Consider the following 72089-nt stretch of genomic DNA (forward strand, 5'->3'; position numbering starts at 1 on the left):
TCATCTGTGTTATAGACCGACTTTCAATTTGCCTTGAATCCTCTGACCGCCTGTGTAAGGTGGGTCTATCTGGACATCTGTATTCAGAGGATACTTGTATTAGTTCTTTTCTCTCTGGTGGGATGACATACTCAGGGGATGAGGGAAATATCTATTTTAGTTCTCGATTTCAGGGGATACAGTTCTCTGTGGCCTAGAAGATGTGACATTGGGAGGAGCCCCCAGCTCTGGCTGGCCTGGATCTCGCTCTGTAGCCCAGGCTGGTCTCGGAGCTCACAGAGATCCACCTGGCTCTGCCTCCCGAGTGCTGGGACTAAAGCGTGTGCACTACACTCAGCGAGCTGGTAGGTAGGTTTTGATAACTCTCTTATTCCTCAACAAAGATCGCAGCTAAGTCTCACCCCTGCCCAGCAGCAGCCTACTCGTCAGTGCCTCCCTCCCACCCTACCTCCATTCCCTGGGAACTCTGCCCAGCCTTGGTGCAGACCTAGCTTTCCTTCCTCCTGTGGACCCTCTTAGACCTCCGTTCCAGGCCATTCCCATTCCTTTGTGTCAGCCACCCACACCCAGTAACACTATCTACCTAGGGTCTCCAGGGGCCACACCAAACTGCAAATCAGGTAGGCAGTTTTTAACCTCCTTTCTGTCCTCCATTATAATCTCTCTGGTTTCACCCCCAGCCCTATAGCATCCTGATTACAGATGCCTCGCCTCCAACCCTACCTTCATTCCCTGGGGATTCCACTGAATCTTGATGCAGACTCAGCTTTTCTCCTTCCTGTGAACTCTCTCTGTCTTCTTCTAGCCCATTCCCATTCCTTTCTGTCATCCTCCAGTACCTAGAAACACTTTCTGTGTGGGCCTCCCAGTGGCCACGCTGGGCTGGAACTCAGGTGGATGGGTCACACTACCCTTTCTGTCCTCCACTATGATCTATCCCATTTCCACCTGCAACCCTGTAACAACATGCTTGCAGGTGCTCCTCTTCCTACCTCAACACATTTACAGAGGCTCCAACTCTTGCTTCAGACCCAGGGTCCCCCTTGCCCATTCATCCTGTCTCTCGGGATGTCTTACTGCAGCCTACTGCACTCCTGAGGGAGGCTGCCTCTAGATGTGAACAGGACCCCCTTAGAGTCTTCCTCGATCCCATCTCAACATTTTCTCCTAGGCCATCACCATTCCTTTCTGCTATCCACTGACCTGCAGAAGCACTCTATACCAGGGATTCCACATCTGCCACACATTCCTAAGATCCAGAGAGGGCAACAGAAACAAAGGAACAGAACACACACCGGGCAGGGTAGCATCCCAGTACTCAGGAGGCAAAGGCAGGCAGATCTCTGTGAATTCAAGGCCAGGCTGGCCTCCATAGTGAATTCCTGGGCATCCAGAGCTACATAAGGAGACCCTGTCCCAAACAAACAAACAAAAAACCAAAAATACACAAAAAGAATGCCCACATAAACAAAGAGAAAACCAGATATCAACATCTAGAATCACCTCCACATTCCAACCCCAGATGCCTATACAACAGCACAATTAACATCCTAGACATTATGCTTCCACAAGAATGCAGGGTACTACTACAGTAGGCCCTGAGAAATGCAATATAGCTAAAGCATAGGACAAAAACTTCAAAAAGCAATTATGAATATGTTCAAGGGCCTTAAAGGGGAAATCAACGATTCCCTTAATGAAGTCTGTGAAAACACAAACAGTCAAATGAAATGATGAAAACAGTCCATGTCATGACAGTATAATTTGATCAAGAAATAGACTCAATGAAGAAAAACTAAGCTTAAATAAAACTGGAATTAAAAAAAATTTAAAAAATGCAGAAAGTCAAATATACACCTTAGAGATAAGTTTCACCAAGAGAGTATAAGACATGGAAGAGAGACTCTCAGGCAGAGAAGACAAAGTAGAAGAGATGGAAATCTTAGTCAAAGAAAAATGTTAAAACTAAAAGAATCCAGGTGCAAAATATCAAGGAAATCTTGGACACTATGAAAAAAAAATCTATGAATAATAGAAATAGAGAAAGAATAAGAAACCCAGGTCAAAGAAACAGAAAATATTTCCATCAAAACCATATAAGAAAAGTTCTCCAACATAAAGAAGGAAGTGCCTATCAAGGTACAAGAAGCATACAGAACACCAAAGAGACAGGACTAGAAGAGAAATTCCCCCATGATACATAATAATCAAAACACTAGACATACACAACAAAGAAGGAGTATAAAAAGCTTCAAGAAAACTCATTGGAATAATAGCTGGTTTCTCAGCAGAAAATTAGAAATTCAGAAGAGCCTGGAGCAATGCATTTCAAGTACTAAAAGACTATGACAACCAACCTAAATAATATACCCCGCAAAACTATCTGCCATGAATGAAGGAAAAAGACATTTTTTTCCATAACATAAACAGCCTGCAAAACATTACATCTATGGGGCTGGAGAGATGGCCCAGTGGTTAAGAGCACTTGACTGCTTTTTCAGAGGTCCTGAGTTCAATTCCCAGCACATGGTGGCTCACAACCATCTGTAATGGGATCAGATTCCTTCTTCTGGTGTGCATGAAGACAGAGCACTCATATACATGAATAAATAGATCTTTTTTGAAAATTACATCCTACAAACCAAACCTAAAAAAACATACAGGAGTCATTATTTCAGGATGAAGTAAAGAATGAGCATAGCAGAGAGATGGTGGAAAGAAATACAAAGATATAATTATTAAAACATAAAATACTACTGAATATACAAACAAAAGTGCCAAAAGACGAATAACATAATGCCCATAATTAATACACACATTTCAGTAATAATTTCAAATATCAATAGCTTCAATTATACAACCAAAAGACGCACAGTGACAAAATGGATTAAGAAGCAAAGTCCATCTATCTGTTGTCTATATGAAACACATTTTAGTTTTAAAGAGAGATACCAACTTGGAGAAAATAGGATGGATAAAAGTTTTCAATCAAATGGACCAAGAAGCAAGCAGGCATTGCTGTCCTAATGTCTGGCACAAATAGACATCAAATTAAATCTAATAAGGAGAGAGTGTAATTGGAAGGTTTCTTGGGTCCTGCCTGGTCCCCCATGGACCCGCAGCCGCCTATAAAATAATCATTCAGAGGCTTAATATTAATTGTAAATTATATGGCCTATGGCTCAGGCTTCTTACTAGCTTACTAGTTAAACTTCTTATAACTTAAATTAACCCATTTCTTTTTTTTTTTTTTTTTTTTTTTTGGTTTTTCGAGACAGGGTTTCTCTGTGTAGCTTTGTGTCTTTCCTGGAACTCACTTGGTAGCCCAGGCTGGCCTCAAACTCACAGAGATCCACCTGGCTCTGCCTCCCGAGTGCTGGAATTAAAGGCATGCGCCACCACCGCCCGGCTAAATTAACCCATTTCTATTAATCTATGTTTTGCCACATTTTCTGTGGCTTTACTGGTCTGCTGGCATCTTGCTTCTTGGGCGGCAGGCTGGCGTCTCTCCTGCCTCTGCCTTTCTTCTTCCTGTCTCTCTCTTGGATTTCCTGCCTGGTTATAACATGACTCACCATAGGCCAGAACAGCTCCTTTATTAACCAATAATAGCAACACATATTCACAACATACAGAAAGACATCACACAGAAAGAGATAAAGAGGGACACTTTATTCTACTCAAGTGAACAGTTATCTAAGAAGATATTACTATTCTAAACATGAATATACCAAACTCAGGAGTACACAATTTAATAAAAAAAAATCTACTACAGGACTTAAAGACATAGATTAGCATCAATCAATTAACAGGTGATTTCAACACCACATTTTCTCCAATAGATAGATCATCTGGAAATAAATAAATAAATAAATAGAGAAATATCAGAATTAATTGACATCATACATCAAATAAACTTAACAGATATTTACAGAATATTATACCCAACACATTCTACTCAGCAGTATCTGGAAGCTTTTCTAAAATAGACCATATGTTAAGACACAAAATTTTTTTTTACAAATTCAAAAAAACTGAGATCTGTAGCTAGAGTTTTCCTGCCTGGCCCACAGTCAGGACAAATCTCTCTCACCTGCCAGTCCCACAGCCGCTCAGACCCAACCAAGTAAACACAGAGACTTATATGGCTTACAAACTGTATGGCCGTGGCAGGCTTCTTGCTAACTGTTCTTACAGCTTAAATTAATCCATTTCTATAAATCTATACCTTGCCTCGTGGCTTACTGGTATCTTCACATGCTGTTTGTCATCGTGGCGGCTGGCAGTATCTCTGACTCAGCCTTCCACTTCTCAGCTTTATTCTCCTCCTTGTCCCGCCTATACTTCCTCCTGTCTGACTACTGGCCAATCAGTGTTTTATTTACCAACCAATCAGAGCAACACATTTGCCATCCAGAACATCCCGCAGCAGAGATCACTGCTTGTTCCTATTTAACCACAATACAATAAAATTTAAAATTGACAGCAAAAAATACCTCTAGAAAATATGTAAACTGATGAAGATTAAACAACTCATTCCTATTACTATATGATGAGTTAGTCAAAGAAGAAATCAAGAGAAACATAAAATAACATCCTGAAACTAAATGAAAATGAAAACACAACTCAGCAAAACTTCCTCTGAGGGAAACACAGTCCTAGGAGGGAAATTTATAGCTCTAAGTGTCTACATTAAAAACCCAGGGAGAGCACAGATAAATGTCTTGGTGATGAAACTTCAGTGCTCTGAAAAACCAAGAATAAAACAAACCAAACACTGTGGATGCCAAGAAATGATAAAAGTCGGAACACAAATCAACAAAATAGAAACAAGGAAAAGCAAAACAGAGACTCAACGAATCTAAGAGTTCTTCGAGAAGATAAACAAGACGACAGAGCCCTGGCCCAACTAACCAAGGAAAAGGGAAAGAAAACCCAAACCAAGAGCCAGGAATAAACAGGGAAACAACACAACAGACACCAAGGAAATCCAGAACATTACAAGGGAATATTTTTAAAGCCCTGTACTCCAATGAACATTTTGCAGGTGGGGCTGACTGGACAAAATGGTCTACTGTGTGACACATCCCAGCTCCCAATGCCACTAGGAGGAATGAAGACATGTTGGAAAGATGGAGGTGCGAGGTGGGTATTTTATTTGTTTGTTTTGTTTTTAATTAATTTTGGGGGGCATACTGCAGGGGTGAGGGGCACATATGGAGGGGTTGGGAGGTGAGCGGGATTGGGGTGCACAATGTGAAATTCACAAAGAATCAATAAAGAATTATGTTTAAAATAAATAAATAAATAAATAAATAAATAAATAAATAAATAAATAAACCTGTGTTCCATTAAGCTGGAAAAATCTTAAAATGTGGGTGAATTTCTAGGTTCAGCCAAACTACCCAAATTAAACCCAAGCAGAAGTCAACAACCTAAAGCGACCCATAACAAATGAGGAGATTGAACTAGTAACAAAAGCCTTTCAGCCAAAAGAAACCCAGGGCCAGATGGAGTCAGCAGAACTCTACCAGACATTCAAAGAAGATCTATGGCTAGTCCTCCTCAAACCCTGAGAGAGAGAGAGACAGAGACAGAGAGACAGAGAGACAGAGACAGAGAACGAGAACTACAGGCCAATATGACTGATGACCATAGACTCAAAAATATTTTGCAAATAAAATACTTGCAAATAGAATACAGACACACATCCAAAAGATTATCCACCATGACTAAGTCAGCTTTATCCATAAAATCTAGGGATGGTTCCACATAGGCAACTCAATAAACGCAATAAACCACATAAGTGGACTGAAAGACAAAAATCACATGATCATCTCAACAGCTGCAGGAAAAGCTTTTGACAAAATCCAACATGCCTTCATGATAAAAGTCTGAGAACACAGGACTGGAGGGACTGTATGGCACAACACAAGCTATATACGAGAAACCCACAGCCAACATCAACCTAAACATAGACAGCTGAAGCAATCCCACTGAGGTGAAGAGTGGGACAGGGATGTCCACATCCCCACTCCTTTTCAACATCGCTAGACGTACGAGATGGAGCGATGCAGCCAGAAAAGGAAATTAAAGGGGTACGAACAGGGCGAGAAGAAGTCAAACTATCCTTATTTGCAGATGATATAATACTATATATTAGAGATCCCAAAATCCTACCAGAAAACTTCTAGAAGCAATAAACAAATTGAGCAATGTGGCAGCATACAGAATCAACTTGCAGAAACCAATAGCTTTTACATGCACCACCAACAAACACACAGAGAAGGAGATCACAGACACCCTTCAATCACAACAGCTCAAAGAAGATAGAATATCTAAGAGTAAACCTAGCCGAGGAAGGGAAGGACTGCTTCAACAAAAACTTTAAACCCCCGAAGAAAGACAAAGAGAAAGACACTAGACAATGGAAAGACACCCCATGCCCCTGGACAATGGAAGGACATCCCATGCCCCTGGAGTAGAAGAATTGACATTGTGAAAATGACCATGTGACCAAAAGCTATTTACAGATTCCAGGCAATCCAAATCAAAATCCCATCTCACTCTTTACATCAATAGCAAAAACCGTCCTAAAATTCATATGGAGCAATAGAAGACCTCAGACAGCCAAAACAATGCTGACTAAAAAGCACGAGGCTGCGGGGATTACCATTGCAGATGTTGAGATATATTACAAAGCCAAAGTAATTAAAAGCAATATAGTACTGGCACCAAAACAGACACATAGACAATAGGACAAAAATCAGAGTCATAAACAAGAGTACACTTAACTTCAGCCGCTTAATAGTTGACAACAAAGCCAAAAACATAAGCCGAAGAAAAGAAAGCATCTTCAACAAACGGTGCTGGAAAAACTGCATGTCCACATGTAGGAAAATAGAATTAGACCTTGCATAGAAACTAATGGCAAGTGGGTGAAAGACCTAAATATGAAACCTGAAACTGCTAGAAGAAAACATAAGCAGTTTCCTGAATAGGACTCCATTTGATCAAGAATTAATGCCAACAAATGACACGTAGGACTTCCTGAAACTAAAATGCTCATGCACAGCTAAAGAAACAATCAGCTGGGTGAAGAGGAAGCCCACAGGATGGGAGAAAATCTTCGCCAGCTATACATCTGATAGAAGATTAATATCCAGAATATACAAATAACTCAAAAAGAAAGATTTTTTTTTAAATGGCACATTCAAAAAATAGACCTGGTACATAAATAGAGAGTTCTCAAATGAAGGGAAAAAATGGTTTCAAAAAAATCTCAAAATTGTTCATCATCCCTAGCAATTAGTGAAATGCAAACCCAAGCAACTTTGAGATTCTTATCACACCCCAGCGAGACTAGCAAAGACTGATGGAACAACAGACAGCAAGTGCTGGAGGGGCTACAGGAAAAAGGGAACCCTCGCTCACTGTTGGGGGGCTGCAAACCGGGGCCACCGCTATCGAGATCAGTGTGAAAACTCTCAAAAAGCCAGCAATAAGTCTACCATATGGCCAGGCTATGCCACGCCTTGGCTTATGCCAGAACGACTCCACATCCTACTTTCACAGATACTTGCTCATTCGTGTTCATTGCTACCCCACTCACAATAGCTAGGAAATGGAAACAACCCATGTGTTGAATGGATAACAGAAATGTGGTTGGTATACACTACGGAATACTGTTTAGCTGAAAATAAAAATGAAATCCGGAACTTTGCAGGTAAGTCCATGGAACCAGGAAAGATCATACTGAGTGAGATAATCCAGACTGAAAAAGAAAAACGTCAAGTGTTCTCTCTTATTGGAGGGTCCTGACTCCAGATCTTCAGAGGTGAGTACATAGCCTGTAGTAATGACAGAAACCAGGAAGGTAAAACTGGACCATTGCTGGGATAAGGGGCTTCGGGAACAATAGAGAAGGGAGTAACAGGGTGTTAGTAACCAGGTCAGGGAAATGGGAAGGGGGTCTTAGGGAAGAGGAGGGAGGTAAATACAGGAGGAGTGAGGCAGGTAAGGTAACAATATAGATGTCTGAAAAAGCCACAAGGAATCATACTATTAACTATTTACTTAAAAAAATAAAACCCTATAATGCATTATTCAGTGTATAGATATGCGTATGTAGTTTTAATAAACTTTTCTCATCTGGGCTGATGTTGCTCTCTCTAAGAACCAAAGACCATCTAACAAAACCCCTATTACCAGACATGAGAAGCCCTCTTTGAGCTGTTGTCCGGAGCCGTCAAAAGGATTCTCAAAATGTACAATTATTGCCCTTGTTTCTCCCCTCCAGGCGCCCCCACTCCGCCGCAGAGGTAAAAGTTAAGTCCCTATTTCTGAAGACACCATGTTATTCAGACACAGGGCTCACAGGGCTTAGAGGCCCTTGATCTAGAACTGACCTAAACGTCCCTTCTCTGAGGATTAGCTTTCATGATACCAGAAAACACCATGCAAACTACCAATAGTCCTACTCAGCTATGACCAGCATGGAGCCATATACCTGTGGCTGCAGTGTTGGCACACACACCTTGGCAGTAACCAACAGCTCTCTCATTGGACTTGAGACTTACTCAACAATAGGGAAACCATGTCTGGTACTGAAGACCTAGCAACCACTCAGTGCTAGTGAAATCATGGTTATTGGAGGAGAATCTACAACCACTAATTTACTAAACCAGCATAATCCCTAACAATAATCTTTAAACATTTATCCTTTATACCCACAGATAATTGTAGTCTTTACCTCACTCACATCAAGGAAACTTCTCTTTGCAATAAATGGAGAGCACTCCAGGAAACCACAGCCAATCAAAATTCGGCATTGTAGAGCCCAGACTCAGTGAATATATCGCCAAAACACTCCCACACCAAAGGCTCAAGGAACATGGCAGCAAGCGGGACAGAAAGATTACAAGGCCCAGACAAGCAAGGATCAGGGACTTTGCTGTGAGATTGTGTCTCCTAGTGACATCAGAAGTTATACACGGAAAGTCTCACCAACATGACCACCCAAGCATGATCCAAACGAGGATGACAATAGACATGCCAAACTGAATGGGAGAAAGCCCAGGAGGCCTCAACCCTACATAAAGAATTGTAAGCAACTGAGTAGGGCTGAAGAGGGAGAGGAGGTCCTCTCCAGGGAAAAGCACATCAACTGGTTGTCCAGTGCCAAGTGGCCAGCCCTGAAAACATACATACAAGTAACATTGTATGGACTCAACAGGTTATATTTAGGAATTTAAATGTATATACAAACACATATGTGCATGACATAACAATTAATAAAAAAAAGAGGCCATGAACTTGAAGGAGAGTGGCGAGGGATATATGGTAGGTTTGGAGGATGAAAAAGGAAGGGAGAAACATCTTAATTAAATTACAATCTCAAAAATTAACAACTAAAAGGACATGTTAAACCTTCAGGGAAGATAACTATTTTAAGTGTCTTCGCATTTCATAAAATAACTCCAAATTTTAAGACAAAAGAAGAGGTATAAACAAAGAGAAAACAGCCGGGCGGTGGTGGCGCACGCCATTAATCCCAGCGCTCGGGAGGCAGAGCCAGGCGGATCTCTGTGAGTTCGAGGCCAGCCTGGGCTACCAAGTGAGTTCCAGGACAGGTGCAAAGCTACACAGAGAAACCCTGTCTCGGAAAAAAAAAAAACAAAAAACAAAAAAACAAAGAGAAAACAGAAAAGTTCACAATTATAGTAAGAAGCTTTAACATAATTTTCTCAGTAATTGATTGAAAGTAAAAAAGAAAAAAACCCTGACTACAAGATATTGAAACAATGCCATACACAATAGAAGATAACATGATTGGCAAAATTCTGCACCAATACTTAATTCTTGTTCTAAAGAAAATACAGAATATTTAGAAAATCTGACTATGTGCTAGTCCATAAAGCAAACTTGGATAAATTCATATACTGAAATTGTAAAATGTGTTCTCAGACCAAAGTGAAGTTGAACTAAAGATCAATAATAAGAGGGGAAAGTTCCTAAGAGTTATAGAATGAAACAACAGGCCAGGCGTGGTGGTGGCACACGCTTTTAATCCCAGCACTCGGGAGGCAGAGGAAGGAGGATCTCCATGAGTTCGAGGCCAGTCTGGTCTACAAAGAGAGTTCCAGAACGGCCAGGGCTGTTGCACAAAGAAACCTGGTCTCAAATAAATGAAATGAAATGAAATATGCTTCAAATTATCCCAAGCAAATCTGAATGAAATTTAAAGTAGTTTAAAGAAAATGACCATAGAACTATGACATCTCAAAACTGATGCAATGCAGTTTAAAGCTACACACTTTAAAGACAAAACAAAAAGTATAGCATAAGCACATATATTAGAAAAGAACATGGATTTAAAAAAACGAAGAGCTAAATGTCTCTACGTGAAGTTCTTTATAAGCAAATGAAATTTTAGAAGGAAGAAATTAAAAAACAACAAAAAGATCAGAAATTAATGAAACAGGAAAGGAATACACAGCAGGGGGAAAACCACAGAGCCAGAGGTTCTCAGAAGAAGCTGATTCAATTGATGAGTCCCTAGAGAGACTGATTGGGGCAAAAGGAAACGTTTAGCAGACCCAACTGTCAACTAGGAATGAGAAGGGGAAGCCCTGCTGTGTCCTCTGAAATGCTGTGGACCTCACAGACTCTCGGGACCCAGCAGGACACTGTAAACTGTGCTATGATTTGGAGACACAGTCAAGCAAATTCCTGCAAAGACACAATTTACCAAACCTACACAAAAACAAATAAGGTATCTGAATAAGCCCATATTCATTTTTGTTTGTTTGTTTGTTTTGGTTTTGATTTTTGAAGACAAGGTTTCTCTGTGTAGCTTTGCGCCTTTCCTGGAACTCACTCTGTAGCCCAGGCTGGCCTTGAACTCACAGAGATCCACCTGCCTCTGCCTCCTGAGTGCTGGGATTAAAGGCGTGCACCACCACCACCCGGCTGCCCATATTCGTTTTAAGATTCAAATCTGTAATAAATCATTTTCCCTTCCTCCATTCCAAGAAAATAAAAGGCTAGTTAGCTTAAAGAGTAAAATGGTCCAAGTATTTTAGGGAGAAGCAACATTAATTTTACAAAAACTCTTTTTTTTTTTGGTTTTTTTTTTTTTGTATTTTTTTTTTTGTTTTTGTTTTTCGAGACAGGGTTTCTCTGTGTAGCTTTGGTGCCTGTCCTGGATCTCGCTCTGTAGCCCAGGCTGGCCTTGAACTCACAGAGATCCGCCTGGCTCTGCCTCCCGAGTGCTGGGGTTAAAGACGTGCACCACCACCATCTGACTACAAAAATTCTTAAAGACAATACAAAAAAAAAAAAAGACTCTGCTTTAGGAGACCACTATAATTTTGATACAGGGATTGATAAGGAAGTGAAGTATAGGTTCATCTTTATTGTGGAAACAAATACCAAAACCAAACTTAGAAACCAAGTTCAATAGACATATCACAGACAAGCTGAATGTGGAGTTGACCTTACATTTGTAATTATCAATGTTACTTGCCATATTGACAAGAAAAGAGAAGAATCATGTAGTCATAACATAAACGCAAAAGTGATGTTAACAAAAACTCAGTATCGATTATTTAGGAAAAACTATTAGTGAACTAAAAATAGAAGACAATGTACTTAATCTGATGGGAAAATGTTGATCAAAATGCTGTGCTATGAAGTGAAATGCTTCTCATTTCACTTCATGTGTCCCCAGCTGGTAGCACTTGTGGGGCAGATCTTCGAGGACTGTAACCCAGAACCCCAGGCTGAAGCTCTCTGCTACCCAAACACACCGGGGCAGTGGACCCAGCCACAGTTCTCAAGAACTGCGGGCCAAGGCCATCCAGCTGCAACTCCTCCCACACAAGATGTGCATCCCCTTAGTCTTTCCCCTGAAGTTGCTTCTGTCCGGTATTTGGTCTCAGCAAGGGGAAAGGCTGCTGCAGGCTTACTGACTTAGAAGCCTCGGGTGCTCTGGATGAGAAAGTTGGCTGATAACGTCTGTGGGCTGTTAGGAAGCCTCTGATAGAGCAGACATCCACCACTGTGAGACGGCATCCAAGTGACGTGCAGGCAGACTTCCGTCGCAGCCCTTTTCTGCACTGTAAAACCCTGTGCCACTTGCACACAGCCTCTACTCCCACGGAGACTGTGGCCCTTCAGTTCTCATTAAAGGAACAATTCTGCTTCTGGAGATGCCTGTCTCTTTTATTTCCAAGTCGCCTCCATCAGTCTCAATCTAACAGTTACAAATACACTCAGTGTCCTTGACGGAGGAAAACTATAGCTGAATTCAGTACAGAAGGAAACTGACGCAAGTTAATGAAGAGTATCTGCCAACAACACTTTCAGAAAACATCGTATTTAATGGTGGGATAGTAAGTGCTTTCCCTGTAAAACCAAGAGGATGCCTGGTACCGCTGCTTCGGCACCAGGCTGAAGTTCATCCTCAAAATGATAGTCTGAGCGAAAGAGGGTTTTTATTTACAACATAACAAAATTGTCAGTATTCACAGGCAATAGGATTGTGCATGCAACAAATCTAACAGAGCCCAGGTTGTAGAATGAATCATATTTCAGCAAGTCCAGCTGCATGAAGAGTTCAAATCATGGCTTCTTCTTAAGCTTTGTTTACTCATGACCCCAGGTATTAGGTATTTAAGCCAAATATATATGTCAAACATTTACTGGTAATAAATCATAAAGAAATGTATTTTTAAAACAATTCTTTTATACACGTGCTATTTTACCATTTACTAAATTAAAGCAAGTTTGAATAATAATGAGAAGGGTGTGCTTATTTGTTTTTACATAAAGAATTACCTCCCGGCTGAATATTTACACACATTCAATATTTTTCAGGGCTTGTTAATAATTTTATAATCATTAGTGTAGAAAACACTGCTTCACATAACTATGTCATCTAAAGTGTCAGAAGTATTTTGGTGTAAATTCAGAGCCTGGAAATTCTGTAGTGATCCCAAGTGGACGTTCATTCAATGAATCAGCAACTCAAGTGGCTATTTAAAAAATATGTATTTACTTCTGGGGGCCATGGAGCATACATGGAGGCCACAGAGCAACCAGCAGGGGTTGGTGCTCTCCTGCTACATGGGTCCCATGGATTAAATTAGCTCTTCATATTGGGTGTAAGTACCTCTCTCCACAGAGTCACTTGCCTGCTCCTTTAAATAGCTTTGGGTTTTAGTTTGGTTTGGTTTGGTTTGGTTTGGCTTGCACATATTTAAATATGTGTAAACTTCCCAGCACAGTACAATCCAGATATGTGCTAACCTGACACATGCTGAGGAATGATAGTAGGAAAATGCTATCCTTGTTTTCCATAATTAAACCATTACTTATGTACAGTAAAAGTAGTACAGTTTATAATATATAACAGTCTAGTTTCTGAGCTTCAGGAAGAGCTTGTTGGTGCTGGGTGGAATGGTGGCATACACAATGGAAAATACACAGGGTGTAATTTAAAATACAGGGTGTTCAGGATCAAGGCTACACCATGCAACACAAGCAAACACTGCCAGAAATGTTCTGTATTCATTACATGTTCGTTTTTTTTTTTTTAGTTGATTTGGAGTCAGCACACATTCAAAAACATTTTGCTGTTGCCAAAGTTCTTACAATCTGCACCACCAGTTACATGCTCCTATATGAAAGATATGGTACAAATCCCATGCACTAAATGTAAACAAACATGTTCATTTATGATACACATGAAATTAGCTATAATGATATTATAGATATCTAGAGACAAGCTGAGAGTACCCTCATAACCTTGATGTATACAAAGTTTATGAAAGGGTTGTAAAAATTCCTAGCCATAAAGAGAAAGACAGATGAATTGTTCTATACCAAATCTGAAATGATAATTCATAAGAAGGCACTACCAATGACCAAGAAGGGATGCCAGAGTAAAGAAAGACATTTCACACATATGTACAAAAAAATTCATGTCCAGAATTTGAAAGAACTACAAAACAGTATGAGAAAGACTGAGAAATTTGAACAAATATTTCACATTTTAAAAGTGATCTAAAATTCCACTTAGATATAAAAAAAGTCTTGGTATAGGGGTTCACACATTTAATCCCAGAACTTGGGAGGCAAAGACAGGCAGATCACTATGAGTTCAAGGTCAGCCTGGTCTACAGAGCAAATTCCAGGCCAGCCAGAGATGTATAGTAAGACCCTGTCTCAAAAACAAATTAATAAACCACACAATATGAAAAAGTTCAGATGTCGTAATTCATCAGAATGGCTAAAATGTCCAAGATGAGCACAAAATCTGCCACAGGTGGAAGGCAATGAGGCGCTGTAGGCTGCCTGGTGGAGTTCCCACTCAGTCATCTCAGAAAATGGTTGCAGACTATTCCTTTAACTATGTAAAGGTGTGTGACATTTGCTTATGCTGCATTTGTTTAATGATGTAAAGATGTGTTGCTTTGCCTGCCTAAGACACCTGATTGGTCTAACAGAAAGCTGAACGGCCAATAGCTAGGCAGAGGAGGAATAGACGGGGCTGGCGGGCAGAGAGAATAAATAGGAGGAGAAATCTAGGCTCGAGGGAGAGAGAGAGGGAGACGCCAGGGGCCAGTCAGCCACCAGTCAGCCAAACACTGAGGAAACAGTGAAAGTAGGACATACAGAGCAACAGAAAGGTAAAAGCCCTGAGGCAGAACATGAAGAGAAACAGGTTAAGTTAAAAGAGCTAGTGGGACAAGCGTAAGCTAAGGCCAAGCACTCATAACTAATAATAAGTCTCCGTGTCATGATTCGGGAGCTGATTGGTAGCTCAAAAGAAAGCCTGCTGCAGAAATCAGCATTTTCTGGATACAGTACTACATAGTCTACAAGCCAGGAATTCCACCCCCAAGTGTATGCACAGGAGGCATGCAGAATGTGCACAGCCATGCTGTCTGTCTCAGCTCCAAAAGCATATTAACACACTTCCCTTCGAGAGTCTCCTCCTGACCTGGGACAGAGTAATCTGCTTATTCCTACATGTTTTTCTCAGGGCACAGTGCAATTGATGTGACATAAATGACTGAGGCATTGATAAATATGGAATTAGTTATGTTTTGGGGAAGACCAAGGTCTGAGACCAATAAGAAACTAAGGGAAAAGTTGTCTGTAAGAAAAAAAAAACCTCACTAATTACTTTAGGGAACTTTGTTGACCCACTGTCAGACTGGAAATTCAACTTTTAAAAAATTAAATTTAAGTTTAAGGGCCGGGTGGTGGTGGCGCACGCCTTTAATCCCAGCACTCAGGAGGCAGAGGCAGGCGGATCTCTGCGACTTCGAGGCCAGCCTGGTCTACAAAGTGAGTTCCAGGAAAGGCGCAAAGCTACACAGAGAAACCCTGTCTCGAAAAAAAAAAATTAAATTTAAAAGCAATCTGTTCACATAATAATTTGAAGGAAAAAAAAATAGTACAGAAAGACGTAATGAAATGCCTACTTCCCCCTTGATTTCTCAAATACAGCTGTTGATTTTGTGTACTCTCTGAGGAAAATGTGCCCTTAGGGGTTTTCATAAACACATACATTCCATTTCTTACCTCTGCCATGGAAAGGCTGCACTACAAATACCAATCCACACCTCATTTTCTCTCTCCCTCACCAGGAGATGCTCTTGCCCTTTGCGTACGTGGAGCTTCACTTCACCATTAATGGTGTCGTTGTACAGTCCCACAACCATAATCGTGTATGATGCCTCCCTGTTGAAACAGCGATGAAAGACAGACCTCTTTCATAGAACTGTCTTCTAGTAGTTTCCCTAAGGTGATTTCCCAACAGCAGAAATGTGGGGTTGGGAGCACGTGATTTTTAGAAACCTTAACTTTCTCACTTTGGCTGTAGGGGAGGAAACTAATTAATAGTTAAATTTAGGTACTCCTACTTCCTTTTTCTGATCAAGATGCACTCTGCTGTTTTAGAAGAGCGGTGTCCCAGATATTCTCACTGGAGCTGGTGTGAGCCGCTGTACTGACTACTGTGAGATCAAGAAGAAGAGCTAACGGCTGTGTGAGAAAATGCCGGGTTCCGTCTGTCCCTGGGTGGTCTTCACGCTGCTGTGGCTGGCTCTACCGGTTGTGAGTGAGTAGAAGGCCCAGTATGGGTCTGCAGTGGGTCGGGCAGCATCCATCTCTCTCCACCACAGGCCTGGTTGTCTCTTGAGGATCAGCACCACAGAGTTTCCCCACGTGAGGCTGTATTCCCCAAGTTTACCGCACAGCTCGGGATTTCCTCTCCTGAGCCATAGGAAAGTAGTCACAGGTGGGAAAATCCTTCCATCCGCAGGGGAGGAAACTGTAACAAGAGCAATAACTAAAGTTTCACTTGTTTTTTTCTTTAACAAATACTTTATGAGGCACAGACAATGAATCGCACTTGTTTGGCCACACTCTTTTATTCAAATGAGAGCTACATTTTAATCCCTCATGTGACGGACTACTCCCGGTCTCGTGGTGAGATGACAAGGGAGTCATATAGAGGGGAGCTCCTTCTGCACATGTGTGCCAGCCAGAGTCGGACTGTGGAAGTCAGAGGTGGACACACGGTTTCCCAGAGGGAAGGTGCCTGCAGCAGGTGACTGTGTCACGGCCTGTGGATACGCGTTTCTGTCCGTTCATACCTACAGTGTTTGCTTTTGACTAAGTTTTAAATGTTGGAATTAAATGTGGGTCCACCTATTCAAAAAAAAAAAATCTTAGAGCCATCTATGTGCGACACTGTACCCAATGCTGAGGATGATGGGCTGTTTCGTGCCCATAAAGACAGCTGCAGAAGATCTCTCAGCAAAGTCAGTGTACAAGAAGCAGCTCGGGAGATGCAATTCCAGTGGAGGGCACAGACAGATAAGTCCCGGTGGAGGGCACAGACAGATAAGTATCCACACACATAACAGCTGGTAAATAGCTCTGAAACTCAGGAACTGAGCAGCGGATGGGGCAAGGACCCCATAGCTGCAAGGAACTGTTACCGCAGAAACAGAAGCACATCCAAACACCGCACAAGAGGAGCAGGAGAGGAGAGGGGAGAGGAGAGGGGGAGAGGAGGAGAGTGTCAGTAGGGTGCACAGGGGTCGGGGGTCAGAGTTTGGACTCCAAACCATTGTGCTGCTACCTATCAGCCACTTAACCAGCTTCCGTTCTCTCTCTCTCTCTTTCTTTCTTCCTTCCTTTCTTTCTTTCTTTCTTTCTTTCTTTCTTTCTTTCTTTCTTTCTTTCTTTCTCTCTCTCTCTCTCTCTCTCTCTCTCTCTCTCTCTCTCTCTCTCTCTTTCTTTCTTTCTTTCTTTCTTGAAAATAGATCCTTTTCTCACATAGCATATCCTGATTACGGTTTCCTCTCTCTACTCCTCCCAGTTCCTCCCCATCGTGCGAATCCCCTCTCTTTCTGATTCTCATTAGAAAAGAAGAGGCTTCTGAGAGATAATAATAAAGTATAATAAAATAAAACACAATAAGATAAAACAAAAACTATTACATCGAAGTTGAACAAGACAGACCAACAGAAGAAAAGACCCAAGAGAAGGCACAGGAATCAGAGCCCCACTCATTCTCACTCTCAAGAATCCCATAAAAACACTAAACTGGAAGCCATAATATAGACTCAGAGGACTTACACACAGAGTAGACCCATGCAGGCCCTGTGCGTTCTGCCTCAGGCTCTGTGAGAACACACGAGCTCTGCTCACATTGATTCAGAGGGCCTTATTTTCTTGGTGGCCTCCATCTCCTCTGGCTCTTACACTCTTTCTGCCTCCTTTTCTACAGGGTTTCCTGAGCTCTGAAGGGGAAGGATTTAATGGAGACATCCTATTTAGGGCTAAGTGTTCCAAAGCCTGTCTCTCTCTCTGTCTCTCTGTCTCTCTGTCTCTCTGTCTCTCTGTCTCTCTGTCTCTCTCTCTCTCTCTCTCTCTCTCTCTCTCTCTCTCCCTTTCTGCACAATGTTGGGCTGTGGGTCTCATTTGTTCCCATCTATTGCAGGAGGAAGCTTCTCTAATGATGACTGAACAATGCACTGATCTATGAGTATAGCAGATTATCATTAAGAGTCACTTAGTCACTATATTTTTGTTTTGTTTTTTTTATGACCAGTAGTATTTGGTTTTCAGTCTCTGGACTTATCTAGTCTCCGGTTCTTGGTCACTCAGGCAGTGCAGTGCTGGGTATGGGTTCTATCTCATGGAGTGGGCCTTAAGTCAAATCAGTTACTGGGTGGTTACTCACACAAGCTTTGTGCCACCCTTGCCCTAGCATGTCTTTCAAGCAGGACACCACGGTAGATCAGAAGGTTTGTGTCTGGGTTGGTTTACATTTCTCTTTCGGTAGTGTGCAGAGTACCTTCCTTTACCAAAGATGCTAGAACATAGGAGTAAAGGCTCTCCGTAGGCAGCCGCTCGATGTCTCCAAGTTCAGTGAGTTGTGTGGGTGTTGTCTCCCACATTGATGGGGCCTTGCTGTAAGTTTGTGGAGAGTAACCTGTAGTCTTGTCAACAGCCTGGGTTGTTTGGGGGTTCCCATGGGACCCCTTTGGCCAACAACTCAATTAGATGTAACCTAGTCCTAGTACTAGAAGCTTTGCTTGGTGACTAGAGATGGCCCGTAGGACTCTGTCTCCCCCAGTACTTGGTGATTTCATTTAGACTGCCTCCATATACACATACATTTTAGGGAGTTTCTACTTACTAGTTTTCCATACTGGCCCTCAAATGCCACTTAATTTTAGTCTCTCCCTGCATTCCCTCCTTCAACTTCATTCCCTCTCCCCCTCCCCACTTGGTCCTCCCATTCCACCCCCCTTCCATCCCTCCATAATTATCTACTCTACTTGCCTTTCCTAATGAGACCTATCCGTCCCCTCTAGTTCCTTACTCTGTACCTGCACTCTGTGGTTCTACAGATTGCCATTTGGTTATCATCGACTTAACAGCTAATATCCACATATTAATGAATATACACCGTATTTGTCTTTCTGCATCTGGGTTACCTCACTCAGAATGACTTTTTTCTAGTTCCACCCGTTTGCCTGCAAATTTCATGATGTGTTTTTTGTTCTGTTTTGTTTTGGTTTTGTCCTTGTTTTTTAATGGCTGGGTAATTCTTCATTGTGTAAATGTGCCACATTTTCTTTATCCATTCTTCTGTTGAGGGATCTCTAGATTATTTCCAATTTCTGGCTGTTATGAATAGAGCAGCAGTGGACATGGTTGAGCAGGTGTCTCTGTGGTAGGCTGAAATCTACTTTGGGTGTCTGCCCAAGAGTGGTATAGCTGAACAGTGAAGTAAGTTGATTCCCATCTCCCTAAGGAACGACCACACTGATTTCCATAGTAGCTCTACAAGTTTGCACTCCCACCAGCAATGGATGAGTCTTCCACTTACTCCACATCCTCACCAGCACAAGCTGTCACTCGCTTTATTGATCTTAGCCATTCTGACAGGTGTGGACAGATGGAATCCCAAAGTAGTTTTGATTTGCATTTCCCTGATGGCTAAGGATATTGGACATTTCTTTAAGTTAAACAGCTTTCTTATCTATGAAATGGTACCTAAGTTATAGTGTTGCTGACAAGATTCCATGAAATGATCTGGGTGGTGGTGGCGCACGCCTTTAATCCCAGCACTCGGGAGGCAGAGCCAGGCGAATCTCTGTGAGTTCGAGGCCAGCCTGGTCTACGAGTGAGTTCCACAACAGGCACCAAAGCTACACAGAGAAACCTTGTGTGTAGGGCGGGGGGGAGGGGGGGGATTCTATGAAAAGACACGTGTAATTGAACACCAAGTAGAAAGCCCTCAAACACAAAAGCCGTAATGACCCTGATATGTTGGTAATGGTGATTAATCACACAGTCTCAATAAAGCATTTGGGTTTAAGTCACTCTTCTGTCATCTCCAGGTAGACAGGGGTGATGATGTGTTCCTCACTCACAGATGGATTTTCATCGCATTGCCCAGTAAATGGCTGGCTTGACAGAAATGTCTTTCAAGAGAAAGAATCAAATCCATCCTCTCTGGATAATTTATAAATTAATAAGCCTGCTGAGTCTTGCCGCCTTTCTCTCCTCATTACTCACATCTCCAACCTGACCTATCTCTACTAGTACCAGCCTAGTTTGTTTGTTTGTTTGTTTAACTGATTCATTAGTCAAAAAAAGCTCATAGCTCGTCCATTCCAGAGCAGGCCTTCCAATCGAGAGCAGGCCTTACAAATGAGCAGGAAGCATGCACACAATTCAGATAAACCTGGATAAACACTCTGAAGAAAGTTAACCTTTGCCATCACCCAGTTATGATATTTCCCATCTTCTCCGTGGAAGGCTTCTCTCTGCCAGAACACTCCAAAGCTTCAAGTTCTGACTTCATCACATTCCCTGAGCTCTTCCTATGGCTCCCCATGACTTCTACAAGAAAACTGGGGCTACTCACTTGGCCCTGCATTCCTCCCCAACTATATTTCTCCCACCCCTCCTCAGACCACTCCACCGCACCTGCCAGAACCGCTCAGTCCACTTCCGTCCCTTCTTTTCTTTTTTTTTTTTTTTTTTTTTTTTTTTTTTTTTTTTTTTTGTTTGTTTTTCGAGACAGGGTTTCTCTGTGTAGCTTTGCGCCTTTCCTGGAACTCACTTTGTAGACCAGGCTGGCCTCGAACTCACAGAGATCCGCCTGGCTCTGCCTCCCGAGCGCTGGGATTAAAGGTGTGCGCCACCACCGCCCGGCTAACGTTGCTTCTTTTGTGCCCCTCTTGCCTGGATCGCCCTCCCTGGGCTCTCATGCCAGACACAAGTATTAACCTTCACTTGGATGGTTCCTGTGTTCTTGGTCATAATTTCCTTCAAGTATCATCCATGGTATTCCCACCTCCTCGGCATGTACACCACACACCCACACACCCACACACACACACACACACACATTCATTCTCTCTCTCTCTCTCTCTCTCTCTCTCTCTCTCTCTCTCTCTCTCTCTCTAAGCTGGCTATCCCATGTTTCTTGCTGTCATTGCATCTTACCTCTAGTATTCTACTTTTTGCCATTTTTAAATTTATCTTTAAAGTTCATGGGCAATATCTTCATACATATAGACATTTGACAAACAATTGTCAACATTTTCATGAATGTATTTTTAATGAGAAGTAGTAAAATGGATATGGAAATACATTATCTTTTTGAATAAGAAAAAAAAAAGAGTCCTTACTATGTGCCTTCGTCTCTAACTCTTGGTTTTTAATGTTGTTTGTTTTTGTTTCCAGCTCCTGTCAGGAGACAATACGGTGAGTCCTTTCTTCTGCTTTATGAGTCCTTGGTAAGAGTTTCTCCCTAGTGTCTCCCATTTTCCTGCCGAGGCCAATAGGGACTCGAGAGTGAAGTCTGGCCCCCTGACACTGCTCCAAGCCAGAGCAACTTCACGATGTCCTCTAGCACTCCCTGGGTGAGACGGTGAATGCACAGGCCGGGGACCTCTCCGAGGCCTTGCCTTGGACCCTATTGCCAAGGGGCCCCACTTAGCAACGAAAATCCTCTCTGCTTCTGACATAAATATGAAGGACTCAGGAAGGATTCCTCTCCAATCAGTCAACTAGGAAAACTATGAAACATTCCACTACGGAGCCTACTGTAACACTGTTTCCTCAGCTCCTTTAAGAGTAAAATCCTCCAGGAGTGCAGGGGAAGGAAGAGTGCCCAACAGTTGGAGCCTTACAAGGGCAAGTGCAGAGTGTTCTAGTCAGGGCTCTCGAGAGGACTGGAACTCTATATCTCGGAATGTATTAAGTGGGCTGTAAAATAGTAACAACAGCTAAATCACACCTGAGATGCTGAGAACCCAGAAGTTACACAGTCGGAGTAGTCCCAGGATAGCTGTCCCCTTACCAGGGTGAGGAAACCAGCAGTTACTCAATCGATAAGGCACGGTGCCTCAGGAGTCCCAGTCTGGCACCCAAAAGTCTGGACGGTTCCTGGAGCCTCTGGTCCCTAGTCCACGACGAAAGCTTGGAATGTTGGTTCTGTCAGCAAAGGCAGTAGCAGTAGCAGCAGCAGCAGCGGCGGCGGCAGGGCAGATCCACTCAGAGGGAGGGCCGAGAGAGCCAAAGGATCTTCCTCCTGAAACACCCTTTCTATCTGGGCTGCTACCTCAGAGTGCGGCCCACAATCCAAGTGGGGCTTCTTACATCCATCAAGACAATCGAGACAGCTCTTAAGTGAAGTTCCCTACTCAGGCAATTCTAATTTGTGGCAAGTTAACATTAAGACACACGTTTTCTCAGTACTGACTCATTACCAGTTTCCTGTGTCAGAGGGGTTGGATCCCAAGTAATATCAAGAAGTTTTCCCCTTCTCTCCACACCTGGCCACTCAGTCATGCCTTATCTAATTCCCCTGGGGGTGTCAGCAGATGATTGTCTATATCTTGTTCTGGCAACTAACGATGATGGGTTTTCTAGTCATTTAAATCATCCTCTATGAAACAAGGCAGTTAATCTCTCAGGCTTTTCTAGTGTCAAAACCTAATAATAAAAATATTTATTCTTTTAGGGAAAATGCAAAGTTGATTCTGTAGTTCTTCGTGGGCTTATGAATGATGAGATGGCAAAGGAGGAGGTGACTTTATCTAGGACGGACTTCCAGAGCAGGCTAGCTAACCATCAGTGTTACAGTAAATCCTGCTGTCTTTGCCCCCAGAAACTGTCTTGCTCGTTGCCATCAATGGGCAATCACTCTTCCCTGTGGGTGATGAGTGCTCCTGGATGACATGCAGCCTTCAGCCATCAGTGAATTTGGGGGTGGGCCTCTTGGGAACAGTCCAAAGCCAGATCCTTCCTGTCTATCCCACAGGGCCCTTCTGGAGCTGAAACTCTGCTACAGACTCATTTTCTCTCATCCTCAGAAACTGCAACCAAATCTGTGATTTCTCTGAACCCTCCATGGACCGCTTTCTTTCAAGGAGAGAAAGTGACTCTGACGTGCTATAGATATGGCTTCAAGTTACCCCAGAAAACAAAATGGTACCAGAATGGCAAAGAATTAAGAGAAATCACAGTTCACACCTTCATGTTCTCTGTGTCTGGAGAGTACCAATGCCAAGCTGATGACTTACATCTAAGCATCTCTGTGCACTTACACTTTGATGAAGGTGAGATGGAAGAGAAAGTTTCAGACATCATTTCATTCCAGTTTTCTCTACAGATTTAATTATTACTCACCACAAATGGACAAACCATTTTTCACAATTATCTTAAATTAAAACATAAAAATTAATTTAAATTGTCTGTATAAAATCTATTCAGCCTAGCAGGCAGTAACTTCAACTCATACATATAGAAGGTCATAATTGTTACTAACAGCTAATTTAGTTCTGGATGAGCCAAATACACCCACCCACTTCTATCGATGTGGTCCTTAAAGTTAGGCCCAAAGCAGAAAGATCTTTGTGACTACACAGAGACTTGAGACCTACCCTGTATTTACAGACTCCTAACTTGAGATTCTTGAGCCCCAAAATATGTAGTGTTTATAAACTGCTCATGGGGAAGCAATTTATTTACATGGTTCTTGAATCCATTTTGCTTACTAGGAATAATAAGTACCATGAGGACTTTCATGTTTATAAACATATGTAAATGTTAGATAGATAGAAATAAATCGATTGATTTTTATCGATACACAAAGAGAGTGACAAGGGAGGGAGGCACTTTCTCTTTTGGTCATGAAACCTTCTGAAGTTGAAGTGGTGTCAGCCTCGTGATAATTACCTTTGAGTTAGTGAGCACGAAGAGGTACTATTAGCAAGGAAAGGGGGAAAAGCTATGCTCTTTGGTCTAATGAGTTCCTTGAACATTTACCTACTGAAGCATACAGATCTACACACCCCAAAATGAAGGTCCCTAAAGGAACAGGAAACCTCATTAAATGATATTGCTGGTGTTGAGGGAAAGCTAGGGCTTACCAGAAATCAGCTTCAGGGGTGATGCAACCTGAGAAAGCCCTAGTCAAGTGAAAGGCAAGCTAGCGAGTAGACAGTTCATTAAAACCCCCTCGGAAAGAAAAAACACATGGGAGGAGGGACTGGAAGACGGCACTCACGATGATGATGGGGGCTTTTTAACTTACCTTCTGCTGTCCAGCTTTTATCAAACTGCAGGCGTTTATTTTAAACTCAGAAAAAGAACTAAGGACGCTTTCTCCAATCCCCCTTCCTGTAAAGCCTACTTGGGACAGTAATGAAAAGGAGAAGCGGGAGAATAAACCAAGTGATGGGCCTGGTTTGTTTCACAGGTCCACTGGTGCTGCGAGCTCCACCCGCTGTGTTTGAAGGAGAGACTGTGACTCTGAGGTGCCACGCAAAGGAAAATATAGCACAAAAGACCTTGACATTTTACAAGAATTATGATGCTCTGAAACCATCTGGTCAACGTTCTCAGCTCTTTATTAGTCATGCAAATCCACGTGACAATGGTGTATACCACTGCAGTAGGAAGAAGGAGTGGCTTTGGTCCAGCACTTCTTCCAATTCTATCACAATCCAAGTCCAAGGTACAACTTTAATTATTCTGAATGGATTAGTCAGAGGCAGCCTTTCTACAGTTGTAGAGGTAGAATAGGAAGAAAGGGTGGACTGGAAGTCCACTGACAGAAAACACAGTCTTTTGGATGGAAGGATGTTGGTAACCAAAAGCAGCACCTCTCTCTTGCTGGCATTTGGTGAGCAGCACCAATCCACATGCTGGTGCTCAGGATGAATCGGGGTATTCTGCAGAGTACTTAACTGCTCAGTGGATGATTGTGATCCTTTCTAGAGTTATTCCCACGTCCTGTGCTGAGAGCCAGACCCTCTCAACCCATAGATGGAAGCCCAGTGACCCTGACCTGTCAGACTCAGCTCCCCGCACAGAGGTCAAATGTCCAGCTCCAGTTCTGTTTCTTCAGAAACTTCCAGACTCAGGCTCTGGGGTCAGGCTGTAGCAGCTCCTCAGAGCTGCACATTCCTGCCATATGGACTGAAGATTCAATGTCGTACTGGTGCATGGCAGAAACAATGGATGCCCAAGTAAGAAAACGAAGCCTGGCAATTAAAATTGCTGTGCAGAGTGAGTATCATTCTGAGATTTCCCAGGTATGAACTGGAAGTTATACAGAAGCACACACCAGTTTGGGTCACTGGTCTCTATAGAAAGTATTTTCTCGGGCTGGAGAGATGGCTCAGCCGTTAAAGGCTAGGCTCACAACCAAAAATATACGAAAGTATTTTCTCATGCCTGTGGAAGTTGTATGAGAGAAAATACTCAACTTATGTGAATATCCATGATGAGCTTAGATCCAAAAAAAAAAAAAAGTTTGTTTGGTTTTTTTCTCTCAATGCCTTTAGATAAAGCCACTCCTCATCCCTCCCTGCCATGTTCTCCCTCCAGTGCTGTAGTCCTAAGCTGTGGGCTACGGGGCAGCCCTCCGACCAGGATAAATGTTCTGCTCGGCCAAACAGACAGGTTTCTAAAACACTAGGTGCCTGATACAGACTGCTTAAGGACAAGAAAGACAAAGGGTGAAGTCTTGGAGATAAACAAATCCATCTTGATGCCCTTAGAGAGATGCTGCTACACACGCGATCACGTTTTCCTAGGCTCTAAAATAGCATCGCTTTCTCAAGCATGATCGTTGGCCAATAGCTTTGCCTGACTGAATTTGGTCCACCACACAGGAAATCCAGTTGAGCATAGTAGGGGACACATGGTATAGAATACCCAGATTCTGAGTGAGGAGGGAAGAAAAGTGATAGCATTACCCATGAATGTGCTCCCATTCCTAAGAAAACAATGTTTCTCCTACACGGACTAAACTCAGCTCTTCAGTTGTAGGACATGGGTGTTCCTGTGGCTACTGGTTTAAGGATGGACAGTTCAGAGAAATCAGAGCAGTGTTATCCAACAGTCATGTCACAGTGGTCCCTAGCACAGCCTCTCCTTCAACAGAATTGTTAAACCATACATGCTTCCCACCCTCTCTATTCAACTATCATACTGTGTTCTTCAAGACCGGAGAATGGTTCAAAAGGCACCGTCCTAAGCCAGTACACCTAAAACTGTTCCCAGCACAGACAATCCTTCCTTGTCAGTCTGTCCTGGACTTACTCTCTTTGTCCACCTGACAAGTTAAGAAGTGCTGACTTGAGGCCAGTTTATTCCCTATGTCAACTGTCATTTCCAATCAACTGCTCTGTCACTGGACTCGGGACAGTCCTGTGTGATGCCAAGTCTCCCTTTTCCCTTCATGTCTCCATCACTTTTCCTAAGTGTAGAGCACTAGGTGACATCTCTGGAACTGCCCTGTCAGGATGCGTAGACACAAGGTCAGGTTGGGCAGAGTAACCTATATTCCTGGTCCATATACTTGACCAAGGCCACTGAGGAATACAGGACCTTTTCATCAGACAGAAAACACAACCTCCACCCTCTTCCCACTTCCCAGAGAGAAGTCTAACTCTACTCTCAGGCCACTTCCCACATAATAGAGCAGCTTTTGTCTTCCCCACCCTTCATCTATGAGCATCCCATCACCAAATGTCCCACACAAGTCATTCTTATTTATTTAGGGGCTTCTGCGGACTTCCAAATACACAGTGTCCCAGCCTTGACGTCGGTGTTTGAAGGACAGTTGCTGTTATTCAACTGCTCAGTAAAAGGGGTCCCAGGGCCCATCAAATTTTCATGGTACAAAAGGGACAAGCTGAATAAAGAAACAAAGACTCCTAAGTCCTCAGAAGCAGAATTCAAGATCTCCGCAGTGAACAGCAGTGACGCGGGGGATTATTACTGTGAAGCCAATAACAGTCGCCGAAGCTTTGTCAGCAAAGCAGTGCCCGTTACCATAAAAGGTGCGTGTTGCCAGGCATCATCTGAGGAATGGATCCCCCAAACTGCACACAGAGACCCTTAGTGGGGACTAGAGACAGTCGGGTGGAAGTAGATGTTGTCAGTTACCAATACTCAGTGCTCTGAATAACCTACAACCATTACTCAAGGGCCAACAGGAAAGACTTAGAAATAGATAGAAGGGGCTGAGCACAGTGGGAACTCTCAGAGAGTGGGGTGGAAGAAAATGCTCAGTGATGAGGAATACACCCTTTGTAAATTACAAATTCCTTCTCAGTTGAAAAGAAATGGCTCTTTATAAGGGAAGAACAGATGGGATGCTAGAACCAATGCATCTTGGGAAATGCCTCCTGAACAAACCTTCTTACTGTAAGCATAAGGGTTTTCAGGGACCCACGATGACCACACTGCTGCATCTTCAAGCCTCAGCGGCACGCTCTTTTCCTACCCTCAGGCTCCTACAGTGAGATTCTGTGGAGACTGTAGTAGAGCTTTACCAGGAGGCCAAGAGGGCCCCTCCCTCTGGCCCAACCGCCATCTATTGGTTTTACCATGAGACTGAAATCCTAAGGCCCCCAGCCCTCAACACCTCTCTCTGTTCACTGAACATGTGATTTATTATTCCTGTGCCCAGGCAATGGAGCAAGGAAAGGCTGCTGTCCATCAAAGTAAGCAGCAGCCTCCAGAATCAGGTTATGTCCAGAATCAGGCTGCATGCTCCTAACAAGAGCTCCCATCCACAGCGACGCCTTACCTCTCCCTGCTCACCTTCTCACCTGTAAATAGAGAGGGTCATTCTGGGTACCTGGGAGAAAGAAGGACCTAAGAGAGCACCCTGGAAGAGCATGAGAATTCAGAAGGGAAAAGCTCCTGGAGCAAAGCACTGGCATTCCCCTGAGAAGAAAAATGGAGAACAGACCGCCACACAGTCTTAAAAGGCAGGAAAGCAAATGAGTCACAAAGGAGCAAAGAGTTGATCAGGAAAAGGGTGTTAGTCCTATGACAGCAAAATACAGAGGTCTCCCCTGAAGGTATCGTTTCTTAAAATGGAGATGAGTCATCTAACAAGAGGGCTGGGAGGGACAAAGCCAGAGGATGGACAGGAAAGGAACAGATGAAAGACCAGCGTGGAAGTCAGGAGATTGCTGATGACAAGTCTTAGAGGTTGAGCTGTCCCAAGATCTGGCAGACTAGTGACTAGGCATCTGCATTAGCCGTGGGTTGAGATCTACAGAACCAAATGGGAGTAACTGTCAACCCACTTTCTCTCCTTCAGTCCCAGTGTCCCAGCCTGTCCTCACCCTAAGCACTGGCAAGACCCGGGCCCTTGAGGGAGACTTGATGACACTTCACTGTAGATCCCGGAGGGGTTCTCCACATATCCGGTATGAATTCTATTATGAGGATGTCTTCCTGGAGATCAACTCTACGCTCTCTGGAGGAGGAGCATCCTTCAATTTCTCTATGACCACAGAGCGTTCTGGAAACTACTACTGCACCGCTGACAATGGCCTGGGGGCCCAGCGCAGTGAGGCTGTCCGGATCTCCGTCATTGGTAAGACCTGGGTTCCTGCTGATTCCCACTGCTTCACAGATTTCTCTCACCAAACCCTTTGGAAGTCTGCCCCGATGCCTCTATTCCCTACCATAACCACCCTAACCCTGCTCTAGAATGCCTTCTCAGTCAACTCATTGTCTGTGGGCCTCAGTGCTTACGTGCTTACCTAGCCCAGGCTAGGCCTGACTTCTACCTAGCTCAGAAGCCTCCACCCATAGCTTTCCATAAATGTGTATGGTCATCTCACACTACCTCCTTGTGCCCTGTAATGTTTAGTTCCCAAGCTAACTTCTCTTCATCGACAGAGGTACTTCTCTACAATCACTAAATAACTTCTCAACAGTGGCATGAACAATTATTATACAAGACCTTAGTTTCTTCAAAGAGTTCCAAGCAACCACAGCTCTCAACATAGGGTGGCAAAGGACTAGATTTGAAAGAAAAGGAGGGAAGGGCTTTCTGGGGAATTTTCTGGGGAAAATCCATTCCTGAATTTTCTAGGATTTTCATGACCCTCTTTCTAGAAGCCCATTTAAGCAAATGAGCTTGCATTATGTAGTTTTCTAGATCTTTATTGAAGGGTGGCAGAAAGGGATATGTCAGGTCCAAAAGAAACCAGGACGAATGGCTAACTGAAGTGCCTGTTAGCATACCAAAGTGCATGCTGGCCTCTAGGCTTTCTCAGCAAGCTCCTCTTGCAGAGTTCTGTGCTGGCATCCTGGCTCCTCTCAGCTCTTCTCACCCTGCCCCCTACCTTAAACTTCTCCAGCCCATGGCTTCCCTTCCCCCCAGCTTCTCATCCTGTATACCCCTGCTATTTGGGCCATGCACCCTCTTGGTTCTCTTTGCCCTTTTGGCTCTTGGCCTCTCCTGGTCCGCCTGCCCCATTCTCTCTAGCTCCTCTCTCTAGACCCTCTTTCTTGGTCCTACTCTCTTGCTCCCTGCCCCTCCCCCCTTGCCTTCCTTGAATGGCCCAGTTCACTCTGATGGCCATATTCAGTCCACTCCTTTCTCTTCTTGTTCTGAACTCTTCCAGATGCCTCTGGCTGTATTATCCCTCATACCAAAAACAAAAACAAAAAAACACAAAACCAAAACAAACAAACAAAACCACTTTCTCTTCAACTATACCTTAGAGCGAGTGGCCATGTCCTCATTTCATTCAGTATATAGATCATGGTTGGTAATTATCAAGGCCACTTGTTAACATCACCAAGGAGTCACTAGAGGAACAAATTTGCTTCTATTTGTATTTGGATCTTGGTTAGGAGAAAGTAAAAATCCAGTTGTTGTTTTTCAAAGCAGTAGAACATACTGTTGAAAAATACTGAATCACTTGTATCACAAGGAAAAGGGGCCAGGAGTCCTAGGTGGGTGAGAATTTGTGGCAAGGCTGTCTTGAGAGTAAGAAAAATAAGAAAGACAGCATGGCCAACTCAGAGAAGAACTGCATTTCTCACAATAGAATATATTTCTCAGCATAGCATTGTTGTTGACAATTTTGACACCCAATGAGGTAGAAGTTTCCAATGCCCTATTCTTAAGTCCTCCAATGATCTCCGTATTTTCCTGTCTCTGTTGTCCTTGATGCTGAGTGCTCTGATTCAGCTTCCCCTGCCTCATGACTTCTGCCTCATAAAGCTTCTGCTAGCCCTAGAATCTACTGCCCTGGGTCTCTACTGCACTGAATTCTCTGTGTATTAGTTAGCATCTCATCACTCTGATAAAGCATTGTCCAAAACCAACTTGAGGAGGGAAAAGTTTCTTTCAGCTTACAGTCTACAGTTCATCCTCCAGAGACGCCAAGGCAGAGAGAGGCTTGAAGTGGAAGCCACAGAGGAATGCTGCTTATGGGCTTGTTCTCCACTGCTTGCTCAGCCTGGTTTCTTTAGTAGCCCGGTACCACTTACCCAGCACAGTACCCACTCCTGCGGACTAGGCTCTCCACCACCAGTTATCACAATCAGAACAATACTTCAGTAGGGGCTTTCACATTGCTAAGGGTGAAAGCAGATTATAAACCAGTCTGTACATTGTGAGCTCATGTATGTGTTTGTGTGTTTATGTGTTGATATGAGTGTACTCATACAGAGGAAAGATGCAAAAAAATCTTGTTGTAGTGGTGCAGAGCTATAATCTCAGCACTTGGGAGGACTACAAGGTAATGTTTCAAGGGCAGCCTAGGCTACCTAATCAGACTATCTCAGGAAAAAAAAAAAAAAAAACAGTGGAGGGAGGGAAGAAAGAAAAGGAATGGATGGAAAAACCATGAAATACTCAACAAATGTGAGCTCTAGAAAATGAAAATCCATGATAAGAATTCTCAATGCTAATTTATTTTTTAGTATATTGGATTTTTTTTAATTTAAAAATAAAAGCCAGGCAGCGGTGGCACAGGCCTTTAATCCCAGCACTCGGGAGGCAGAGCCAGGCAGATCTCTGTGAGTTCGAGGCTAGCCTGATCTACAGAGTGAGATCCAGGACAGGCACCAAAACTACACAGAGAAACCCTGTCTCAAAAAAAACCAAAAAATTAAAATTAAAATTAAAATAAATAAATAAATAAAAGACACTGGTGTGAACTAACTCATTCTCTCCCTCAGTTCCAGTGTCCCGCCCTGTCCTCACACTCAGGGTCCCTGGGGCCCAGGTTGTGGTGGGTGATGTGATAGAGCTTCAGTGTGAGGCTCTGGGAGGCTCTCCTCCAATCCTGTACCACTTTTATCACCAAAATGTCACTCTGGGGAGCAGCTCAGCCCCTTCTGGAGGAAGAGGGTCCTTCAACTTTTCTGTGACGGCAGAACATTTTGGAAACTTCTCCTGCGAGGCTGACAACGGCCAGGGGCCCCAGCGCAGTGATACACTGGCTCTGAGTGTTATAGGTAAGTTAGCTCTTCAAACTAGCAGTACAAGGGACTAATCGTCTCTCTGCCAGGGCCCAGGAGGCGAGGTTGGGGTATTTTGCACAGAAACAGCCATTGTGTGACGTCACAGCAAGCCTTCTGCCTGCACAGTCTCTGTAGGGAGCTTTGGGTTTTACATGTTGGTGAATTTGCCCCTTTCCTCCATTAGCTGTATTCTGCCTGATAGCATCACTCTTCATCCATTGTGACCAAAAATATCCTCTAACACAGAACAAAGGCTTCTCAAAACACAGACTGTATCCTGGTCGACGGCGTTAGATGAAAAGGGAAGTCAGGAAGTTCAGTGTGTTCAGCATCTGTCCTGTTTCCTTAGATGAACCTGCACCCATCGTCTGTAGCCGGCCTGGCTATCTGTGACGGTCCGAAACTTGTGTCCCTGAGGACCTCCCCCTGAGGACCTGCGTGTGTCACAGCCCACTCTTTCTGAAAGCTCCTCAACTGGACATCTCTAGAAGGGAACTACTGACATTCCACTTGGCTTGTTCTTCTTCAGGCTGTCTCTGCCCTGTGAGACACTTCCTTTCATCTAGACACATAGGGAAGAGTCCCAGGGGTCTTCCCTGACATTTCTCTCCCTCCTCACAGTCAGTCCTATCGATGTTCCTTCCCAGGCGTTCCTTAGATCCTCTCTCTCTTTCTCTCTCTCTCTCTCTCTCTCTCTCTCTCTCTCTCTCTCTCTCTCTCTCTCTCTCTCTCTCTCTCTCTCTCTCTCTCCTGCCATTGTCAGTCAAATTCGCCATGAATTCAACTACTGAAGGGCCACTCGGTGACCCACCTGGCCCACTCTCACCCCACCTCAATCCATCTTCACGCCTTTCCACGGTTTGATAAAGACAGATCAAACCTCTAGCGGTGCGAGTCCTGACTGACTCTCCGGGCTCCTATTTCATCACACTTACTGGGCCCTTCTGACTGCTACCCTGCCTGTTGCAACAACTCCAGTGGACCAGCCTAGTTCCCATCTTCAGTCTGCACACGCTACCTGCCTCGTCATTTGCTTCTTCCTTTGGTCCCTCTGTACTAGCTCTGGCCCCCTATTCCACAGCAGGTCCAGGCATTTTCTGTCACATCCACTTTTCCTAGCAACCCTCCCATTTCTCAGATGCCCAGCTTTCAGTTGTGGCTTTATTTTCAGATTCCTCAAACGTGTTTGTGTTGGCACTTCAAAATATATACAGCATTACACAAACATTCTCATCTCCCAAGATTAGAATACATGATAGATGAGTCCTGAGGAATCTGAGAAGGCCACTAAAAACTAATATAAAACGTTTTGCAGTCAGAAATGCCTCTAGTGTGGAAGGCTGTGTTCAAACAGAAGGAACCAAGGGCTGGTTTTTCTCCCCCAGTCCCAGTGTCCCACCCTACCCTAACCTTCAGGGTCTCAGGACCCAAGCTGTGGCGGGGGGCATGGTAAAGCTTCACTGTGAGACCCTGGAGGGCTCCCCCCTCCCCAGTCTTGTACCATTTTATCATGAGGATGTCACCCTGGGGAGCAGCTCAGCCTCCTCTGAAATGGGAAGTCCTTCTACTTCCTTCTAAATATGGAATGCTTAGGGAGTTACTCCTGTGAGGCTGGCAATATCCTGGGGTCCCAGCACAGGGAGGCAGTGACAGTCAGTGTCACAGGGGTGTTGGACCAAGCAAACACTGGTCAGCACCTACTCCTTCCAGCAGCTGAATGCAGGGTCTGTTTCCTGACTTGGTATCTCAGTGCAGTTCCTTTCACAGAATATCCTTTCTAATCTTTTGACCCCTCTTCCTCCACCCCCACTTTCTTTTTCCCAACGAGTCACCTCCTACTTTCATATCTTTACTTATTTTTTTGCCCCACTGCATTAAATGAGGGTTGCCTGTATAAACATTAGTTGGAGTCATTTACTTAAATAAGGGTAACTTACCAGATGCTGCACTACTGAGAAATGAAGCATAAAGTATTTTTATAGCAGGATCATATTGTGCATTTAGCTATAAAACCTCTATTATTTTTAAGTTTAAAATAAATTCTATGCATCTTGTCTGTCTTTTCTACTTCTTTACCCAATCTATCAGGTTGTCTCTAGTTTTCATAGTTACAGAAACATTGCCATAGAAATCCTGCATAAACTAGATACATGTAGTTATATATATATATATATATATATATGTGTGTGTGTGTGTGTGTGTGTGTGTGTGTGTGTGTGTGTGTGCATATATATAATTGTTATATAATATATTATCATATCGTATATATAATATGTATATTATTGAAGACAATTTTTTCCACACACATACCAAAAAAAAGCCATAAAAACACAAAATCAGAAACCATAATATACAAGCAAAAGACTAATAAGACAAAAAAAAAAATGCCCAAACAAAGCAATTTGAGACAAAAGTCTACAAAATACCACTGAGTTCTTTTGTGTCGGTCATCTGCTGCTGGGCATGGGGTCTGTCCTTGAGTACGGTTGCCTCAGTCACTGCTCTATTGCTGGGAAGAGACACCATGACCAAGTTAGCTCTTACAAAAGAAAACATTTAATTGGGACTTGCTTGCCATTTCAGAGGCTTATCATCAGGGTGGGGAACACGGTGGTGGGCAGGCATAGTGCTGGAGCAGTAGCTGAGAGCTACATCCTGATCTGTAAGCAGAGAAGTGGGGGTGGCATGAGCTTTTGACACCTGGAAGGCTGACTCCAGTAACACACTTCCTCCAACCCCAGTGACACTCAGCCTCCTAATCCTTCTAATCCTCTCAAATAGTGCCACTCCCTGCTGAATAAGCATTCAACTATGTAACCCTAGGGGCCGTTCTTACTCAGATTACCACAGTGGTTAATATATGTAGGGAGACTCCTTTGGAGAAAACTAATTTCCCTTTGCAAGCAAATGTCAGTTGGAGATAACGTCTTGTTCGGGGATGGAAGCCTGTGTCCACTTCCACCTTCTCAGCGTGGGACTCTATCTGGCTTGAACTGTGTAGGCCCTGTGCATGCTGTCACAGTCTCTGTAAGTTCATCAGTCCTGTTGTGCCTGGAAGACACTGTTTTCTGGGTGTCACCCACCTCCTCCAGCTCTTACAATCTTTCTACCTCCTCTTCCCCACAGCTCCCTGACCCCTAAGTGGCATGATGAAGACATCCCACTTAGGAATGAGTGTTCCAAAGTCCCTCATTCTCTGCACCTTGGCCAGTTGTAGTTCTCTGTGTTTGTTCCCATCTACTGCAGAAGGAAGTTTCTCTGGTGGTGTATGAGGGAGGTACTGCTCTCTGGGTAGAGCAGAATGTCATTGGGAGTCATTTTATTGCTGTGTTACTTTAGCAGAACAATAGTGTCTGCTTTTCCCCCATGTTCATGGCCTGTCTAGTCTCAGGTTCTCGGCCACCAAAGCAGTGTCAAGTATGGGTTTCACTTCATGGTATGGGCTTTAAATCCAATCAGATAGTGATTGGCTCCACCACAAAGTTTGTGCCACTTTTGGACCAGCCTATCCCGAAGGCAGGTCACCATTGTGGAGCTCCGGTTTTGTAGGTGGGTTGGTGGTCACCTTTTTTCCTCTGGAAGCCCTGAATACACATTTTTTTTACCCACCTGGTCCTCCAAGTAGATTGTGGGCTCAAAGTTTATATGTTTTTAATTTTGTTGTTGTTGTTGTTGTTGTTGTTGTTGTTGTTGTTTCAAGACAGGGTTTCTCTGTGTAGTTTTGGTGCCTCTCCTGGATCTCACTCTGTAGACCAGGCTGACCTCGAACTCACAGAGATCCACCTGGCTCTGGCTCCCAAGTGCAGGGATTAAAGGCATGCACCGCCGCCGCCCGGCGTGTTTTTAATTTTTTAGATATTGTCAAACTGCTGTTCAAAAACATGTCTTCAGTTTGCATTGTCACAACTTCATCATATTATCAATCTGTTTAAGCATGAAAGTAATCATAGTTTATGGCTGGATCTAATTGTACATTTAATTAACTATGAAGATGAGTCTTTTATATATTTGTTGACAGATATTTTCAGTGATTCGTATAACACTTTTCACTTTTCTATTGAATATTTTTGTACACGAAAATCTACTTGTGGGTCTAAGTAATTACCTTTTAAATGTATCAAATGTTTTTTCTATTTTATTTGCTTATAATACCATTTGTCCCTTGTAAGGATAACATATATGTCAGAAGCAGATGCTTCTACTGAAGTTTTATTTTAACTCAGTTCCAGTGTCCTGCCCTATCTTCACACTCAGGATCCCTGGGGCCCAGGCTGTGGTGGGTGATATGGTGAGGCTCTGTGAGGCTTTTCTCCAATCCTGTACCAATGTTATCACAAAAATGTTACCCTGGGGAACATCTCCACTCCCTCTGGAGGAAGGGTGTCTGTCAACATCTCTCTGACTGCAGAACATTCTAGAAACTTCTTCTGTGAGGCTGACAATGGCCTAAGGGCCCAGCACAGTAAGAAAGTGACTTTTTTTAAATCCCTGGTAAATTTCTTATGCTCAAGCCAGAGGGGCCAGAATATATGCTTCAACACACAGAGCTCATTGATGGCTGATCAGGAGAGTGCTTCTCAAAGACGGGTAAGTACCTTGAGCTCACAGCTCTCCAAACTGTTGTGTTCTGAAGTGGTTCTTAATTGGTACAGGGGAGCGAGGCTTTACAGGGCATCTCGGAATTTACAGCTCATCAGGCGGCTGCCTCCTCTCTCCAACCACAATCTATCTTGACTCTCAGCCTTTCCCTGGGCACAAGGATGAGGCACCGAGACACACTTCCCCAAACAAATGAGCCATCTCTCATGTACCACATCAATCACTACCAAAGCCCCAGGACTTCTGGTCACAGAGGTTCCTCTCCTCCCCCATGCCAAAAAACCTGCACACCTCTTCCTGGCCTTATGCCTGGGTATCCTCTGCCCCCCAGACACAACCAAGAACAGAAGTGTTACTGTGGCTGCTGGAATTGCTGGAGGACTGCTCATCGTGGCTGGTGCGGCTGCTGGAGTACTGTTTTATTGCTGGTTCTCTAGAAAAGCAGGTGGGTGGCTCCCTAATCATGCCCTTCCCATCTCTGTTCCTGACCATGTGACCATCCCTAGGCTCTCATGAGTGCCTCCTCCTCCATCACACGATCCCCTACCTTTCCCTCTGGGTCCTTCAGAAGTCCTGTTTACCAAATACGAAGTTGCACCAACAGCCACATCGAGAGCAACATGCCTTGATGAGATGCTGTTTGTCTAACCTCAGACAGGGCAGAGGCTCTCCTCTGGGTGTTCATAAGATTTCCCAAGGAATGAGAAGAAGAAGAAGAAGAAGAAGAAGAAGAAGAAGAAGAAGAAGAAGAAGAAGAAGAAGAAGAAGAAGAAGAAGAAGAAGAAGAAAACTCTAAGAGATGGGAATCAAAACAGAACCCAAATAAGATTTCGTCACTTACTGATTTTTAAAATGTATAGCATTTTTATTTTTATTGATGATCAAGCATTTTTATTGATGATCAAGTCCATTTTCCTGTCTGAGGCTATTAAACTATCTATAGTCATTAAAGACCACTGTCATTTAAAATCTAGGTTAATGGAGTATGGATTGAGAAGGCTCTTTTCACTTGAGGCCAGCATAAAAAACTTCAGTAGTTTTCACTCCTCTCGGCGTGAAAGGATTCAGATCTCAGTAACAGAAGTTCCTGGCAGTCTCTGTGGGCGCCCATCTGAACTGCCCCCTAGTCCTCATGAAGGTCCCCTCTTCCTGAAACACAATGTCTTCCTTTACAGGGGGAAAGCCTGCCTTTGATGACTCCAGGTAAGAACTTGGCCTTATTTCTGGAAGTAATGAAACACCCATAGGAGAGAAAAATTAAATCGAATCTTACTATCACCAAGAGCACAATCTCTACATGTGTTGCTGAGGTGGGTTGTATCCAGTTGATGTTGCCCCTCCCTTGAGATGTCTCCAGTCGATTCCCAGAACCTCCATCTTAGCTACAGACAGCTAAGCCTCCTTTTCACATCAAGTGGTAAATGTTTCTCATTTATTAACTCACTTCCTTGTACCACTGTTGTTAGCTTGGCTGTCTGAATTGACCACTGTGGCAGTTAACAGGGAAACGGAGGTTCCCTTTGGGAGTTCTTATTCTCATTAATAGAAGAATTTAGAAATGGGTTCAGAAGGAAGCTCAATAACAATTTTATAAGAATTTAAGAGAAAAACATAGACAAGTTAGGCGAAAATCCTGGCGGCACCAGTGAGGAAAGATGGAGAAAAAGTCAAGTCTTTTAAGTTGAGCAGCATGGAATAGAAATTGTGCATTAAAAAAAGAAATATCACACCCAAGAATGGAATTAGGCCAGTGGTCTGAGAAGAGAGCCCAAAAGACAGCCGCCATGTGGTACACAGTCTTTATAACGCCCTCCCTCCCATTTGTACGTCCTGGGCTTTGTTTCACACACGTTCTCTTCCGTTTGTTAGATGATGCCTTCCGGTCCTCCTCTGCACACTTGGCTTCTTTCACGTTAATATGGAAGTGCTTTTTGAGTTCCTTTTCTCCTACCACATAGACATTGAATCCATCCATATCCTGAGATGACGTAGCTTAATTAGCCTAGAAATCCCTGGGCGTGGCCGGCCTAATCAAAATCCTTCCCAATGACAGCCAAGAAGACGGGCCACATACCTCACCCACCTCGAGAAGTCACTGTCAACAAGTGGCGTCTGTGAAGACGTGGCCACCGTCTTGTATCCCAAAGGCTCACTTTAAGAGTCATCCAAAGACAGTTTACAAACTGTCATTGGGCCTCCCATGGAGACCATGTCCAAACCACCAGAGTTCCTTGGGGCCTATCTGGTCTGTGTTTCTCTGAGACTAATATCTCTGAGAAGGGTCGCAGGGCTGGTTTAAGTCTTGGCTTTCACCCTTTCCAGTGCAGTGGTATTGGCAAGCCACTTAGCTTTACGGAACACCCGTTGCTTACACATATAAAATGGGAACAAAGCAGAACTAAATATTCCCAAGCATCAGCATGGCACCTCTTGCATACCATGTGGCCAAGCATCAGCATGGCACCTCTTGCATACCATGTGGCCAAGCATCAGCATGGCACCTCTTGCATACCATGTGGCCAAGCATCAGCATGGCACCTCTTGCATACCATGCGGTCATAAACCTAGAAAAAGGAGTAATATTGACTGAAAACTCCTTAAAAGGAATGGTCGTCCCCTCTCTCACTTCCTGGAAAACATCAGTGTTTCTATATCTTACAGGGACCCTTCATGCTCAGAACCCCAGGAGCCCACCTATTACAATGTACCAGCCTGTATAGAACTGCAACCAGTATACAGCAATGGTGAGGACAAGGGCCCTCCAGTCTCTGATTTGGCAGAAATCACAGGGTGCATATTAGAACAGGGTCAGAAAGACGGTAAAGCCTGAGGGGCTAAAATCCTTCCAGAGAACAAGCTGGCCCAGGGAGGGGGGAAGTAGCCAAGAAAAGAGGCAGGTCCCTTATCCTCTGAGACTTTACCTTCTTCCTAAGCAGACCCTAAAGAAGAAGTGATTTACACAGAAGTTCGGAGAACCCAACAGAATTGTAAACATGCAGGTAAAATCTAGGGGAGTCTTGATCCTTTACTATTGCTCAGCCTCCACCTCCTCAGCAGGTCTGGGCCAGCCAGGCACAGGGCCTCTCCTCACCAGGATGCTAGGATTTCTTAACTTCCATCTACATTGTTGGGAGCTAATCCAAAGCTACCATACAGTACTGCCTTCCCCGTCGCCCATGGGTGAGCTCAGGATAACTGAGTTATAAAAATCATCATGTAGTCCCCTCTGAGCTTCTGTGTCAGAACCTACAAGGTGGAATAGGACGACCATCCCTGCTTTCCTAGTTTGGGCAGCTAAAACAGAGCACTGTAGATTGGGCAGCTGAAATAACAAATATTTGTTACAGTTCAGAAGACTGAAAACCAAACACCAAGGTGCCAGATGGCTGAATGAAAAATGAGGACATGTCTGCTCCAAGGTATGGTTGAAGAGAGAGAGGGTTTATTGCAGATACGAGAGAGAGAACAGCCAGAGGCATCTGGAAGAGTCTAGACTGAACATGGCCAACAGACTGAACTGGGCCATGGGGAGGGGTGGTCACTGGGGAAGGACAATTCCCACCAAGAGAGATCCAGGAGCAGAGCCAGTCAGGAGCCAAGAGGGCACATCACCAAAATAGCTGGGTTATATAAGAGAAAAGAGAAGCCAGGGGAAGGGAAGCAAAACCCAGGGGCTGGGTAGAGGTTGACTATGCCAGCCAGGAGGACTCTATAACAGGTACTTGTAAGTAGGGACTAAGGGAGACTGGCAGCCAGAGTCCACTTTGATATGTTAAATAGGCACCTCAGTTAGCCATTTGTCCTGAGTTTTTTGAAACTTAACATTCCAGCTTTTTGTTGATGATAAGGGGTGACATCATCTCTTCTATAACTACTTCATACTGTGAAATAGGGGTGTCATTGTTGGGACCCAGGAAGGCTGGAATGTTGGTCAGAGCCAGGAAGGAAGAGAGGCATGAAGGCTGGGAGACAGCTGTTTCTCCCCTCCACCCCCTTACTTGTTACCCAGGTTCTGAGGGACCACCTGGGGCTAATGAAGTGCAGGCTGCTTAGGAGCAGTCTAGAATGCAGATTCCAAGGAACATCTGGGGCTGGAGTGTTTCAGGGAGTTTTGGGGCAGTCTACACTCTTCAGCTGACTGGAAATCTGCTGGGACAGGTACAGGCTAGGGACTGAAGGTAAAGTTAAGGAGCTTAGGGGAAAATTTTTATCTTGGGTGTACACTTGAAACGTCTAGACTCTAGTCCTGGTAATTGAAGAAGGGGAGGAACCCCAAGACCAGGGAAATGGGGATCCCACCCTCAGGTGCAGGCAGTAGGTGGGGAAATAGTCTGTTGATGAAAAGGAGTACTTGTCTGGAGTCCATAACCTTTGACCTGTAATAGGTGGATACAAGTCATGACTTCCTGAAGCTTATAAGAATATTTTAAGTTTACAAAAAGATGAAAGTTTTAGATATGCTAGCATTCCCACTGTTTGTAATCTGTTCTGAAATTTACATTGTAGAAAAAGCAGTAGACTCACACCTTTGAGTCAGAGTAAAAGTTTGGGGACCCAAAGATATGATTCTGGGTTAAAAGCATTAACATTTTTCCTCTATATGCAGGAACCTGGATATATAGATTGGACAGGAGATGTTTTTAGCATGATTGAGAAGCACTTTTAAGTCTATAGTTAGAAGACAACCAAAGGAAACTTAAATTTCAGCTTGTGACTATGGTAATAGTAGCAGTGCTTTACCAGGGCCTAGATTAACAGCTTATCAGAACTCCACTGATTAATGTTAAAACTCTGAACTTTAGAAGTCTTAGTATAACAATAGCACATCTGTCATTACTTTAAAGCACTTTCTCATGCCTTTATAATTTGGACTTTTTTTTTTTTTTTTTTTTTTTTGGTTTTTCAAGACAGGGTTTCTCTGTGCAGCTTTGTGCCTTTCCTGGATCTTGCTCTGTAGACCAGGCTGGCCTAGAACTCACAAATATCTGCCTGGCTCTGCCTCCCGAGTGCTGGGATTAAAGGCGTGTGCTACCACCATCCGGCTCTTAAATTACTTTCTTAGACCCTCACAACTTAAGCTTTTACATCCTCACACCTTGCATTTTCATACCCTAAATTACTTCCTTAGACCCTCACAACTTACATAAACTTTGAACTTTTTCTTTTCATCTAATCGTTTACCATGAGACACAGGTGGTTGGTTCCTGAGGGCAGTCAGTCATTGCAAAGCAAGTTCCTTTAAGTAAAGAAATAGTAAAAAGTTACATTGAAACCTGTTGTGAGTGTATCTCTACCAGTGCAAGGTCTGCCAGCAAGGTAAACTGTGTCTGTGCCTGCTCTTCTCCGCAGGAAACCTAGTAGCTCTAGAAACAAGAGGTCTGTTGCCTGATTTTATATATGAAATGAACAGGCAGCTGCAGCCTTGCGGGGAGGAGCTGGGTGCCTGTCGCTGTTAACATAAAGCTACAGTTAGTCATCAATACCATCAGAGATCTGCAAAGGATAAATTATAGCAGGAAATATAATCCAAATGGTTTATGTATCAAGTAAAATGACAGAGACTTACTGTTACCTAGATGGTTATCCTAGGCTCCTGTGGTATTGGCTTTGTTGGGGGTAGAAGTAGTTGATCCTTTGGCTGTCACACAGGACAGACAACATTACATCTTTGGCTGCTGCATGGAACAGCATTGGCCTTTGGCTGCCAGACCCACAAAGTCTGAGAGATTTTCCTGTGAAGGAATTTGGAAAAACTGACCCACTTTGGCAAGGCAGAGTAAAGCAGTCAACTCAGCAGTATCCACAGTTTAGGCAGAGCCCTGGCAGCAGACGAGGCATGGGGCAGTTTTTCCAAGTGGTTAGAGTTACACCAATCCAGGTGAAGTCATCTGTACCCCTTCATCTTCTTTGGAGACATAGGAGCTGGCATTTCTGTCCATCATGGGAAGATTTTTCCATTAAACAGTCTAAATGCCATATTCAGCAGATCTCTGAGGAGTTTGAGGACCATTATTTATTAGGGATACCTGAGCTAAACAAAATTTACATGTTTTTAATTACTAGTTTTAGGCTTAACCTTGAAAACAAATACAAGATACTAAATAAAGTTTGTCCTTGTAAATGAATTACATTTGTACTTAGCATAGTTTATGAGCATTGTGCATTAAGGAGTACATTAAATTTTTGATCATTTATAAGATGGCTGAGCATTAACTTGCACATCTTAATTACCTTTAACAGTTTACAAGTTAATGGCTTTATAAGATCAGGATTTCACAGCTTTATCTCTGTTAAGTCTGAGCCTTAGAAATTTGTGTTGAAGATTTAATTGAAGATCCTTTATGGACAAATAAAACCTTAAGCCATAAATGTAGTCCATTGAGAGACTGGAAACTTTACAAAACCGGAAATCTTTTTTTTTTTTCATCTTTTCATAGTGCACCATTACAGAATATCACAGTTTCTTGTATGACTCAGTTGATCCAAATAGCTAAAGCTTAGAAAAGTTAGCAAAGACAGGCTAGACACAAATCTTCAAGTCAATTACTAACCATTAACCTGAGTAGACCCTAGGAATTTATAAACCTTATTTATCAAACATATGTTGTTCCTTATTTAAAATTTTTCAGAAGCCTAGTGTGGAGCAGTTAGCAAAGACATAAGTGGCTAGACATACATCTCTAAATCAATTTCTGTTAACCTGAATAGACCTGTAAGAATTTATTTAGGAATAACCTTAGGAATTTATTATCACATAAAAATCCATCCTAATCCAAAATATTTTGGAGACCTGCTGTTGCCTCCTCAGTCTAAAAGGGAGATACAATGATAAATGGAGATCAGTAGGACTGAGAAGTTTTGTAATTGTTGCTTTATACCATGTGGTCATCTAAACCAAGATGGCGGTAAAGTTTCATTGTATGTCCTCTTTTTTAACCTTAGTAAAGATGGCTGCCAGCCACATGGTTGCTATTTTAAAACATCTATTTTCTAGTAGACCTATTTTTTAAACAAACGTTGAATCCTAGTTGCATACACAGAATATTCTAAACAAGAGTTCAGTCACATATATAGTATGTCATAGCAAAATGAGATTACCCAGGTATAGTTGGTTTTTTTAACTATAAACCTTTTGTTACAAGTTTTAAGCTAAAATTGTGTTACAGATTTTTAACCATACCCAATGAACTTACAAATCCTGAAATAGTTTACAGCATAGTCTTAAGAGGGTTTTGTTTTTGTTTTGGGGGGTTTTGTTTGCTTGTTTTGTTTTTGTTTTTTCAGGGCAGAGAAATAATAAAGATAAAGGTGTTTTAAGAGTGGAAAGTAGAAAAACCTTAGAGATAAGAGACTTTTGGAAGTGTAGAGCAGAGAAAGTTCAGATATAAGAGATTTGGGGATCATTTGTTTGTATGCCTATGGTAGAAGCTGCTACCATAGGAGAGAACTGAAAATCTAGTGTGCCTTCTTCAGCCACTGACTGAGCTGTGCTGAGGCCGAGCCATTTGAAGTAAGACAGTGAGGTTTTAATAAAATCTCTGAGTCTGGGGAGGAAAAGAAAAAGGGTCATACAAGGCCCAGGAGGGTAAAAAGAAGTTGTGGGACTTTCAGGAGGGAGCTGAGAGAGAAGGGGCAGAGTCACAGAGGCCCAGAGGGGCTTGAGGAAGAAGCCGCAGGATTGTAGCTCCTGGGGGGCTGAGGAGGGGAGGCGCTAGGAAGCTCTGAGAGAGAGGAGGCGAAGAAAGTGTCATAGGCCCAGGAGGGCATGGAGAAGCTGCAGGTCTATCCCTACCGAGTGGGGAGGCAAGGAAACTCCAGGAGGGAGCTGAGAACAAAGGGAGTAGAGAAGGGTTAAGTGTTGTGGTGACAAACAAGAAGTACAGTGTGGAGCATCCTCAAGAGACTGAGAGGCTTGTCGGAGAGAACTGTCCCAAATCACAGAGAAGAGGCGTCCCTTTCCACATGATAGGGGCCCAGATGGGCAAGAGGAGCATCCTGGTACACCTGGGTGGTTTTTGTTGCAATTAAAAAAAAAGTAGGCAGGTCCGGGGTGACACATCCAGTTGAGGAGAAGAGAAAGCAGCTGAAGAGGCAGACTGGAAGAGGCGTTTGGGAAAAGGGAGTGGGTAACTGCCTTTGGTAGAGAGATGCCCACATGGGTGTGGCAGGCCAGAGAGATGAAGAGATACGCCCAGGTAAGGCGTAGTAGGCTCCAGGAGCCAGAGGACAAGTGTCCAGGAGGCATAGCAGGTGCAGGAGCCAGAGACACTGACTGAGTAGGTGAGGGGAGGCAGATGGGTAGAGCAGGTGGAGGGGAGAAGCAGCTGAAGAGGCGGACTCCGGAACTGGAGTCAAAGTTGGTGGGTGGCAGCAGAAACAAATGGTCCGTACAGACCTGAGACGAGTCACGTCAACAACGTGGTTCCAAAAGGCCAAGTCCCTTGGAACTCATATCCGCCGCTCTGGTTTCAGCACCAGATGAGTGAAAAACAAGGACATGACTGCTCCGAGGTGTGGTTGAGGAGAAGGTTTTTAATTGTAGATATGAGGGAGAGAACAGCCAGAGGCATCTGGAAGATTCCAGACGTAACGTGGCCAGCAGACTAAACATGGCCATGAGAGGGGAGAGCGGAGAGCGAGAGTGGAGTGGGTATGCAGACCAAGAGAGAGATCCAGGAGCAGAGCCAGCCAGGAGCCAGGAGGGCACATTGCCAAAATGGCTGGGTTATATAGGAGAAAAGAGAAGTTGGGGGCAGGGAAGCAAGGCTCAGGGGCGGGAGAGGGTAGGGGTGGGATAAGCCAGCCAGGAAGACTGTAACAAGTACGCGTGCGCATGCGCAGGGATAAGAGAGCCTGGCTCCTGGAGTCTGCTTTGAGACGTTAAATAGACACCTCGGTTAGCTATTGGTCCCACGTTTCCTTGAGACCTAACAATGGCCAGGTTTTCTTTTCTTCTTTTTCCTTTTTTCTTTGTTATTCACTTGTATTCAATCATTTAAATATATTTTCTTTTTAAAATGTTGTATTAGATGCACGCGTGTGTATGATGCCTTTGGATCCAGAGCCCCGCCCCCTCCGCTCCAGTCCCTCCCCTGTCTTCTTCTTTTTAATCATCAATTGCCGATCGCAATATTGAAGGTTTTTATTTTTGTTTTCATGGGCTCTTCCTACATAGACTCGGCTTGCCTAGAACTTGCTATATTTACGAGGCGGGCCTCAAACTCACTGATATCCACCTGCCTCTGACTCTTGAGAGCTGGGATTTAGGGTTCAGCATTTTACCTGGTCTGTGTGTGTACAATGTCTGTCGCCTTCCCGTGTGGACAGTGTCTCTGTTCTCTCCCACTGTCTTCCTTGTATGTGCTGTAGTCATTCGCGCAGTGTAGTTCTAGGGGGAAAAGTGTGGCCTGAGGAAGTAGATGTCCAGCAGGGGAGTGTAGGACAGCTGTGGCAATGGCTGCATGCTGGCAGTCTCGCTATACCACCCATAAACCTCCACTCCCGCAAGTGACTCCAGTGAGGGAGCCTAGCTTGCTTTCTACCAGGACAAGGAAAGGGGGACCAGGTCCTTGAGCAGGCTTTTCTTAAGTCTGCTTTATAAAAAGTGCTATGTGGTTTTATCCACTGTGTTTCTCGTTCTGGGGTTCCAACTTTTGTATAAAGTCAAACTTTGCATCTAATTTATTGTGCAATACTCCTTTAATGCCTATGAGATCACTTAACCTTATAATCAATCCCCTTTGAGGAAAGCATTATTGTCCCCACTTTGCAGGTGGTAAAACTGAGACATAAAGACCTTAAATTACTGGCCCGACGTGATTTATGACTAGTAAATCACCAAAAAGGATGTTTCCAGGGCCAAATTCAGTACAGTTTCAGGAAGGCTGGCTGCTCAGGCAATGTAACAGTAGCACACACTGAGCAGTTCTCGTGTACTGGGTTCATTTCTAAGGTCTGTAAGTAAATACACACTTTCCCCCTTAGGATTATACTTCGTGAATGACTACAGCACATACAAGGAAGACATATTGTAGGGATATATACACGGCATGCACACACCGACATGTAAACACACACATTTTCACAGTAATCCTATACGTAGATAGTAAGATGGCTCCCATCATACAGATAAGAGACAGAGGCCAGAGAAGCTGAGCGATGTGCCCCTGGCCACAGTGGTACCAAGCAGACCCATGGCTCAGGCATGGCACCTCTGCCTCTTCACAATGTGTGGCGGGAATCTAAGATGGAACAACTCACAGGATAGAAAACAAGTTTCCTTCCCTCGACAGCCCTTGGCAGCATGATGAGGTGCAGTTAAGGAGGCTGGTCAGGGAAAGGAGGGAGGGTAGAGGGTGACCTCACTGAACAGGACACTGAGACCCCCCCAAGTGGCACCCACATTTTGATTCTCCTTTTCTTTCTACAGTGGCCTCTGAACTCAGGGTTTCCACAAATCCAGTGAGTCTTCTGACAGCTGTGGCTTCCCCTATGGGCTGCCGGCTCTGCCCTTGCCCTGATGCTGTGTCCTCCAGGGGTCTCCTGTTATCTACTCCCAGGTGATGCTGGCAAGCACCCTAGCTCCTGGCTGCAGAAGTTGCCCTCCTCAGAACCTCACAGATGAATCCACAAATCTCCCAGCTCCTACCTCAGCTAGTGCACCCCACCACTCTCCTTGGGGGAGAGGGTACACTGCAGTGAGACTTAAGTGCATCCAGAGCTCTTTGCACCAAGTGCCCAGGACTTGGGGCCCTACTTGGCTCCCACCCATCACTAGACGAAGTGCTGCACAGGGTATCTTTTTAATCTAATGATAAGCTGCTCCTGACCTAGGGAAAGTCCTATCTCCTGCTTCCTCAGTGAGCTTCAGTTTCCATGGCTGTTGCTGCCCCTCGATTTGGACTGCTCGACTGTAGCTGGAAGTCATGCTCTCGAGGTACATGGTGTCACCCCAGTGGCCCTCTGTGCTGCTCTACCAAATGGGAAGCACCCACTCTTTGGACATGATGAACTCCTTACAGCAGAGCTGCATTTCGCAAACTTTTAATTGTCTAGAACTTAAGGTCCGTACCTGATATTAGTGTAATTCCTTTCCTGCTCAACAGCTAACCACCCAAGTCAAGTGAATACCCCATACCCCAGGCCTTTCCTAACCTGGCAAAAGGAACCCCGCAAAGTCAAGATCAGGAGCACCGAGGACTGGATAATGCATCTTCGACTGTAGAAAGTACTGTGTAATCATGAATGAACAAGGAGGAAGAAAGCAGCATTGGATTCTACATGCCTCCCAAGAAACTCAGAAGCACCCTGCTCTTTCTTTCCCCTGAGGGAGAATGGGAGAAAATCCTATTCACCAAGAGTTAGGGCTCCAGATCTCCATGTGCTCATGATCACCTGAGAACCTTCTGGACATGCAGGTGCTCACTGTCTGGGCCTGGGGAGAGCCCAAGATTCTGCATCTCTAAAAAGCTTCCAGATGGTGCTGATCCTTTAGTGTAGGGATCATACTGAGAGCTGAGGCCCCGTAGGTCTTGGCAGAGACTAATGAAGCAGATCTAGCTACTCTCTGCCAAACTCCACAGGACATGTTCACAAGGATCACACTCAATGCCCTTGAGCCATCCTTTGACCAAAAGCACTGTGGTGGTTTGAATAAGAATGACTCCCATAGGCGCATACATTTGAACGCTTGGTCATCAGGGAGTGGCACTATTTGAGAGGGATCCTAGGAGGTGTGACCTTATTGGAGGAAGGATGTCACCAGGAGTGGGTTTTGGAGTTTCAAAAGCTCAAGCCATGCCCAGTGAGTTTCTCCTGCTGCTGCTGGATATAGAACTCTCAGCTACTTCACCAGCACCATGTCTACCATGCTCCCTGCCATGAGGATAATGGACTAAACCTCTGGAACTGTAAGCAAGCCTCAATTAAATGCTTCCCCTCATAAGCATTGCTGTGGTCCTGGTGTCTTCACAGCAATAGAGTACTGACTAAGACAAGCACCCTCAGAGAACTCTGAGATATCTTGGGGTTTGCCAGCTACCCTGGCAGGGAAAGGAGAACGACACCATCTTTGTTTCTCCTCATACTCTGTGAACAATTTGTGAATAAATATGCCCTCTACATTCTGATTGCTCTCCCCATTCCTGAAGTGTTGTTCCCCTTTCATTCCCATCATACTTTCTCTTGACCTCTGACCTTGTTGATCATTGTCTTAGCCATTTTTATCTAAAAAAGCAGACACCAAAAAATGTGAGTTTATAGGAAAAGAGGAGAAGACAGGGAGATGGGAAGAAAGATGTAAGGTCCATGCTCCGATTCCAGGAAAGGAAGGGGGTCACAGTAGCCCAGGAAGTTAAAGAGATTTTGAAGACATGTAGACAGATAAAACATAGCATTATTTGCTTCAAGCAAAGGCTTCTAGACAGGCAGCTACCCACAGGCACCCAGGCACAGGCAGGCACACATGGGCTACACACAGCAGGTGGCACACAGGACTCATGGTGGTAAGCACCTAGGCTTACCAACAAACACGTAAGCTTACTATCAAAGGCGGAAGCTGAGGTCTCCGGTGTCTGACCACAGGTCATTTTTACACAGAATCCATACAAAAGTGGTACTCTGACCTGAATAGTTATAGCAACAAATTGCATCACTGTTTACTTTGGGGGTTCCCAGAGTGTCCAGAGTCAGCCATGTTTTGGCTGATTCATACTATATATCCATATCACCACCATGTTGTCTAAACAGAAACTGATGGCCTCTATTCCCTACAGAAGGTAGAGAAGAGACGGAGAAAGGAATCTAAGAAGAGCGACAAGTCACATGATCTATAGTCAACAAATTAAAGGTTGTTTGCTTGTTTGTTTGTTTTGAGACAGGGTCTCACTATGTAGCTCTGGGTGTCCTGGAATTCACTAGGTAGACCAGACTGGCCTTGAACTCACAGAGATCTGCCTGCCTTTGCCTCCCAGGTGCTAGGATGCCACCCTGCCCAGTGCATGGGTGTGGACTTCCTTTGTTAGAGTCTTATGGACAAAAATGTTGGGGCAAAAGAGAAAATGTGGAGGCAGGTTGGGCCTAGAGGTTGGAGATGGCATGGTGGATAAAGTCAAGTGGACAGAGAGAACTGGGCTGGTGTCCAGGACGTGCTCCCTGTTCCCATCGTGGAGCTTGTGAATAGATATGTCTGGGTGGGAAGGTTGGATATGGCTTGGTAGAGTCCTGTGGTTTGGGGGACAGGTAGGGAGAGGATCCTACCCCGAGCCTAGAGCTCCTTTGCAATGAAGACATGGGAAAACCAGATTAGGTTGGTATACTAGTTGAAAGACCAAAGCTAAATCTTCTGGATCATGGAAAAGGTATGAATAGGGATGTGGTGGTCTAAATGAAAATGGTCCCCATAGACTCACAGGGAGTGGCATCTTTGGAGGTGTGGCCTTATTGGAGTAGGTGTGGTTTTTTGGAGGAGAACATGGGAAGTCTGGGTACATAGTAGTGTTGTGGAGGAAGCCCAGAATTGATTTATGCATGGTTTCAGGTAGAACAAGTCCTGACGGAAGCCTAGGTGTTGGCTGCAATGCAGGCAGGAGTCTCTGGTCTTTCGTTTTCCTTTTTCAATCTTTCAGGTCCAATGCCTTGAAAAGAGTTTTGTTTGTAACTGGAGTTCAAGACCCGAAACATGGCCCCTGTTCAACATACCAGAGTCATCCCCAAAGAAAGCAAACAAAGCAGCTATTTGGAGAAGGCACAAAGCTCTGCAGCCCACCTTCATGGTGCTGGCATGAGTTTTAACTTTAAAGAGAGAAAGAATTGAGGCAGGAGTGAGAAGCATGCATAAGTAAGCCATCTTGGCCAAAGTGTGTTCCAGTTGCTCATTCTCTAGGTTCTGATTCACCAATGTGTCCCAAAGAAGTCCTTATGGCTCAAGGGAGCAATCTTGTTCCCTATGAGATGATTGCTCCTATTTGGGCAACCTCATCATGAGGTGTTATGGAATATTAATCTAAGATGTGCTATATCTTTTATGCTGTGGAATATTTGCTTAATGATGCAAAGATGTGTTGCATTCTTTTATGTTGCATTTGTTTAACTCTGTGAAGCTGTGTTACTGTGCCTGTCTAAAACACCTGATGGTCTAATAAAGAGCTGAATGGCCAATAGTGAGGCAGGAGAGAGAAATAGGTGGGCCTGGTAGGCAGAGAAAATAAATAGGAGGGGGAGAGAGAGAGCAAGAAATGGGGGGTGACACCGGGGTCAGCCACTGAGCCACACAGCCAGTCAGGGAGTAAGAAGGAAAGAAAGAGATATAGAATAAAGAAAAGTGAAAGCCCAAAGGCAAAAGGTAGATGGAATAATATGTTAGCAAAGCTGGCTAGAAACAAGGCAAGCTAAGGCCAGGCATTCATAAAAGTAAGAATAAGTCTGTATTTATTTGGGAGCTGAGTGGCAGGCCCCCAAAGAGCAAAAAGTTAAAAAAAAAAAAAAAAAACACTACAATGGGATGATCTCTTTGCAGGTTCTGCTGTTCCTGGAATCCCACATGTATACAGATTTTGGATCTTGATGGGGTGTAAACAAGGCATTGTAAAAGTTGACAGCAAGATGATTTGATGGCTCTTATCTTTGCTCCTTCAGTCTTGAGGTGATTCTCCAGCCTCAGCCTCCATGTCTAGAATTGTAGCTATGCATCACCTGCCTGCTCAGACAACTGACCTTGGGGAATCAGCATGGTTCCGTGCAGAGTTAAGCACAGAGTCTGACCCGAAGTTTAAAGCAAAGGGAAAAAGACCAATGCAAAATGGAGGCAGGAATGGCAGGCTTTCACTCTGCTCTGAGGCGCCTTACAGGCCTGAGTGAGGAGCCAGAGCTTTCCAGCAAGAGCGATTTCTAAGTGTCTATTATAGGTCCCCTTTAATACATTTCTCCTGCTAAATAGCATTCCAGAAATGGAAAACTCCGTTTTGTCACCAGAGCTATCTATTTAAAATGAAGCTGGAGAGCTCTGTTCATTCAACAGTTCCTATTTCACAAATGTGCGCTGTACAGTCCACTAAATTGCATGAAATTCACTGAAAGTTCATAATTGGCTGGGCTTTTTCTTCTTTTAATATAACAGTCAAAGCCTTCACGACCGTTCAGTTCATGAGATCTTACTATTTTGTTTCCTTTATTTTTCAATTTTCATACAAGCATATATCGTATGTTGAGCGTTTCCCCCACCCCCACCCTGTGTGTGACTCAGTGCTTCCCTCTCTAGTCAGTCCCCTTTGTTCCCCAGACAGTTTCGCTTCCACTTCTGTGGCACATATAAATGTAATTTATGCATCTCTATAAAATCTAGGGACCACAAATATGATTATCTTCATTTTCCAGCCAATGACATCATTGTGTATTCCTTATGGCTAGAAAAAAAACCATCACGTATAGACACCGCATTTTCTTTATCTGTTCATCTGTTGTTAGATGCCTGGTTTGGTTCCATAACTTAGCTATGGTGAGAAGTGCGGCAATAAACACCGGTGGCAAGTCTCTCGAGGATACGTCCATTTGGGGACCTTCTGGGAAACACCTAGGAGTGGAGTAGCTGGATCATATACAAGCCCTGCTTTCAGTTTTTGAGAGCCCTCCATACTGACTAGTCTACACAGCCGGGCTAGTCTACAAGTCGGCTAGCAATGTATAAGGGTTCCCTCTTGTCCACATCCTCGCCAGATGTGATTGTCATATTTTTAAAAATGTATATATGGGTACTTTACCCGCATGTCAATGCACCATGTATGTGTACAGTGCCCACAGACACCGAAGAAGGGCATTCGATCCCCTGGAACTGGAGTTAGAAATGGTTGTGAGCTGCAATGTGGGTGCTGATAATTGAACCCGGGTCCTTTGGAAGAGTAACAAGTTGTTCACTGCTGAGCCATCTCTCCAGCCCTGCTATTTGTCTTCCTAATGGCTGGCTTTCTCTCTGGGGTGAGGAGGTGGGCTCTCGGTGTAGGCCTGGTTTGCATTTCCTCAAAGCTTACTGAGGTCGAATGATTTTAATATGTTTACTGGCCATCTGCATTTCTTCTTTTGAGAACTGTCTCATATCATTTTATTAGGCCACTTGTTCATCGGGTTGTGGGTCTTCTTCCAGGCTCTTCAATGTAACATGCAGCTAGGAATGGGGTTCGGTGACAGAGAGCTTGTCAAATGCTTGGCATAACCACGTTGTGTTTGCATAGACTCTTTTAGTTCTAGAAACTGTTTGTCCCTTTTAAAAATAAGGATTTCGTTCGGTTTCCTGAATCTGGCTGATGAGAACCTTACCCCACTGGGAATTAAAGACTCTTCCCATACAACAGACACATTTGTTTTTCTGAACCTGCCTCCTACTCCACAGCACGCACACTCCTGAGCTGGTTCAACACTCCCAATCGGTGATCACCTCCTCTGTTTTGTAGGGTTCTGCCAAGAACCATTAGGAAACAAGGTTTCACCTGAGGTCCCCAGGGCCAGGCAGCATCTCAGGCAATGCCCATGGATGATAAAGAGTTCCCCCCCCCCCCCCACTGTTCCTCTCATCACAAAACCAACTCTTTTCCTATTTTAAATGAGAACTGGCAATAAAACGTCATGCACGGTTTTAAGGCACACCCAGGACCTCCAGGGGCCTCTGCTTAGTGACAATTTGCTCGGAAAGGAGCCCCCAGTCCAGAAGAGGCATGCACACTAACGACTCTCCTTCCTCAGTGGGGAAGCCCAGGCCAGTGCGGCTCCCTCCAGCTCAGACTCCAGAAGTCTAGCTGGACCCCTCTCCACAGGATAGCTTCAGAGGCAGTGTGACACCCCTGTGTTCCGGGTGCCACACCCTCACGTCTCTGCCCCAGGACAAGTTTCCACATCTGTCTCCATCCCTTTCCCCTTCATCCCCAGTCCCTTCCTGTTGACCCAGAATAGGGGCCTGTTGGCGGATGATCCCTTTTGCAGCCTAGAGTCCCCTGGCTTGGATCCTCAGCCTCCTCTTGACCACAAGCTGGTTGTCTCTCTCCCCCATCCTGAATTTGTAAATTATAACAGAATGTGGACGCTTTCTCTCGGTTTCCCAGAGACATCAACTCTACCAGCCCTTCCGGGATGAAGGGCTCCAGTTCTCCCATCGCCCGCCCTTCCAAGGAGCCCAAGAGCTCACTAAGGAAGCTGATGATACCCAAGGACCCAGAAGCCCAGCCGAGGTGGGGATGTCCGGAGTTGACCCCAGCTGCTTTCTGCTGTTCGGACGCAGAGGGAGCATTACCAAGACAACCTAAGAGAGGGAGGAAAGGGTCCATGCTGGAAGGCCTCCAGGACAACGGTGGAGCTCCAAGCAACTGTGGGGAGAGAAGGGAGGGCGGGAAGCACTCTGTCCTTTCTGTCATCCAGTACACAGTACGCCTGCCAAAAGCAACTGCAGAAGATGGACAAGCAGCCTGGCTCTGGGAGCACACCCCCGACTTGGGAACTGTAGCTCAGTCCCATCTCTGTGCCTGTCCCTCCTCCCCTGCTCCCCTGAGATAGCCACTCTTCCCCAGGACCTCAGCTACTCAGTACCAGGCTGTGATTAGGCACGGAGCCTTACAGACCACTGGGCAAAACCCTAATGAGTTTGTGACTTTCCCTGTGCCCCACCTCAGTCAACGTGACAATTTCTTTTTCTGATTTTCCAGAAATATCAACCGAGTTGAGAAGGAAGTCAAAGAGGAAGCTGTGGGTGGGAAGGGTTCTTTATAGACAGTGTTAACGCTCAACTCCACAGCAAAAGTACTTAGGTTAACCTCTGATACTGACGCGAACCGTCCTCTGTGTGGACTCAGGTCAAGACAAGCCCCCAAAGAGACTGGCAGGCTCCTGACAGCCCCAGAGCCAGCAGCTGCCCTGTGAGCCACGGCCAGCTCCATCCTGCTGCCCAGAGCGTGAGAGAGAGCCACACTGCTCCTGGCCACAGCAATGTGGACCCAGGCTCCCCACCTTGGCTGAGGTGAGGCACAGGCTCTTCCCACCTGAACACTCCACAGCAAACCTGGAGGGGCAAGGATGCCATTCTAACTCTGAGCAGTGACCCTCCCCCTCCTAACAAAGCGACCCCTGTGGCTGCCCAGTCAGAGTGCCCCAGCCTTGGGTCTGCGTGACTAGCCCTGGCCCTGCCCCCAGGGAGTCAGGCCTCCTGGCCCTAAACCATTTTAGGGACATAATGGTATTAGACCCCAAAGTTTAGGGTCTTGAGTGGGCACCCCAAGAACCCAGACTCCAGTCCAGTTGATGTAATAGCAAGAGGTGTTTATTGATGCGGCTGTACAGTCGGGCAAACTCAGCTCCAAAGAGCACGAGTCACATCGTACTACAGTCACATAGGTACTTTTCAAGGAAAAACCCACAAAAGCCATAAGATTACAATTCCCATACAATTTCGTTTCACAAGATCATGGTCTGATCACAGAGTGAGTACAGTCACGTCCGCATGCACGTTCTTCCAAAAACCTCAAGGGGGGGTATCAGGGTGGGAGTGGCGTTTACACAAAGGTCACAATGGTCCTTCCTGGAATACTTGCAACTATCCCAGTCACAGTTGAGCACATCTCTTAACAGAAATCTTTTTACATTGTTACATGTTGAATAATGGCTGAGTCAGGTTGCCCTTGGAACTAGTTTTCTTTTTAGTTCCTTATTCTCCTGGGGCTTGGGGGGTGTAAGCCTGAAGGGTTAGGGTCTTTCAATGGCACCTGCCCATTCAAGAGGCCAAGTGAGTAACACCACGTGGGAGCAAAGTTTCTTCAAAGCACAGTGAGAATGAGCATGTGGGAATCGTGGTATTGCTGTTCAGAAAAAGTAATCAAAAATGGAATCTGCGGGGGGGGGGGGGTTAAAGAGGATAGAGGGAAGGGAGAAGGGAGGAATGGAAGAAGGCGGAGAAGGAGGAGAAGGAAGAAGGAGGTAGGAAAGGAAGGAGTGAGAGGCACAGGCCGCTGTGTAGTATCGCCATGCTGGGTTGCACTTGGCAGCTGAAAGTCTGAGCAGCAGATAAGAAGCATCCTGTCAAAAATTAGGTGGCTATAGCTGTGTGGGCTTATTTCTGGGCACACTGGTCTATCTGGTTGGTTTAGGTGGGAACTTCCGTGGAGAAAATGTCTCCTTTTCCTGATTGATGACTGATGTAGGAGGACCGAGCCCGCTGTGGGCGGTGTCACCGTGGGTAAGTGGCTCTGAGGTGTTTAAGCACACAAACCGAGTAAACCAGGAGGAGCAAGTCAGAAAGAGCACTCCTCCGTGGCTGCTGCTTCAGTGCTTGCTCTAGGGTCCTGCCTTGAGTTCCCTGAATGATGGTCTACAGGCTACAAGATGAAATAAGCCCTTTCCTCCTCGAGTTGACTATGGTTGGTCTTATCATAGCACTAGAAACCCTAGGACTGTTTACATTTATGTTTTTGTTCCAGATCCATGCTGGTTTTGTTACTTTGTTTCTGTAATGTAATTTGAGATAAGGTGTTGTGATGCCTTCACCATTGATTGCTTTTTCTTATTAGGATTGCTTGGTCTATTCTGGATCATTCTTTTTTTTTTTAAGAAATCTTTATTTGTTGACAATTACACACTTATATACAATGTCCACTCCCATGTCCTCACTCCCTCCAGACACCTTTTCCAACACACCCCCTCCCACCTTCATGGCTTCTTCTTTTGGGGGGTTGGGTAACCTACTGAGTCCAATTAGTGCTGCCTGGTATAATGTTGACTGACCTGGTTGGCTTGATCCTGTGCAGACAACCGTAGCTGCAGTGAGTTCATGACTTCAATGGCCATTTCACGTCACGGCCCTCCTCCCAATCCTCCAGCTCATATATTCTTTCTGCCCCCTCTACGATGATAACCCCTGAGCCTTGGGAGGAGGGGTGACATAGATTCCCATTTAGGGACGAGCACTCAACAATCACTTATTCTCAGCACTTTGACCATTATGAGTCTCTTCATTAACTACTGTCCACTGCAGAAGCTCCTCTGGACAAGGTTGATAACAGCACTAACCTATGGGTATAAACAAATGTTTAGAAGGCAGTTTAACCACACATTCATTTAGAAAAGCAGTAATTGTTAAGTTCCCCGCTAGGGCCTATGACCTCCAAAGTCATGAGCTTTTGACCATGTTTGCAGTCCTAGGCATGAAACACCTTCTTTGGAGCAGGCCTCAAGTCAAACCAGAAAGCTTTTGGTTATCCCTATTAACATTCATGCCACTCTTGGTCCAGTGGGCACATCTCATCTGCCATGTCAATATTGTAGCATCAAGGACTCACTCCTGGGTAACACCATTGATTGCTTCCCCCCACCCCATAGCATCTTCCAGCGCTGTAAAAGCTACCCGCAGGGAGAAATTTTTCACATCAGTTATGGCTTCATTTCTCTGTCTTGCAGCTAAAGCGTGGTGTGGTGTGCCTTCAGCAATAGGGTCTTATATCTAGTTACAGTAGGAGGCCAAGAGAAATAACAATAGCCTATATTATTTAGGGTATCTTTCAGCCTTCCTGACCCCAATAATTCACAGAGAGGTATCCTGTTCTTAGCACTGAGATTTTCCTTTATGTTTCTCAAAAGAAGCATTGTCCACCCATGCAGGATACCTATTTTTAAACCCTTATTCTTTTTAATGTAACTTTTAATTAGTTTACAAACTAGTGGGTTTCTAAAGGGCTTTTTACACCTACATAAGTTTTGGTTAAAAGACTCCCCACCTGTTCCCCAACCCCAATCCTCTTAAACATTTAACCACTATCTACTTTCATATGACGTATGTTCTACAGTTTCCTCTCACCTCTTAAGACTTCTTCTCCCTATCTCAAAGGCCCTTTCTAGATTCTTGACCTCTATGGATGGCATTCCAAAGTAAAATACAATCCAAAAATTTGAAGATAATGGCCACATATGATAGAGAGTTTGTGGTGTTTGTGTTGATGGGCTTGGATTACCTCTCTTAGTGTAACAGTTTTCAGTTTCATCCATTTACCTGAAAATGTCATAATTTCATTTATCTTTACAGCTGAATAAAATTCCATTGCAGAGATGCACCATATATTTATTATCAATCATCAATAGATAGCTATATAAGCATATTCCATTTCCTAGCTATTGTAAAAAGGAGTGTTAAAGGATATTTGTTTACACTGTGTGAAGATGTGTCACTGTGACTGGTTTGACAAAAAGCTGAACAGCCAATAGCTAGGCAGGAGAGGTTAGGCGGGACTTCTAGGGGGAGAGAGGAACTCAGGGTTAGAATCTAGGCATGCAGGAGACACCAACAAGACACTAAGGAAGTCAGACATACATTACGGAGGATAGGTAACTAGCCACATGGCAGAACGTAGATTAATAGAAACAGGTTAATTTAAGTTATAAGAGCTAGTTGGGAACATGCCTAAGATAAAGGCCAAGCTTTCATAATTAATAAGTCTCCATGTCATTATTTGGGGGCTGGCTGTCCAAAGAAAGTCTGATGAGAAAGACCTCCTACATTTGGTGATCCAATGAATGGCATAACCACACAGATGGAGAAGTCACACCAGCTGACCAACGGCCTCAGTCACCGCCTGGGTCTCTCCACAAGCACTCACAACAGTCTGCTGCTACTCTCAGGGGCATGAGGCTAGGTTCTCACAGAACCCAGGGTGGTGGGGCCAGCATCCAGCACCATGTGCTAAGTGGAGACAAGCAGGGCATAGCCTAGCTGGTTAAGGTTTGACTCATGTGGTTAGAGAAATGCTGCAGATGTCCCCTCCCCACAAAAGACCAGGTCAAGGCCAAGAAAACATGTGGACAAATACAGTATACTTAAAAATGTGCTTAGGTGCTAAAGAAAGAAAAGAAAATTGGTATAGAAATCAGAAAATGTGTTGTCTTGGGGGAGAGGTTATGCCTTTGTTTCCACAGGAAACAAAAAGTTATAGATTCCTTCAAAATTAAAAAGATCAGATTTGACCAGGAGAGACCTCCTGAAAATCTTGGTTACAGACATGAAGAAAGGAATCAAGAAAAACTACAAGACAGGTGACATATATGCTGATCCCTCAACATGGGAACAGCTCTGAGACTAGATGAAACATGATAAATTTTGTTGTCTACAGAGTTCTCATGACTTATTATTATATGCCATCTTTTCATATGGCATGGATGGAGATTTATATTACAGACTGGTAATGCAGTCCAATCAAACTTATAAAGTTGACTGATGTCTTTTACCTGCTCAAACATAGAACAGAAAACCATCTTTAACTGACTTGTACACACTACACATTCCATATTTGTGTTAATGCAGAAATGTAGTTACCTTTAAAAGTTTGTGTGCTTTCAGAACAAAAATCATCAATGAGGACAAGTAGCCCAGGTGATCCAGCCTTTCAGAATGCCTCTGTTAGTTTCCTCAAAAAATCTGCATCCAAAACAACTTCAAAGTGACTAGCTGAGATGGCTCAGCCTCACAGACTACTCCAGCCAGGACTTCAGATAAGCCCTGAATTTTCCTATTACACAGAGACTGGAAACAGCTAGCTCTCCCAGGACTTGACTATTATCCCAATTTTTCCAGGGTCCCCTAAAGATGCTATCACCCCCAGACAATGGTAAGTAATTTTAAGAACACAGCACCCACATTTCCAAGAGACAGGCTGGGCAGTTTTGGTCATTCAGTGGTTATGGATGTTTGATTAGGAGGGTTGGTTGCAAATTGTGATTGGTTTAACAAAAAGCTGAACAGCCAATAGTTAGGCAGGAGAGGTTAGGTGGGACTTCTGGGGGTGTGCTGTGGGATGGTCTGTATGTGCTCTGATTGGTCAATAAATAAAACACTGATTGGCCAGTGGCTAGGCAGGAAGTATAGGTGGGACTAACAGAGAGGAGAAAAGAAAGAACAGGAAGGTGGAAGGAGTCACTGCCAGCCGCCGCCATGACAAGCAGCATGTGAAGATGCCAGTAAGCCACGAGCCACGTGGCAAGGTATAGATTAATAGAAATGGATTAATTTAAGATATAAGAACAGTTAGCAAGAAGCCTGCCACGGCCATACAGTTTGTATGCAATATAAGTCTCTGTGCTTACTTGGTTGGGTCTGAGCGGCTGTGGGACTGGCAGGTGACAAAGATTTGCCCTGACTGTGGGCAAGGCAGGAAAACTCTAGCTACAAGGGTGGGGGAGAGAAATTCAGGGTTAGAATCTAGGTGCGAAGGAGATGCCAGCAAAACACTGAGGAAGTTGGGCATACATCATGGAGGATAGGTAACTAGCCATGTGGCAGAAACTAGATTAATAGAAACAGAATGTAGATTAAAAGATTAAAGTTAATTTAAGTTTTAAGAGCTAGTTGGGAACAAGCCTAAGCTAAAGGCTAAGCTTTCATTATTAATAGTAAGTCTCCATGTCATTATCTGGGGGCTGGCAGTTCAAAGAAAGTCTGACAAAAATGTCTGGCTACGTAAGAGGAATGAACAAGGGTATATAAATATCTCTACATGAAGATATGGAGTCCTTTAGCTATGTGAATGATACAAATGTGTCAAGTGATAGTTCTGTTTTTAGCTTTTTGAGGAACCTGCACAGAACAACAGTTTTGTAAGTTTCTTTTCTGAATTTTTGCAACAAAGAAAATGGTATAACTATCTAGTCTTCAACTTTTTGAAATGTTTATTAGCAACTTGCATTACTTCTTTTGAGAACTTTATGTTCAGTTCTATGACCCATCGTTTGCTTGATGCTTATTTTCTTGAGTTTCTTTTATGGATTCTTGCTATCTCTGTTTAGGAATTGCCTCTATCAGACTGGCCTGTAAGCAAATCTGTGGGGGCATTTTCTTTATTACTGGTTGATGAGAGAAAGCCCATCTCACTGTGGTGGTGCCATCTGTAAGTGGGGGGGGGGGGGGTGTCCCGGATTGTATAAGAAAGAAGACTGAGAACGCCATGAGGAAAAAGCCAATAAGCAGTGTGCCTCCATGGCTTCTGCTTCAGTCCTGCCTCAAGGTTCCTGTCTTGAGTTCCTGTCCTGACTTCCTTTCATGATGGACTACAACTGTAAGCTGAAATAAATTATTTTCTCCCCAGGTTGCTTTTGGTCACAGCAATAGAAATCTAACTAGCACATAATATAATTTGTTGAATATACAGCTGGGAAATACTTTCATTCTGTAGGCTGTCACTTCATGTGATCAACAGCTTCCTTGGCTATACAAAAGTTTTTACTTTTACAAAAGATCTTATTGATTATTGACCTGATTTCCTGAGAGATAAGAATCATATTTAATGTCCTTACCTATAACTATATCTTGAAGTATTTTCCCTACGTTTTCCTCTAGCAGTTTCAGCATTTGGGGTTTTACATTGAGTTCCTTAAACCAGTTGGAATACATGTTTGTATATGATGAGAAATAGGAATAAGTTCCGGTCTTCTATATGTAGATATCCAATTTTCCCAACACCATTTCTTGAAGATGCAGCTTTTTTCCCATATGTATTTTTTGGCATCTTTGTCAAAAAGTGGAGTAGCTGTAGTTGTATGGTTTTGAGCCAGCACCATGCTGTTTTTATTACTATGGCTCTGTTGTATAACTTGAAATCAGGAATGGTGATACCTCTGGCAGTATTTCTTTTGCTCAGAATTGCTTTGGCTATCCAAGGTCTTTTAAATTTCGTATGAATTTTAAAATTGTTTTTTCTATTTCTGTGAATAATCACAAAGGAATCTTCATCAAAATTGCATTGATGAAAAGCTATCTATACATTGCTTTTGGTAATCACAATATTGAATCTTTCAAGCCAGAAGCATAAGAAGTCTTTCCATCTTACAGTGTCTTACTCTGTTTCTTTCTCCAGTGTTTTCAAGTTTTCGTTATAAAGGTCTTTTACATCATTGGTTGAGTTTACCCCAATGGTATAGTTTTGGGAATAGTGTGAATATTATTGCTTCCCTGAATTCTTTTTCAGTTTGTTTCTCACTGGTATATAGGAAGGCCAATTTTGTGAGTTAGTTTTGTATCCTGCTACTTTGCTGAAAGTGTTTATCAATTCTAAGGGATTTCTGGTGGAGTATTTAGGGTCTTTTATGTGTGAAATAGTATCAGCTACAAATAAAGACGTTTTGGCTTTCTCCATTCTTGTTTATATCCCTTCTATTTTCTTGCCTTATTACTCTAATACTTCAGGACTATATTGAATAAGAGTGGGAAAGTGGGTACACTTGTCTTGTTACCAATTTTAATGGAAATGTCTTCAGTTTTTCCCCATTTAGTATTAAGTTAGCTAAATCTGTCATATATAGCCTTTACTATGTTGAGATATGTTCTTCTTATTCAATGTTTCTTCAAGACTTTTAATATCAAGGGATTTTAGATCTTGTCACAAGCTTCTTCTGCATCTACCAAGATGACCACATAATTTATTTCCATGAGCCTATTTACTTACTTTATAATATTTTTTGATTTATTATATTCCAAGTCATCCCTGAATTTCTGGGATAAACTCAACTTGATCATGATAATGACCTTTCTGAAGTGTTCTTGAATTTGATTTGAAAGTATTGTATTAAGAATTTTTGCATCCAATATTGTCAGGGAAATTGATCTGTAATTTTCATATTTTGGTTAATCTTAATTTTTTGTATCAGGGTAATACCAGTTTCATTAATTAGTTTAGTAATGTTTCTTCCTTTCCTATTTTTAGTTTGAGAAACATTGGTATTAATCCCTTGAAGGCCTGATAAAATTCATCAGCGAATCCATTTGGACCCAAACTCCTTTTATTTGGGAGATTTTTTAAAAAAAAAAAAAATTTATTTATTTATTATGTATACAGTGTTCTGTTTGCATGTATCCCTGCAGGCCAGAAGAGGGAGTCAGATCTCATTACAGATGGTTGTGAGCCACCATATGGGTGCTGGGAATTGAACTCAGGACCTCTGGAAGAACAGCCAATGTTCTTAACCTCTGAGTCATCTCTCCAGGCCCTATTTGGGAGATTTTTAATTTCTGCTTATTATAGATTATTTTGAGTCTAGGAATTTTTATTTCCTTCTTGATTTTTCTCATGGGCCCATTCATCATTCAGTACTGTGTTGTTTGATCTCATGAGTTTGTGCATGCTCCAGGGTTCCTCTTCCTGCAGATTTGTAGCCTATTCCCTAAATAGGACATTAAATATTACAGCCGTCGTAGCCAGGCTGTTCTCACCCAAGAGAAGGAGACCAGGAGGAGGTCTTTATGGATTTGAAGTTCTTATTAAGTCACCCAGACCTGGTCCAGGGCACACACTCTTGTGACTACTAGTCTAGAGGCAGGCCGGAGCTCAGTGAGCACCTTCTTTATTTGGGTGACCTTTCTAGAGATGAGAGTATGGTGTTGAAATCATCCACTATGATCACTAATTGACCTTTTATATCTATTAGTGTTTCTTTTATGAAACTGGGAGCCCAACATTTATATATATATAAATTTATATATATATATATTTACTTAAATATATATCAAGAAGCTATAGCAATCACATATATAATTATGTAATATAGTATATCATCTATTTAAATATATATTGTATACATTTAATACTGTAGTATTTATATATATATATATATATATATATACATATATACATGATTGCTATAGCATCCTGATTAACAGTTCCCATCATTAATATTTAGGGACATTATTTCTTCTGACTAATTTGGGTTTGTAGCCTACTTTTTTAACTGTTAGGAGACTTATGCCAGCTTGTTTCATGCCTTGCATTCTCCTGACAGGTTGACTTCCATCCTTTGACTCTCAGTGTCCCCTTGTCTTTACCAGTGAGGGGTGTTTCTAGAGGATGGACAGGGGAATCCATTGTTTAACCTAGTCTACCAATCTGCATCTCCTTGTTGCTGAGTTGAGGTTATTTACAGTTAAGGTTATTGTTGAGAGGTGGTAATTCCTATCATTTTATTGATGACTTTCTGGTTGCTTGCATTTTTTTGTTTCTTTCCTTTCTCACCTATTAGTGGTAAGGGTTGACTGAGCAGTGTTTGACATGCTGAATTCTCTCTTAGATCTCCTTTATTCATCTAGTCCTTTCATGAACTGTTTTCGGGGCTCTCACGATTGAGGCTACCTTCTTTTTTCCTCTATGCTTAGGATTCCTTACACATTTTCCACAGTAATTCTTGGTGGTCACGAATGGTTTTATTTGTGTTTGTTTTAAAAGTCCTCACTTCACCATTAATTTTTAATGATTGCTTTTTCTGGATATAGCAATCTAACTTAGTGACTATTTACTTTCAAGGCTTTAAATATATTATCCCATGCTTTCCCAGATTTTAGAAGCCTCTGATGTTATTCTGATGGGTTTGCCTTTGTAGAGGGATTGGCATTTTTCTCTTACATTCCCTCTTTGTTTTGACATCCTAATTACAACTCACATGGAGAGGTTCTTCTCTGGTCATGTTTTTGTCTGATCTTTTCTAGTTCAATGTCTATTCCTTTATCTAAATTTCAAGAAATTTTATTGTTGTTGCTATTATTGTTGTCTTCCATTTCTGCTAAGCATAGCACTGGGTATTGTACAGCGCAATTAGGCAAGAAACATAATGTGCATTCAAATTGGAAACAATGGGGTGAAATTATCTGGTTTTGCATATGACACCCTTTTGTGTGTAGAAAATGCTAATATGTGCATTTTTAAAATCCTGCTACAACTAATTAATAATTCAGAAAAGTTGCAAAGTGAAAAATCAGTTGCTTCCATGAGACTGACATGCTGCCCACTGTGCTAAAGGGTGACCAGTTATTTCTATGGTCTAAAATTTATATGAAAAAGAAATCAAGTAAACAATGATATTTACCGTGAAATCAGTAGCACACAAAAGAATAAGCTTAAACAAGGCAATCAAAGACTGGAACACTAACATACAATGAAATGCTAAGTAAATTAAAGCAGAAAAATAAATGGAGAAATCTTTAAAATTTTATGATTGTGGACTATGGTGGCTATTCTTGGTTGTCAACTTGATTATATCTAGAATTAGCTGAAACCCAAATGGCTGGACACACCTATAAGGGATTTTTTTTTTTCTTAATTAAGTCATTTAAAGTGAGAAGACCCATCTTCAATCCAAATCCCTTGAGGTGGAAAGATTCACCTTGAACCTGGGCCACACCTTCTGCTGGCAGCATTCGTTGCTGTGGTGTATTATTAGCTGCTTCTACACCTCTGCCCAGGGCCTCCATATACTGTGCTGTCCATATACTCATGGACGTGAGACCATCCGCTGAGACATGGTCATGTGACCAGGGTCCATACACCCTTAGACAGCTGAGTCTCCCTCCCCAGGCGCTATCAGCTATCAAAAGCTCCTCAGCTAGGGATGGGGGTTCAAGAGCCCCTCCTCACTCTGTGCTAGGCTGCTCATTGGCTCCGTCTCGTACAGTTCTTGTGCAAGCCACCACAGCTGCTGTGTGTTCATGAGTCCAGTGGTCCAGCTGTCTCCAGAAGACATCGTTTTTCCCTGTTCATCCGGGACATCCGGCTCTTAGAGTCTTTCTGCTCCCTCTTCTACAACTGTTCTTGAACCTTGGGGGAGGTTCAAGAGCACCCAACAGACACTTATTCCCGGTACTTCAGTTGTGAGCTTCTGCATCAAGTGAGTTCGCTGCACAGTCTGATGGTTCTGAGAGCTGCACTAATCAATAGGTACAGGTAGGAATTTCCTCCTATGATGCACTAATCAATAGGCACAGGTAGGAATTTCCTCCTATAAAATACCCCTGTTTAAAGGAGGAAAAGGCAATCTGTTCGAAAGCAGAAGGAAATACATGCTAAGAGAGTACTTGCTGTCCAATACAACAGGACCACTGTGGGATTCACAAGAATTAAGTTTAACTGTATTCATTCCTCCCTGCAACTCTTAACTCTTCCTTTCAATGGCCTTGGGAAAGAATTAGGTACTACTCAGAGTCCCTCGGGGTAGGACTAAGGTTAGGGTTAGAAAACTGAAAGACAGTTCTAAAGCAGTGCTTCTTCACTGCCCTAAGCTTTACCCATGTAGCTCTCCCCTGTCTGTCTCCCCTGAGGAGTTCAGTCTCAAGGCACTTGGGATCCAGATGAATTAATTCACTTTCCATTTCTACTACTAAACTGTGCAATCCTAAACAGATCCTTGATGGAAAATGAGTCTGTTAAATGAAGAGTTCCCTTTAAGATCTGCTGGGCAGATGAAATAAATGAGGTGGAAAATCAGTTCTCACAGCTCAACATGCAGCAATGTAACACCTAACTTTCCATCTTCCAGGACCAGACGCTGAGCCATAGGCATGCAATGTCGCCATCTTGTGGCTTCTCTCAGAATTGCCCAAAAGGCAAAGTGATTGGAGGTCTACAAGGAACCTATTAGGGGTGTTGGGGATGCAGTCTGGAGTTATGAGAATCAAAACTATGATTTATGAGAAGCCAAACAGTATCACAGATATAGACTGACCCCTGTAAGTCACTGTAAAACTGATTTGTTTTCACAATTATCTGCTGTTTGACCCCAGAGACAAAATCATCTAAATACCAATGTCCTCAACTGTACAGTGAAGACAATGGTTCCTAGAGCATTTACAAAACACTCATGGAGTATCAGCTGCCCCCGCATCGTTCTTAACCCCTCTTCCCTTTCCCAGATGCCAGTAAGTAACACCTTCCTGACTCCTGCCCCCTCAGTAGCTCTGGCCACATCGTCTCAATTCTCAGGGGAGCTGTGTAATATGCCCCGATACCCTACACCTCTTAAAAGGGGATTCTCAGTTTCCAATCTCTTGGTGCTTCAGATCCAAACCTCTAAATTTTCCTATTATTTAGTAACAGATTTGGTGGCATGCTCCTGACAAATTTATGTCAGGAACCCCTGAGGAAAATGGCATACTATGAGATGTCTCTATGCTTCCTTCTCAGAGGGAGAAGAGCCATAACAGGAAAAACAGACGCCTCTGAAGAGAAAGAGACAGGGGGGGGTTAAAATGCACCAAGATGGTGTTAAGATACCTGAAAAGTGTGGAAGAAAAGACGGTAACGCAAGGAAAATGGCCAACCTGAACACAGACCCGCAGCATGGCTCTCTGGCAGGGAGAGGGGAAACAGACTTCTCACAAGGTCAAGGAAGTTGCCCTGGTGAGAAAAAAAAAAAAACTGGCCTCCTACCCTCAGCAAATCCACAGCCCTCATAAGCCTCTAGAGCAGGTGTTTGTGAGACAGTGACGGCCCCAGCAATCACAGAGGACTCCCACTCATCATTCTGTGGGACTCAGGGCAGAAGCCTCCTGATTTGAGTGAGAATGTCTCCCACAGGCTGGTGGGTTTGCATTGTTGGTGCCCAGTTGCCAGCACTGTTTGGGGGTTTGTGGAACCTTGAAGATGTAGAACCTTGCTGGAACAAGCACATCCCTGAGGTAGGCTTTAAGAGTGCAGCCTCGCACACTTCCAGTTCACTCTCGGCTTCCGGTTTGAGGTTGAGGATTTGATTGCCTCAGCTTCCTGCTCTGGCTACCAACAGCCTCTGCCTCTTGCTCCATTATGGACTCTTCCTTCTGGTTCAGAAGCCCAAATCAATGCTTTCTTCCCTAAGTTACTTCTGGTCATGGTATTTTTATCACAGCAACAGAAAACTACCTACTACAGAAGTCATGAGGACAAAAGACTGGGTACCGCTGTGAAGAACTTACCCACGTTTCTGAAGGAATGTGGAAGACTTGGGAAGTTTGGACTAGAAAGGTGGTAGACTGCTCTAAACAGAGCTTAACGGGTCATTGGCAGGAGCTTGGAAGACAATAGTGTTGAGGATAGTGCAGATGGAGGAGGCAGATGGCCCCTTTACGCTGCCTCCAGGATGATCCCGTAATTCTCCTAATGCTCTCCCACTTCCTACCTGGATCACAGACCCACGGACTCAGGCTTTCTCTCCTAATGAAGCCCATTTGTGTCGGCCTCTTTCCTGGACCACCCACCCCACCTCCCCACCTCATCTCTGATCCGGAAGTGATAAGAGGATAGCCCATGCATGTCACGTCTTCTGAGCAACAGACTGCTTTCTCACACTTCCGGGAGGGGTTCATCAGAGCATCCGAAGATGCAGTGTACGGATTCTGTTTCCCGGACAACCCCCTCACTACGTATGTACCTGTAAGAACACAGCTGAAGATGGAGCTTTGCCCGGCTTCCTGTGAAAAGTCCCTGTGTTTACTACTTTCCTCGTGGTGACAAAACACTTCACAGAAACAACTCAAGTGTAGAGAGGCTGCATTTTGGGTCCCAGCTCCAGCACCATCATGGCGAGGAAGGCATGAATGGTGGCAGGAACGGGAGGCAGCTGATCACCTGTGTCCCACAGTCAGGAGGCTGACAGCAGTGAGTGCTGGTGCTCAGTTCACTTTCTCCTTTATATTCACTCCAGGACTCCAGCCCATGAAATGGTGCCATCCACATTTAGGGAGGTTCATCCCACCTCAATGAACTGAACTTACAAAATTCCTCCCAGACATGCTCAGAGGTCTGTCTCCAAGGTGATTTTAGACCATGTCAAGTTGATACCAATACAAAACATCATAGCCACTAATCCCACTCATGAGGCCTCCACCCAAGTGTGACTTCACACCCCCAAAGGACCCACTTTCAATGGCCTCCACGCTGGAGATCATGTTTCATTATATGAATATGGAGGGGGTATAAAACAATTTATACCAATTAGCAAATCTTCAAATGCTATTACTTGTTAAATGGTCTTTTCTCTTCTGACACTTCGTTGTCTTCTCTACTCTTCTGTTCACCGGTGTTTTCTCTTTATTGTAAAAGCTCCTTATATTATGAAAATTAGCTACCTGTCCGCCCTGTATGTTAGAAATGTAAAGAGAGTTTCTGGGCAAAAGACCCAGTTCCCGGAGTCCTAGTCCAAAGAGTTAGGCTTGGCCACCCCAACCCCATACACCAATTGAAGAACTAAGTAAAGGGCAGAAAGCAAGATTTCATCGGCGTTCACACTGGAGAAAGGAATGGATACGGGGTCAGGTGACCCTGTGTCTGTTTCCAGAGTACCGACATGAGCTTTAAGTTGAAAAAGAACTGGGAAGAGGTTACGAGTGAAGAACTCAGCAGAGCCAGTCAAGGTGCGGTCTGGTCCTTCACTGCCTCGGGTCCTGTTCTGCAAGGTGATCCTAGGAAGGCTCTGTGGCTTGAGAGGACATCTGGTTCTCAGGAGGACCAGAACAGCCACACCATCATAGACAATTGGCCTCACCCAAGGGCTGGTCTGCCCTGTGAGGCTCTGCTGTTCCCAGAATCCCAGTCTGTTTAGGGCACTAACAGACTTTCAGATGCCTCTTGGGTCTCTACAACAGAACACTGTGGAGAGTGGGGAGTTAGATGCTTCTTCCTCTTACCGTGTCTGAACCTTGAAAAAGAGTGGGTGAGCACCCCCAGCTCGTGGGCAGAGCCCCCTTAAGTGATCAGCATGTCTACATGCAGAGGTGAGAGGGCGACCCATGTAAAACGTAAGCCAGACTTTTCATCTTCCTTTAACTACCCTGTGGGCCCAAGTGCAAAGCCAGAACGTTTAACCAAAGCAGCTTCTAAGGACCCGTAATTAATATTGAACACACGGTCCAAGCACTGTGTTTAGAGCTTGCCATCCCCTCAGGGCCTTGAAGGGCTCTAACTCATCTGTGACTACAGGGCGGGTCCAGTGGCGGGGATCTACCGGTGTAGGCAGACTATCAGGTGGGACAGCTTCCCAGTCCTAAACATCTATTGTTCCCCCAGGGACTACCAGGCCCCTACTGTAACCTTCCCAACAGGAATTATTAAGACATTCTAAAGACACCCTTGTGCCCCTCCCTTTGCCTACTGAAACAAAGAAACCCAAGCGATTGGAATTTCCCAGGAATTTCATAAGCAAGGAAGAAAAGGCTAGAACTCTGGCCAGTCAGAAGAGAGGTTTCCCACAGTTCTCCCAGCTTGTCGGATAACCTTTCAGTGGGCTGGAGCAGGGCAAAGGTGACAAGCTGGACCACACCTTGACTGGGACCACCGAGCTATGCATGCCCCTTGCCTCTACCTAACCTAAACCTCCTGCTAGGACCCCAAATATGGACTTAGAAAGTCACAAGAGCTTTGTTTCTCTTCCCAGTGTGGCCACATTAAATAAACCTCTTTTTATGCTCTTCACTATTATTTTGTCTCTTTTTTCCCCCACCCTTGGGAAGGTAGGCATTTTATTTCTAATAAGTAATGTAAGTTAAAATTTTATTATTAAATATCACATTTCAGTTTTTAAATTACAATAATCTTTTAATTTTACACCCTGACCATAGTTTCCCCTCCCTCCTCTCCTCCCAGTGCCTCACCACCCCCGCCTCCCCTCTTCACCGACCCCATCCACTCCTCCTCCATTTCTCTTCAGGAAAGGGCAGGTCTCCCATGGATATCAATCAGCCATGGCATATGAAGCTGCAGTGAGACTAGGCACCTCCTCTCCTATTAAGGCCGGATGAGGCAACCCAGTAGGACGAAAGGGCCCTAAAAGCAGGTAACAGAATCAGAGGCAGCCCCTGCTCGCTCTGTTAGGACTGCCACAAGAAGACCAAGTTACACAACTGTAACATATGTGCAGAGGGCCTAGGTCAGTCTTTTGCAGGCTCCCTGGTTGTTGGTTCAGTCTCTGTGAGCTCCTATGAGCCCAGGTTAGTTGGTTCTGTGGGTTTTCTTGTGATGTCCTTGACCCCTCTGCCTCCTACAACCCTTCCTCCCTCTTGAAGAGGCAGGATTCCCCAAGCTTGGACTACTGCCTGGCTCTGGGTCTGCATCTGTTTTCACCAGTGGCTGGATGAAGCCTCTCTGATGACTACTGGGCCAGGCACCAATCTATGAGTATAGCAGAATATCGTTAGGCATCATTACACTGACATTTTTTTTCCTCCAGTCGTGTCTGCTTCTATCCTAGGTCTCTTGGCCACCCAGCTTTTGGGTCATGGCACTCTAGGCATACTCTTTTTAATTAGCCAGTTGAGAACACGTGACTTATCTTGGCTGGTGCCATGGCCCAGGTTTTGACCCTAACAATTCCTTTAATAACTGCTGTTTACGAAATGTTGTGTGAGAAATTTGAAAGCTTTCCTTGTGGCAAGATGCCTCATTTTGTATGAGAGAGAAGATGGACTAGACGATTTATGGAGCTGAGGCAGGACTCTGACGGCCACAAAGAAAGGGAAAAAGTGAACTTGGACAGGAGGCTGTTTTGAAGTGTCTCAACCGAGAACACACAGTACTGACCACAGCTACTGAGAGCTTCCGACTACTCCATGACTGAGAACAGCCTCAGACCCTTCCCATAGACAGGTCCCCTTGAATGCTGAACACCAGAAGGCCAGGCCCTGGCTTGGTGACTGCAGCACACGAACCAGAGAGGTCTGTACAAGGGGAAGCACTGCTGGAAAGGAGCCACGATTCTTTTTCAAAAGTCCTGGGAGTTTGCCTGAGCCAGGAGAGGCTAAAGGGTGTGGAGGAAGTCATGCACCACTCTACCTCCAATAACAAGAAATTACAGCTAACCATTCCGGGATCTGCCTGCCCTTCCTAGCTTCTCAGGATCTGACCAGTCTTACTGTCTTCCCTGAGATCACTCTGGAAGAGACGGGGAGACACTATTCCCACCTCTGGAGCCAGGGCAGCCATGCCAAGTTTTGCCACAGCTGCTGGCAGGCAGCACTACTGCCAGGACCTGGGCACATTCACCCTCGGGTGGCTGATACCCAAAGTGCCGGTAGTGATGCCATGAGAGGACATCTTCCTTCATCCCGGGTCATCACTGGACAAACCTATAGGCAGTGTCTGCTCGTACCAGCTTCTCTGGGCACAAAGACAAAAGCAGGATCACTGCACTAAGAAGCTTCAAGCTAGTGGGAGGCAGAAGCAGAAGTCCGTTCCCGGCAGGCTGTGAGCTCCAGTGCAGAGGCCCCTGGAGGCATTACTCACAGGGAGACAGAGCAGGCCGGACCATGTGATTCTGAAATGATACAGAAAAGTATCCTGGAGGGTAGCAGGTGACTACAAAGGGCAGGTGCAGTCCACACTAGGGTGAAGAGTGTAAATGTAGCCTTGAGGCCAGATCTCTGCTCCTGATTAGGCCAGGTAGCCAAAGCCTGAAGGAGCTGGCCTCATTTGGGTGGGATGAGAGCTCCTGAGGGCTGGGGCAGACTGGCCAAGGCAACAGTCTTAAAACTAAGTAAGCAGAAAAGGCAAAACAGCTCCCCCCCCAAAAAAAAAGCTGTAGAATTAAGACAGATGTCCTCTAGAGACCAGGCTCCCAAGAGGGAATCTGATGAGGAGGCAGCTCTTTGCCCAGGAAGATTCCACATCAGTCTCTTCAAAGATGCTCCTGTCTGCTTGGAACTCTTTAGCCTGGCCTCCCAGACACCAAGGTTCCCCAGACCTCCAACTCCAATCTCGGCTTCTGCTCAGTCTAAGCCTTAGAGGGAGATGCCTCCCACCCTCCACAGCCCCTCCTCTGACTCCTGCCTAGCATACAGAGAGAAACTAGATGCCAAGTGGAAACAGACAGGGATCATGGGTCACAGGCCCTGGTGTGTCTCTCAACCCTGAGCCCACAAACTCATCTCCTGACTTGGTGAGTGTCTTAGTCACTGTTCTGTTGCTGTGAGGAGACACCATGACCAAGGCAACTCTTATATAAGAAAGCATTTAGTTGGAGGCTCACTTACAGTTTCAGAGTGTTAGTCCATGATCATCACGGCAGGAAGCAGACAGGCATGGCGCTGGAGCAGCAGCTGACAGCTTTACATCCTTCCCCATAGGCACCAGGCAGAGAGAGAGACAGACACTGGACCTGGTGTGGGCTTTTGAAACCTCAGAACCCACTCCCAGAGACACACCTCCTCCAGCAAGGCCACACCTCCTAGTCCTTTCCAAACAGTTCATCAACGAAGGACTAAGCACGCAAATATATGAGCCTATGGTGGGGGGGGGGCAGCATTTTCATCTGAACCACCACAGTGAGCATGTGCAACCATGCCCCAGGCCTCCGTGGGAGCCGGGACCAGAAATAGCAGGACAGAAATAATCCTGGAACTTGGCCTTGTG

At 44.1% G+C, this 72089-nt stretch overlaps 1 protein-coding gene across 1 annotated transcript; it reads left to right on the forward strand.

The window, feature by feature from the left end:
- The first annotated feature begins 15527 nt into the window (after positions 1-15527).
- LOC128106363 (Fc receptor-like protein 5) lies at positions 15528-48401 on the forward strand. The gene is made up of 13 exons (XM_052731833.1): positions 15528-16132; positions 21292-21312; positions 22926-23171; positions 24314-24571; positions 24835-25125; positions 26625-26906; positions 28181-28459; positions 36281-36394; positions 37125-37152; positions 38611-38693; positions 38886-38948; positions 39297-39368; positions 46379-48401. The coding sequence occupies exons 1-12, from the start codon at positions 16069-16071 to the stop codon at positions 39341-39343; spliced, it is 1776 nt and encodes a 591-aa protein (XP_052587793.1). The 5' UTR covers positions 15528-16068; the 3' UTR covers positions 39344-39368; positions 46379-48401.
- The last annotated feature ends 23688 nt before the right edge of the window (positions 48402-72089 follow it).

This window comes from Peromyscus californicus, unplaced genomic scaffold (assembly GCF_007827085.1).
Source record: "Peromyscus californicus insignis strain IS unplaced genomic scaffold, ASM782708v3 Scaffold_9__1_contigs__length_137607984, whole genome shotgun sequence".
Lineage (NCBI taxonomy): Eukaryota > Metazoa > Chordata > Mammalia > Rodentia > Cricetidae > Peromyscus > Peromyscus californicus.

Coding starts and splice junctions, on each gene's coding strand:
- LOC128106363 (XM_052731833.1), top strand. CDS start 16,069: ATGCCGGGTTCCGTCTGTCCCTGGGTGGTCTTCACGCTGCTGTGGCTG. Junction 21,313..22,925: donor TCCTGTCAGGAGACAATACG/GTGAGTCCTTTC, acceptor TCTCATCCTCAG/AAACTGCAACCAAATCTGTG. Junction 38,694..38,885: donor GCAACCAGTATACAGCAATG/GTGAGGACAAGG, acceptor CTTCCTAAGCAG/ACCCTAAAGAAGAAGTGATT.